Source organism: Pelodiscus sinensis, chromosome 14 (genome assembly GCF_049634645.1).
Source record: "Pelodiscus sinensis isolate JC-2024 chromosome 14, ASM4963464v1, whole genome shotgun sequence".
In the NCBI taxonomy this organism is placed as follows: domain Eukaryota; kingdom Metazoa; phylum Chordata; order Testudines; family Trionychidae; genus Pelodiscus; species Pelodiscus sinensis.
In genome coordinates, this window is record NC_134724.1 from 25,886,506 (window position 1) to 25,958,594 (window position 72,089).

Consider the following 72,089-nt stretch of genomic DNA (forward strand, 5'->3'; position numbering starts at 1 on the left):
AGGCTACCAAGGAATCCTCATTGATCATTCATTGAAAATTGATATTGAAGAGCCTGAGGAAGATGACTAGATCTTTGGAATGGAGATATAAAAAAGCTTCTCCCCCTCCACTAGAAACATTGAACTAACTAAGACTCCATGTAGTTTTGAGGCACCAATGGGTGCATGACCATTTCAAAAGTTCTAACATGTACAAGTATCCGTTTAAATACATTCTCCAATGACAGGGTTTCTATTGAAATCTGGCTCTCAAAAGCAGGTCCTAATTCACAAGCTGATTTGAAATATGAATCAGAACATCAACCGACTCATTGAAACTGGCTTCTTTGTCCTGTGAAAAATGTTTGTAGAATAGTTCTGGTTCTTCCCCTCCTGCAGATCTCATTTCCAAATTCAGTTGTTCTTTTTGGATTAAGGATAAAGAGCTGAAGATGGGGTCCTTTGTATATTTTCTTGCAACTATAAAATGTTTCCTTTTTGGACAATGACACTTTCACTGATATTCATGTATTATTATTACTTAGTCCTAGGGCTTTATTTTAAACGAAAGGTATATTCTTTGCTCTATTCGGAAGGGAAAAGTGGTGTGCATAATGAAACTTAACTAAGAAGCTGGCTTGTACAAATGAGATACTTTATGATTTGATACGATTGCCTAAAGAATTTTCCTATTCCTTGCTTTTTCAACATTTCTTGCTTGCTACACTTAAAATTGTGCACCCACTGCATTGGACAATAGAGAAGCCATGTGGGATTGCCACTAGCAACTACCAGCACATCTGAGCTCTTTCATTCATCTTAAAAATGAATTAGCATAGCCTGCTGTTGCTGTGGTAGAAAACCAGATGTGGTACACCACCGCACACACATTTATTCCCTAGTGGTGACGCTCAGAAAACATATGATCCAATTAACAAGTGTTTCTTTAACAAATTCCTCCATGGAGGTTATTAAGTACAATTGGGCAATATTTTGTAGTAGTTATCACACTTACAGTCCTTGAGGCTTATCCAGATGGCAGATTCTCTTCACCTTCCACTTCCTGGGACTTAAATGTTGACTCACAACATTTGTATAGTGAAATGGTTTTAGCCCACTTGGTACCACTGGTTGGATTTTAGCTGTGGCTGGCATTATACCTCTATAATGCTAGGTGAAGACATAAGCCTATCTGCATTTCTAATTTTTACATATAAATTCCTATTTTATCTCTATGCCCTAGGAAAACAGCTGAGGAATGTTTGCTCAGAATCTCATAGCCTGTTGTGAGTATGTATCTTAGTACCTAAGGATCTGAATCCTGAATTTCTTACTCAGGCAAACTTTCTATTTAGAGTTCATTGTGAACATTTCCTCAGTGCAGGTCCTGGATTTGTCAGTGAAAAAAATACCAATAGGCAGACCTCAAAGGGTCTACTATGGATTAATATCTGAATGTGTCCATTGCCAAGAGGCACCCATCATGGCTATGGTTCCTTTGTGCTGCTCAGGAGGAGTAAAAGGAGGAGTAAACCCGGTTTTAATTAGCTACCAATGGATTTCCCCAGAATAGGGGGAGCGTCTAGGGATAGGGCACGTCTGGTGGCCTGCTGTACTCTGCTGATTTGATGCTGGTGAAATTGCTCCTAGGGGGTCATTGCAGGTGGTACAACTTAGAGCAGCTCTGAGGCAGGTCTAAATTTTGTAATGTGCTGAAGTGGTCTGTTGCGGGTGTCAGGATCAAGAAGTCAGAAAAGTGGCTTTGAGATTCCTTTGCTGCACATTCTCATTTAAAGACGAACTCGACTTGGCCACAGCTGCGGATACAGCCCAGAGAACCGGAAGAAAGGGGAGAAGGACATGAAAGAGCTGCCCATCACTTTCTGAGCCTCAATACAGACTCTGTTTGGGGATATAGGGTATGGCTTTGATTAGCTTCAAGCTTGCCTTAACCCTTATACCAGCCTGGAAAGTCTTTTTTAAATTATACAGTGAAAGTAATATATTGTGAATTACTAGGAACTGTACCACTGAATGAAAATACATACAATTGTCGTCTTTTTTTAATGGATATGTGGTCATATAAAACAAAGAGAATAAAGGAAGATCCAAGTCTGGCACTTAAGTGCAAAGCTGCCTAGGGTCCACACCAAATTACATTAAAACTTTGCAAATTTTAAAAATCAATTAATATAATAGAATCCAAATAACACTGATTAGAATCCAAATAACACTTCAGGTAGTGCTGATTCATCACTGTTCTCTATTGCAGGGGATCAGCACTACCTAAAGACCACTTTGTCTGACATATTTTTAAGTTATGCAGGATTTCATTGATAGGAGGATTACAGTTATATGCCATTTTAAATAAGTTGTTTAAAGTGAAAATTTGCCGCAGGGATCCAACTGATGTTAGTGGCATCCCTGCATATACCAAGATCAAGGACAAAGTATGATATATAACATGGCACATATGGTGAGGAAGGGTCCTATAATTGCAGACTATATAGACACTTTTGGAAAAAAGTTTAGAATTTAAAGAGAGATTTTCTCAGGTAAGAAAATACAGATGTCCTTCATGTCTGCATAGGCTAAGTAATGTGCATAGAATTCCCATGTTATGACTGAGCAATCTGTTTTAAATAAATACCACCAGGTCATGATAAACAAACCAAAAAACAGAGGATAAAGAATGGAATACATCTGTTGTGTATGACTGTCTGCTACATTTTTCCTGATGGGAATTTTGAGTTACTAGATTGGGCCTCTCTCTATTGTTGCACAAATGATGTGCACCTGGAAAGGTACTAAAAGACACCGCTTTGAAGCTTCAGACTGCTAATATTTGGGAACACATGATGTATGTGAAACTTATATTTTCCAAGTCTCATGTAAAAGGGGTAGATAGTTATGCCTCCTCTTCATGTACTATGCATATTATGATGCAAATATGATTTGCATCTTATGATGCAAAAATGCAGTTAGTAGTAAATAAATCTAAATAATATTTAAACACTGAAACTGCATGTACAGGTATTGTAACACCATGAAACGCTTATTATCAGTGATGTCAGAAAGTGTCAGATGCTTCCCTTTGGAGGAATAGGAGAGGAGAAAAACTGGTCCCAAAGAATTCACTTACTTTTTATTTTATTGGTAGAGTAGAAGGCTAGGAGTCAGGAGACCTAGGTTCTGTACTTGGTGCTGTCAGTAATTTAGGCCTGGTTTACACTACATCGGAAGGTTGAAGTAAGATACTCAACTTCAGCTATGTAAATTACGTAGCTGAAGTCAACATCTTACATCACATTTCTGAGCCATCCACCCACCAGGAGGCCAATGGGAGCAAACACTCCCATTGGCTTCCCTTACTCCTCGTGAGGCACAGCAGTACCGGGTCTATACTACACCCACTAAATTGAACCCTGGAAGATCGACCATAGCAGCGTCAATCTTCTGTGTAGTGTAGACATGCCCTCACTGTGGACCTTGGGCTTGTTGCTTATACTGTCTGTGCTTCAGTTTCTCTATTGGTAACATGGTGATAAATAATAGACACCTTTATAAAGTCCTTTGACATTCTCTGATGGAAAGTGCAAATTGTTATTAGGATGTGAAGTGAGGTGTATATTATTACCAACAAATCTAAATGTCCAGCAGTTTAATATTTCCAATTTTCAATATGATCTTGGCATATAGGAATTATACAGCAATGATGTTATCATGTTTTCATGGTAATGCCATATACTTACTAGAGATACATGTAAGTGACCAAATTTCTGATCTGTGACCTTTTGAATCAGCAACGGCAGCTTACAAAATCTAAAAAATAACATTTTACGTAGGCTTGTTTTCTAGCCCCAATTTTATCTGATTATTTTTAGTAGGGTGATGTAAGAATCAAAGTTACAGCTAAGAAAATGGAAAATTCATTTTCAAAACAATGTGAGTTTCACTAGCATTTTAGAGTAGAACATTTCTTGGATGGTCCTTGATTCAATCCAGGCTGAACGAAAGACATTTCATCACCACAGAATGCATTTCTTTATTTGCCTTGGATCTATGATTCTGTCAGTATTGAGAGAAAAGAAAAAAAATCAATGCTGCACTATAAACCTCGGGCAGCCTCTGGCCAACGTGGTCAGCATGGTGTGAGCAAAGGAAATGGCAGGGGAAAAAAATTGACCGCTCAGCAATAGTGTAGCACAGTAATGGACGCAGCTCTGGGCTAATAACAGCTTGCAATTACACATGGAAAGCCAAAGCTTGTAGGGCATTCAGTACGAAGGGGATGTAATACAATTTATTGAACCACCGGTTAGAGTTGTGCAGCTTCTCAATAAAAAAAAAAAGGAAAAAAAAAAAAAAGCTGTGGACCTGTACTGCTTAAAAGAAAGACTTATATGGTGCTAGCAGGTGAAGGAGACTTGGAGAAAGTAGAAAACCCTTCCTTTTTTATGTCTTGAGAAGTTTGCAAATGGGAGAAGGCAGCCTATTTATGCTTTCTAAAAATACACCAGGATCTCTTAAAGGGAAAGCCAGTTTGGTGCTTTCAGTATCTAAGGCTCCATTTATAAATTCCTGCGCTCACACACTGAGGGCAGATGTGCAGACAACTAGATCCGTGTACTGTATTCTAGCTGAGTTCTGTTTTCAGTATTCTAGTTCTGGTCTCTATATTACAGACCCTCTCATAGGCTTTTAAAGTATATTTAAGTATTTCATACCTTGTCATAACACTTAATTTAAAAGAGCCCTTTTGAACTGTATTTAAAAGTGTAATAAGTAACATTAATGAAAATGTAAAAGAAATAAAAGGAACAGAATTGATGGCAATCAATGCACTCCCATCCAATTTTAAGGTGGAAAAGGACTGCCAAGACTGCCATTTCCCCCTCTCTCTTGGTTTTCACAGTGTTCAAGTTTGTCTGGTATTGAACTCATTACTAGCTGAAGCAATGTGCTGTAAAACAGAGCCTTTCACCTCAGGGTGTAAAGAGATTTCATGAGACCCTCCACCCCCCTTCTGTCTTTTATAAGCTATTGTGTGTGGAAACCTAATGTCTTGAAGACACTCACAGTTCTACTTGAAGGTCTGCTGGTCAAGAACCGTTGCACAGGGTCTCACAGAAAAATGAATAAACAGCCTCTGAAACATTTGCAAGAATCAGCCATGCTTCTTGGCCTCTTTTTAACATATAAAAGGAAGTAGCAATATTTGAAGTTCTTACACTGGGTATTGAAGTCAGGTTAAAATTAGAAGACAGAAGGTCATTGAAGGTGCTCCCTAGCTTTATGATGCCTCAAACCCAAAATATCATATTCTGTGAAACATTCCTTAATGAAGCAGGAGGGTGAAGGTTATATGACTACCGAGGATGATGAAACGTGCATAATACAGAAGCAAATATGCTGTTAAAATTTAGAAACCCTGAAATGCAAGGCAATGGTGCCTGATAACAATCCATGCTCAGATAAAAATGAACATTACGACTAAACACTAGTTCTTAATAACGATCTAAGGACAATAGATTTTCTGTTTTCAAGGCATTATGGAAGTGTTCTTGGCCATGACTCTAAAGTTAAAGCTGGAATTAATCTTGCATTTAGGGCAGGCATTAACCCTCTTTATTATATGTAAACGGGTATGTCTACACTTGCAGCCTAATTCAAACTAGGGCTGCCAATGTAGGCATTTGGAATTGCAAATCAAGCCCGAGATTTAAATATCGCATGCCTGATTTGCATCTTTCCAGCCAGGCGCCATTTTTGAAATTTACAAGCCCGGAATAACTGCCCGTGTCTACACGCAGCAGTGAAACGGGCGTTCGAAATAAAGCCCTATTTCAAATTACGTGTTAAACCTCATTGCAGGAGGAATAACAGGTAGTTCGAACTAGGGCTTTATTTCAAATGCCCATTTCACTGCCATGTGTAGACGCAGGCAGTTACTTCGGGCTTGTAAATTTCAAAAAATGGTGCCTGGCCAGGAAGATGCAAATCAAGTGTGAGATATTTAAATCCTGGGCTTGATTTGCAATTCTGAATGCCTACATTTGCAGCCCTAGTTCGAATTAGGCTGCAAGTGTAGACATACCCAACAATTATATAAAACAGAGTTAGTAAATATAAGAGACGGTGCCCAGGTAGCAATATACTTTAAAAAAAAAATTCTGTAGGGGCTTAATTCTGCTCCATTAATGTCAATGGGAGTTTTGTCATTGAATTAAATAGCAGTGAGATCAGTTCCTACTGCAGCAAGTGGGAAGAGGGCCCCATCCTTCATTAAATCTGATACTTACAAGAGGAACATACAGACTATACCATTGGCTAACAATAGAAAGTCCTGCAGCTATCAAAAAAATGGAGAAAGGAACCAATTAGTCTAGTAGGAGCCTCATTATCAACATCCAGAAGGGGTGTGAGCACAGCTAGCTGCATGAAAAACTCCCAACTCATATTAACTTGAATCGTGATCCTTTACTCCAAGTACTCTATAAAGTGAGATGTTTAAAAGAGCCGACAGCAGAATTTCAGCACCAACAGCTGTTCTGATAATTCCCCCCCCCCCCCATTGTACATTATTCATGCTGAATCAAGGAATTTATGGCAATTGTCAATACCGACCTATTTAGAATTTTGTTCCACATAGACAATTAAAATGATCTTTCCAGTCTTTACCCAAAAGTTAGTTAAACAGGATTTTAATATTCAGTTTCTTTGATTTTTTTTAATGTGGAGGATCCTGACCTTTTAAGATTATTATGCTGATTTTAGATATTAGGCCCCTATTGTTAGTCACATTACAAGATATATTATGAATGAGAGATGATTGCATGATAAATGTCTGATCATTGAAGCACTATAGTCCTGTAAGAATGTATGCATTTGAAAATATTGAAATAACGGTATGCCTCTGTAACTGTAAGGTGTAGTTAGTTGATCTAAGAACTATACTGGACCATTCTTATGAAGAAATTGGTCAAATAAAGCAAGACTACAAGCATCCCAGTCTTTATAACAAACATAGGGTATGTCTACACTACAAAGTTAATTTGAACTAACAGACGTTAGTTCGAATGAACTTTGATAGGCGCTACACACGCGAACCGCTAGTTCGAACTTAATTTGAACTAGCAGAGCACTTAATTCGAACTAGGTAAACCTCATTCCACGAGGACTAACGCCTAGTTTGAATTAACTAGTTCGAATTAAGGGCTGTGTAGCCACTTAATTAGAACTAGTGGGAGGCTAGCCCTCCCCAGCTTTGCCTGGTGGCCACTCTGGGCACCACCAGGGAAACTCTTCTGCCCCCCTCCCGGCCCCGGAGTCCTTAAAGTGGCACAGACTGGCTACGGTTCCCGTGCCAGGTGCAAGCCTGCCAGCACCCAGTCAGCAGACCCTGCACCTGGCATGGCTCAAGCCAGCCACCCGCTGCCACCCAGCCCTTCGCCTCTTCCCGGGACCAGGCTGGCGGCTCCCGGGAGCCTGCCCAGGTCCGCAAGAGGTGGGCGCCCGCCTGGTCTAGTGCAGACATCGTGGACCTCATCCACGACCTCCGCACTAGGCACAGGAAAGTGGCCGTCTAGGGCAGGAGAGCTGCCAGCCTGGCCACCCAGGAGCAGGTGTGCATGAAAATCAAGGTGGTCCATTGAGACCCCCGACCCTGAGCCCTGAGCTTAGAATGGCCGTACTGGGTCAGACCAAAGGTCCATCTAGCCCAGTAGCCTGTCTGTCAACAGCAGCCAGCACTAGGTACCCTGGAGGGGATGGACCGGAGACAATGCCAAGCCATTTGTCTCGTGTCATCCATCTCCAGCCTTCCACAAACAGAGGCCAGGGACACAATTTCTACTCCCTGGCTAATATCACTCCATGGACCCAACCTCCATGGCTTTATCTCACGTCTCTTTAAACTCTGTTCTAGTTCTAGCCTTCACAGCCTCCTGCAGCAAGGAGTTCCACAGGTTGACTATTTGCTTTGTGAAGAAGAACTTTCTGTTGTTAGTTTGAAGCCTGCTACCCATTCATTTTATTTGGTGTCCTTTAGTCCTTATATTATGGGAACTAATGAAGAACTTTTCTTTATGCACCCTCTCCACCCCACTCATGCTTTTATAGACCTCTATCATATCCCCCCTTATTCTCCTCTTTTCTAAGCTGAAAAGTCCCAGTCTCTTTAGCCTCTCTTCATATGCGACCTGTTCCAAACCCCTGATCATTTTAGTTGCCCTCCCCTCTCCCACCCTCTCTCTTCCCCTCTCCCACCTTCTTTTCCCAGTCTCCCCGAGTTTTGTTCAATAAAGAGAGTTTCTATTTTTGAACACACGTGTCCTTTATTTTGTACATCAGGAAGGGGGGCTAGGGAGGGGTAAGTGGAAGGAGGTGAGGGAGGAATGGGGTATGAGCCCCCGATGGGGAGGACTGGGCTGGCTCTGCGGGCTGTTCGGGGTGGAAGTTCTCCTGCAGCCTCCCGATTGTCCCCTCCCCCCCGGATAGCAGCCTGCGGCAAATGCAGCCGGGCTGATGGCCGAGTGCTCTGATGTTCCGAGTGTGGGCACTGAGGGCACTCCAAGCCAGGACTGCCTTGCAAGCGGGGCACCCCTGAGAACTGTCTGTCCGGGGTGGGGGTCGGGACCCTTTAAGCACAGCCCTCAGCTAGCCTGAGACAGCAGCTCCACGCTCTAAGTCCTAACCTGATGCCCTGCCGGCACTGCTTCCGGCCATCCTTAACCTCTGTTCAGGGTCCACTCAATGTGGACATGCTAGTTCGAATTAGCAAAATGCTAATTTGAACTAGTTTTTAGGTCTAGTAGCACTAGTTCGAATTAGCTTAGTTCGAATTAACTAATTCGAATTAGTGCTGTAGTGTAGACATACCCATATAGATCCAAATCAATCTAACTACTTGCTAAATATATCAGGTGAAGATCTGGTACAGAGATTTTTCTCAGTAAAATCCTGCTTTTAAATCGGGGGTGGGGAACCCAAAGACCAGGGGACAGGTTTGGCCCCCAGCTTGCCTGGAACTAGCCCCCGAGGCTTGGGGCTCCTCCCAGCATTGGGGAGTCTGTGCTGTTGCTCCAGTTCCCACATCATCCCCTCACAGTTCTGGGCACACAAAATCTACTAGCCTGGGCCCCTGGAGGCTCTGGTGTGCAAGGGAAATATGGGGAGTGGCTTTCTCCTTCTCAGTGGGGGGTCATATTAGCGAGGGATTTTTTTTTTTGCTTCTCATTCGTCTGCAGCCCCAATTGATTTTTCTCTGGGTCAGCAGCCTCCGATCCTAAAAAGATTCTCCACCCCTGTTTTAAATAATAATTAACTCATATTTTGTTCATTTAAAGCATTGTACCTTAGCGTATTTTCTGCGTACAATTTATGGCCTTGAGCCTGCAATTTTTGCCCCTGTTCAGTGTGCTTTGACTCATATGCATGTGAAGAGTCCAAGGGACCAAGGATGGATGCAAGGTTCCACCAGAACAGAGGTGCTTGCAGGATCAGGGCCTGAAGGGAATAATGAAACAATGTCAGGATTAGCAGGTGACAGTGCTGAATGTGTCTTTCCTCAATACCTACCCATAGGATTCCCTCTAACAAGTATTTCCCAGGGGAAGAAGAAATATTGCAAATGTCACTATTATACAATTAAGAAAACTACTCTTGTCCCTAAGTAGCCTTATAGGTTACTGCAGAAGAGACAATAGAATTGTACATACTGTCCTTGGGCTCAAGGAACAGTGTTACAGAGATACAGCGCTCTGTGTAGATGCAAACACTGACGTGGGGATGGGACTGATGCAAGGCACCTCTCGTTAGCATAACAATATTTACAAGACTGGCAGAAGAAGGGAATCCTTCCCATGACTTTTTATTTTTTTAAGCAAAAGGATTGGGCAGGGGGGAAGAAGAGGTGAATACTGACCAACCACAATGTCACCTGTGGAGAGCCATTAGCCCGCTCGGCATCTAGCCCCAATTTCTACATGCTGAATCAAATTAATCTAACAAAAACAGATGACCTGTGAGCTCTGTCTGCCTTACAGCAAAGTCAAATCAGAGTGAGAGGCAGAGAGGAAGAGGAGAGACGTGCAGAGAGGGGGGAAAAAGACACATGCACCCTGCAGTCCCTTGTGGTGGCTTGGTATAGATCCTATTGCCACATCCACACACCTTACCCAGTCTTTTTCTTTAGAGCTGGACTCACCAATTCTTTTTCCACCTTGGTCTCCTTTGATCACCCCCACCTACACATAAACAGCTCCTGACCTAGAGGTGTTAGCCACTCCACAGCTGCCGTTCTTCTCACATTAATCTATAGGAATCAATGGACATTTCATTAGAGTAATCAAGTGTGGATGCATCCTGCATTTATATTCTGTTTCTCCCCCTAACCAACCATTTTCACAAGCTAATTGGTCCTACAGAAAAGACTACATGGATATTTTTCCCTACAGAGGAGTGTCAAGTGCAGTTTTTTACTGCTGGTTGAAATACCTATCAATATAGTGTTTGTATAAAAGCCTTCACCCATCAGGCTGCCTAGCTGATGATAAATACATTATGCACTCTCTGTTCTAATGCATCCTACTTCCTCTTTTACACCTTTGTCCCATACAATGGCATCATTTATGTTTGTGTCATTCCAAGAATTAACCATTTCCATCCCTCCTGGGGTTTCAAACATCATTGTCAGAGTTAATACTTGGCTTTCAGTTTTCTATACATCTCCGGCTACGTCTAGACTGGCATGATTTTCTGCAAATGCTTTTAACGGAAAAGTTTTCCATTAAAAGCATTTGCAGAAAAGAGCATCTAGATTGGCACGGTCGCTTTTCCGCAAAAGCACCTTTTGCAGAAAAGCGTCCGTGCCAATCTAGACGCGCTTTTCCGCAAAAAAGCCCCGATCGCCATTTTCTCGATCAGGGCTTTTTTGTGCAAAACAAATCTGAGCTGTCTACACTGGCCCTTTTGCGCAAAAGCTTTGTGCCAAAGGATTTTTGCCTGAATGGAAGCAGCATAGTATTTCCGCAAGAAGCACTGATTTCAGACAGTAGGAAGTTAGTGTTCTTGTGGAAATTCAAGCGGCCAGTGTAGATAGCTGGCAAGTTTTTCCGCAAAAGCACAGTCTAGACACAGCCCTCCTTGTTTAAAAGAGATGAGGAGTCCTGAGCACCTTATAGACTAACAGATTTATTGCAGCATAAGCTTTCGTGGGCAAAGACTCATTTCGTCCACGCATCTGATGAAGTGGGTCTTTGCCCATGAAAGCTTATGCTCTAATAAATCTGTTAGTCTATAAGGTGCATAGGACTCCTCGTCGCTTTTGCAGTTTCAGACTAACACTGCTACCCCTCTGATACTTGTTTAAAAGAATTATGCTATAGAAATGAAGCAGGTTGCATTCTTACTCAAGTCTCCTTTTATTTCCATTTGCTATCCCATGATTTCTTTTGATGTGGTGATGCCCAGAGCTGAGCTGGTGCTCAAGTTCACATGTCAAGGGCAGGGGGAGAAAATGGCAGTGTTGTCACCATACTTCATCAATGTGATGGAGCAAGTTTCTTATTTCCATACTCTCATGATGGTAAAGTGCACTACTGGTTAGAGGCTGATGGGAAAGGTCAAATAGATAACAGAGCTGCTCCTCCTAAAATGTATTTATGACTGGTGGTGGGTGGAATGGTTTAGAGTAACACAGTTCAGATCACCATTCAAAATGGATAAGAAAGGCTGATATTCATTTGGAGAAAAAGTTTTGGTGGAGAAAATGAAATTTCCCATAGAAATCATGAGATTTCACATTGTGGGCTTGATGTGAGACCTGAAAAGAAATCTGCAGCAGGGGCTGGGCTCCTTGTAACTTATTTTACAAACTAATGAGGGTTTTGAAAGTATCTGGGAAGGTAGGGAAGGAGTTGGGTGAACAAATGCAAAGGTCTAGAAAATAGGACCTATGAGAGAAGCTTGAAAAAAATGGGTTTGTTTAGTCTGGAAAAGAGAAGACTGGGAGGGAATATGATAACAACTTTCAAATACAAGGAGGGAGAAAAAATATTCTCCTTAACCTGTGATGATAGGAAGCAAGGGAGGTTTAGGCTGGACATTAGGAAAAACTTCCTAACTGTCAGGGTGGTTAAGAACTAGAATACATTGCCAAGGGAACTTGTGGAATCTCCATCACTGGAGATTTTTAAAAGCCAGTTACATAAACATCTGTTAGGGTTGGGGTAGATGGTGCTTGTCCTGCCATATGTGTAGGGGACTGGACTTGATGACCTCTTGAGATCTCTTCTAGTTCTGATATTCTATGATTCTATTCAGGAGCCTGAAAGAGAACACTATTTGCTGGGTACTACACCATGCCTCTGAAGTATAGATCAGGTTTGGGGGCAAGATGGAGCCTCACCATCTCAGCGGGAGCTTGCAGGCAGTATTTTTGCCCTGTGAGATTTCAATAGGGGGGTCCCAAGATTCTCTCCCTGTGCACTATAACTAGGGAATTGGCAAGAGGAAAAACACAAACATGTTATTTGTAAGAAGCCTAGAAGCAGTCATTTGGAGCCAATGTCTACTCCCCTTTGTCATGAGGAGTAATCTTATTGTACAACCAGTGCCATGTAATGAGGGTAGCGGCATTAGGTTCACAGTGAGAAGCAAGCTAGTTTCATGGACAGGGAACTGACAAAGAGGAGAAATAAATGGTCAATTTTCAGCCTGGCTAAATGTTAACAGAGAGGTTCTCTTTGCTAGGACCAGTTTTGTTTGGGTGAATAACAAGGTGGCCAAATATGGATGAGAGACACAATTATTTAGGAAAATCAATAATAGAGAAGACTGAAGAATTTCAGATCAACCTACCAAAGCAAATAATGGTCAGCAAATTATTTCAGTGTTGACAAATAAAAGATATGAACATTGAAGAAGTAATATGAATTTATGCACCTATCTAGATTTTCAGTCAATTATGACCCCTGAGAGAAATAATATTATGTTCAGTTTTAATCACCCATCTTAAAAAAAAGATATGGAAGAAATTCTCTGAAGGGCTCCAGAGATACATAGAGAAATTGATCAGAGGTAGAGGAGTGAATGAAAAAATTAAGGCTATAAAATTTAGTGAGTAGACAAATAGAAGAGGGCATAATGGGGGTATATGAAATAAAGACTGTTATGGAAAAGGAAATTTGGACCCTCCTCTTTGCCCACTCACTTAATACAAGAATATTTACTTATTTCAAGAATATTTCAAGGCAATGTGCTTAAAACTAATTTACCCCCAGGCACAATTAATCTGAGGAACTCATTGCAAAACAATATCAATATAGCTACGCATTCAGGAAAAGCAAGACAGCCCCCCTGTCTGTACCAAGAATTGTATTCTAATGATATAATCTGACACCTGTATATTTTAAAGTGCTAATTAAAATTTTGTATTTGGGGATTTAAGATTGCTATTTCAAAAGCATGTGCACTTTCATATACAGATCAATATTTTTGTTGCAGACTGTTGCTATCTCTGGTCTAAAATCCACTGATTATTGCCAGAGCCAAGTGATTTGGCCACTATACCCACAGACTACTTCTAGGAAACAGAAAAAAAGTGTATTTTGCATAAGGTACATGTGTCATTTCTGTCCTTTGATGCATTAATAGTTGTGTTCTTTATTAGTCTCTCCTCATGCTATCAAGTAACATGAAAGAAGCATGAAAAATTCTATGTTGCAGATACAGATTTTTGAGCCAGGTAGAGGGAAGTGGAACATTTTCTAAGACAAAAAGCAGCATTTTATTTTAATGGATGTGATGACTGCCCAACTGACAGCCCTAGAAATTAGAGCACTCTATCCACGGCAGCCATGCAAAAGCTCTCTATGCTTGCACTGCCAATATGCATAATGCTTGGCCTGGAGGAACCATTTCCTAGGACTGAGAAGGTAGCTCAATAGCCATGATATATTCAGTCTTTGGACTCAATTCTTAAACTCTTCCCTAGGAACTAGATTGACAATTTAGTTTATATGTGCCATCAATCAGCTCTCGGTTGGTAATAAAATTTAGATGATAGGGGAGCCGAATTCAAACGGGTGACTTGCAGTATAGCTGAAATGTTCTGTATCTCATTACTAATCTCCCAACTCATCTCATAGCCTGCAAAAATCTACCCTGTTCTATAGCTGCACCCTACCCTGCCTCCCCACCCTGCAACTTGAGAAATTCAGGTTCAGATACAAATGTTCCTTCTTTTCCTTCCTGAGAGCTGGAAAAGAAAACCACCCCAAAAACCCCACCCACCATATAATGGGCCAGCTTCTCAGAAGCTGTAAATTGGCACTAATCCACTGACAGCAATAAAACTTTGTCAATTTACATCAACTGAGAATCAGGCCCAAAATGTTAATCTCTTCACTGATGGCATAAATTTTTTTGCAGAATGCTCAGAATACATTGCAGTGATAACGAATGTCAAATTTTGGTTTCTTCCGACTTCTCCATGTCTCATACAAACCATTCTGTTCTGCTTAGTAAGTAGCCCAGTATTCATTTAAAACAAATGCCAGCTTTTTGCTCATGGCCGAATTCATGAAACTGCAATGAGGAAAAGTGAACCTGCTGAAGGGGACTGACCCCCAAATGCTTAAGAACAGGTCTTACACAGCAAAGACAGTTTGCATTTACCTCTGTTGCCAGAACTCTATCCCAAGGGAGCACTGCATAATGCAACATCAACTATATGAAAAGTTTGATGACAAGGATGAAATGGGGCTTTTGGCGGTTTTATGAAAAGATGAGCCCTGTTCCTTCTCCCCCATACATATATTTCACCCTAAGCAAAAATTAAACTTGTACCATTGTGCTGTTGAGAGGAAAGGGCTCTAAAGGTCAGAGGGTAAACCTTACTTGTTGTGAGCACACATTTTTGCAAGCTGAATCTTAATCAAGTGGCTAGCACTGTTCACCTTGAAACAAATGAGGAGAGCTTGGAAAGAGGAGTAGCTCCTGGTAGAAGGTGAGAAAGTAAAAAGAAATACTAAAACATTCACCTCAGAATTGATTCACTGGCTCATTTTTTCTTCATCCTAGTCCAGACTAATTTCCTCTCCCCCCTGTTTTAGAAAGACAATCAGGGTACGTCTAGACTACATGCCTCTGTCGCCAGAGGCATGTAGATTAGGCTACCAGACATAGGAAAATGAAGCGGTGATTTAAATAATCGCCGCTTCATTTAAATTTACATGGCTGCCGCGCTGAGCCGACAAACAGCTGATCAGCTGTTTGTCGGCTCAGCGTGATAGTCTGGACGCGTGGGTGTCAACATCAAAGGTATTTGTTGACCACCCAGGTAAGCCTCCTGGGATGAGGTATACCTGGGTGGTGGACAAATACCTTTGATGTCGCCACCCGCGCGTCCAGACTATCACGCTGAGCCGACAAACAGCTAATCAGCTGTTTGTCGGCTCAGCGCGGCAGCCATGTAAATTTAAATGAAGCGGCGATTATTTAAATCGCCGCTTCATTTTCCTATGTCTGGTAGCCTAATCTACATGCCTCTGGTGACAGAGGCATGTAGTCTAGACATACCCTCAGTTTCAGAAATGAAGGGAGTGAGGTTGAGAGGTATAGCAATAGCAATGGTTGTCAGGAGTGGTAAACACCCCTCAGAACTCTTGTTACAAAAGGAGAATCCACTGGAAACTGGTTCTTGGAGCATTTCATGGCTTGCATGTGAAGCCATAAATTGCTCTGGATTCAGATCTATGAACCTTGGTGAACCTTGCAGTGGATCTGGGCTGAATTTCCAGTGTAGACAGAAATGATTGGGGTTCTTCCTAACGGAAGCTTAGCTCTTGGATTAGACTGTCCCCTTGTTTTACTTGGCTGAATGGAAGAGTAAGACCTCCCCCGCCATCTCACCTTCCTGGCTCAGCCTACCTGGATCTCAGATCTGAGATGAGTGCAAAGTTTGGCCCTCATGTTCTCACTCCTTCTTTCTTGCCCAAAGTGTGAGAAGTTTGATAAATTGCAGCCATGATAGGTCTTCAGTAAATTTCTATGCCTGCCAGTGAAAAGTAAGGAGGGATTGTGACATTAAGTCACACTTCCTTTGTGTGGTTGCTGCTTGGGGTGGAACAGTTGCACACAACTCCTGACTGCTCTTTGAAGTAGACTGTGATGGGCACTGAAAGAATGGGCTAACCGGATAGACATAGCCAGCTCAAGTGATTAAACATGGAGGAATACAACTTTGTTTCAAATATATTTCTGTTGGTCCATCCTCAGTGCCCATGCAGGGCAGTAATGGAGCATCATGTATTTCCCTGCATCAGTCCTTATACTCTGGGTAGTTGTGCAGGGGTGAGACCACTCTCCATGGGGCTGCTATATCCTCTCCCTCTAACACTCTTGTGTGGGAGGGGGGCAGGGAATGGGTGAGCCCAGACTCCATGCTCCAGCATGACTGCCAACACAGCTGTGCTGGGAGAGGGGAGGTGGGTGTATGACATGTCAGGTACAAAGCCATCACAAGATACATCTCCATCTCACCCTAGAGCACAGGGGAGCTGGGCAGCAGGTGGTGGGTCAGTCACAATCTGCTTCCCATGCTGCTCCTCTGGCAGCAAATTGTTGTGCTGCCCATCATCTGTGGCCCCGGGTAAAGCCCAATTAAGTGATGCCTTGTTTGCACCAGTACAGTAATAGTTTCTGCAGTGTTTGGCTTTTTATTGTTATGTAAAACACCTACAGGCACTTCTCAGGCTCTACATTAAATCTAAATAAATAATGAATACAACACTGCTTCAGTTGAATTTTGGATGATTTTTCAACACTGAAGCTATTCATATGATATACAAATAGGAATGGTGTTTCCAAATTGTAATAAAAAGATTAAAAGAAAAATCACTCCTCCTGGGAGAATATTTTATCTGGAGCACAAACACATTTCAAGCATTATGCAGTACAGAGAGACACAAAGGTGCAGCATTATATAAGCCGTCAGAATATCAAGCATTTTAATTTTTAAATGACAATAACCATTAAAACTTTTAGAAAGGATCAGCACTTTCTCCAGGCCTCCTCAGAAACAGAGAATAAATATCCTGGTCTAATTAGCTAACGAATCCCTTTTTTCATAATGATGTCCCACAGAATAGCACTTTCCCAAAGGCAGTGGGCTAGGACAGTCAGAGTGACTGCAGGGATATGGCTGTTGACCTTCCAGCCAGGGCAACTTTAATTTGCAGAATATGGCAGGTCCCATGAGCCTCTTCTGGACAGCCATGCAATCAACCTGCACTCGCAGGCTGCCTCTGTCCAGCTGCATCCCCTCCCCGCAGGACCCGAGGACATGGTTAACTAGGCACTTCTGCAAAACAGCGTACCTTGAAATTACAAATTGGAAAATTAAGCAACATGAGAATGGCTGTTCGTGTGTAGTACTCTCATCAAAGCCTGGCAGACACCCAGGTGTTCCAGTTGTGTCTCTTTAAAGCAATATTATTTTAAGGGAGGACTATTTTGAAATGTTATCTGAAATGATGCCAGGTTTTGAGAACATCTTATGCACCTGTTTTCTAAAGCAACGTTTGGAACATGCTTCATTTGAGTGATAAGTTAGCAAGTCCTCAGCAGAAACAAACTATGGATGAAAACATAGACTTCCTCAGCTCCATGGAGAGCTGAAATTGTAAACTAACTAATGCACAACCTGAGCCTAATTCTGATCTCACTTGCACCCGATTGGTATAACTTATTTTACTTCAGGTGAGTCATACTTGGGTTGCCATGGAGAGATTATAATCAATTGCAAAATACAGAATCAGAGATTTTCTGCTTTGTTCTAGGTACACGTGCATATCGTGGGTTCTCAATGTACTGCATAGGTCAGTGTTTCCCAACCAGGGTTCCGCGGAACCCTGGGGTTCTGCAGACCATCGTCAGGGGTTCCGCGAGAAATCGTGGAATAAATAAATTCGGTCAAAAATTTGGCCAAGAATTCAACATCTGTGCAAAAAGAAACAAGCTCAAGTGTCACACTGAAAGTAAACTTTATATTGACTTTGGATGTGAACTTTATTTTGATGTTTAAGTAAACTTTATTTTGATTTGATATTTGAAAAAATGGATTAGATAGAACTAAAAAGACAGGGAAAATGCTTCAATTTTTTTTCTTACAATGTAAGCTGACACATATATATAACAGCTCTTTACAAATAAATTTTCTTGACAACAATTTAGCAGTAATTAAATTGCGCTCACCACTGTCAACTTTTTCTGGCCAAGCAAACGTTTTCATAGGTAGGGGTTCCTCGGGATATGGAAAATTATTTTAGGAGTTCCTCCACGGGAAAAGGGTTGGGAATCACTCGTATAGGTCTACACTGAATGTTATAATTCACATTTCTTCAAGATAATCTACAAAGGATTATTAAAAAACATGTATGGGATGCATTTTTTGCTTCCTTCATGATGTACAAGGAAAAAAATGTTTTCTTTTACCTTGAAAACATCAGGAATGGGGGAGGGATGTGGAAGGGGAAGGTGTAGGGATTAATGTTGAATCTTGAACAAAGACTTTTGTTCTCAAAAATGTTCATTAAGCATTGGAGTTAAGGAAGTTCTACCATAACCAAATATTCACATTAATCACAATCAGCTAAAATGTTTTCAGACATGACTGCTCTTGTCCAGAAATAATGTTCAATGTCACGCTAATTAAAACTCATTTTCTAACACAAGACTAGATCTTAAACCTTTCTAGTTATATGGACAAAAGCATTGATTTGAATCTTGATAATAAAAATTGAAGGATAGGGTCTTCGTCTACCCTTAAAAATCCCATGTTCTTTAGAGAGAATAAGACTAGATGCAAATGTATGCAGATTACAAAATAGTTTACCATTTTTTTTTACATTTAAAGTAACAAAAAGGCGAAGACACAAAAATATTTCTCCTTTCATGTGGCTCTCTTAGTTGAACCAGAATATAAAAAAGCAAATAGGCAAGCAAGACAGACTGTAGGTATTACGTAGATTGTAAAGACTTTATGGCTGGGACTATTTTTGTTCTGCCTGTGTATAGCACCCGATACAATGTTATACATAACTGCTGGTTCTATGCTGCAATATAAATAAATTTAAAATAATACATAACAGATTAATATAATGCTAAATACAGCACCTTTTAGCTACCCCAATTTGGTAAGTAGTGAGGAGATAGAAGTCACATTCTGCTCTTAGTTAAATTGATGTAATTCTGGGCATCAGTGACATCAGAAGAGTTTCTTCACTTTTACACCCTCATAGTAGAGCGGAATTTGGCCCATATGTTCCTCGTAGGATGACTCTCCTTCCTTGTTTGTTAAGGCCCCTTACCACACATACAGAAGGAGCTATTCAGAAGTCCTTTGCAAGTGTGTGAAGCCCATTAGTATACAGACAGTCCCCGGGTTACGTACAATATAGGGACTGTAGGTTTGTTCTTAAGTTGAATTTGTATGTAAGTCGGAACTGGTACATATTGTAGGGGAAACTCTAGCCAAACATTTCTCCAGAGCTCAGTTTTATTCTCCCACACCTCACTTCCCTCAGTCCTTTATTTTCAAGCTGAGGTGTCTGCTGAGAAAAACCGCTCCGCGTCTCCCTGGTCTGCTGGGGGGGGGGGGGGGGGGGGAGCGCTAGCTTCACGTCTCCCTGTTCTGCTGGGGAGAAGCAGCTAGTGTGAGGTTGCTTCACCCCGTTTGTAAGTAGGGATCCGATGTAAGTCGGATCCATGTAACCCGGGGACTGCCTGTACACAGTTTCCCCTGCTGTTTTTCTATCTCTCTTTCTGTTCCACTGCCCAATCTGTTGAGTTCAAACCCACATTGTTGCTTTGTCAATTAAACAGCTACCTTTTTAAAAAAAACAACGGAGTCAACTCAGTTTCTTCTCTTATGTTGAGCATGAATTCATCATGTTCCCTACGCCAGCTTCTTATAGAATGAGTCTCAAGGTGTGCACAGTACATATTTTAGTTGAAATAATCAATGACAGTGAAATGAATGCATGCATGATGCCAAAAAAACATGTGAATTCACTGAAGCAGTTTTGTGAACAGCATTTGGCTACTGCCAGAAAAAAAAATTACTTTAGCTTTATTTATTGACTTTTAGAAAACAGGCAAATGAAAAGAACATAGCTAATTACACTAGAAATTAAAATGTCTCCATTTATCTACAGCAGGGGTGTGGAACCTATGGCCCATGGGCCAGATTTAGCCCCCAGGTTAATTTGATCTTGCCTGTGGCACTGTGGGCTGGAAGCCTTGAGCCCTGGTGCCCCTGGAGGGACTGGAGTGTGAGCATCAGTTCACTCTGCTGAAGGGCTCAGCACCCCTCTTCCCCACAGGGCTGGAGCATGTGCCGAGTTAAGTGTGAGTGGGTCTTTTGTTTTTGTTTTTGCTTCCTACCATGGGAGCAGTGAGAGCAGGTAAGTAGTGAGGTTTTTTATTCTTTTTTTTCTTGTGTGTGGTCCCAGACTGATTTTTCTGTGGGTCCATGGGCCCTGATTTAAAAAATAAAAGGTCCTCCAATCCTGATCTATAGCCAACACACAAGAAAAGGCACTCAATTAAAAATGTATTCTAAGAAACATAGTTAGGGATATCCAAGATCAAAGTTTATAGAATATTTATGATTTTTAAGTGGCCTGTACCTTGGCTCACCACTAGATCCCGTCTGTTTTGTGAGGAAGATGGTACAATAGCTTCATTTCTTGCTCTATAAAGCGAGTTGTGGTCTTTCTTGCATTTCAACAGCTGCAACTGATGCATAACTAAATTAATTACAAATGTCCTTGTTGCCTGTCCTGTATGTCACCAATACACAGAATGAAGCACAATACCTCAACCCGATAATCATAGAAACCACACTTGCCAATGCAAAGTTTTAAGAGTAAATATAAAGTTTGTGTTAAATTTTAGGCCATTATTTAGTTACAAAAGATTTGATCATAAAGCTTTGTCTCCCCACCCCCAAACAACAGTATAAGGCTCCATGCTACTCTTCCAGCCCTTTCAGCGTGTTGATTGTAATAGAAAAACATAACCCTCTGGGAAATAGGGAATTCGTTTAGAACTTGTACAGGGACTAAAGGCAAACGTCTAAAGGCAGCCTGATGGCTAACAGATAAAGACATTCTGAAGCAAAGGTTCTAGAAGGGGCAATGGAAAAGATTACATTAATCCTTGTCCCATTACAGACCCAGGCTGGCCTTCAAAGAGATATTTTTGAGCTGAAGAGATGAAAATATTCCTCGCCTTGGATCTGTTAAGAGGCTCTTAGTAAAATGTCACTGAGATGGTTTAGAGAAAATGGATCCACTTCCTTTCATCTGCTGAGAGGAAGGAGGTGGGGGCGGGGGGCAGTAAAGAAAAAGGTTTGAGTTTGCTAATGGCAAGCAGAAAGGTTCTAAAATGGTAGAATTCACTGAAGCATTCACACAATTACACTCAGAATCTTACTTCTCAGTCTAAAAATTTACTGTAGGTTTTAGCCATCTTTCCCACAGAGGATTGCTGTGGCAAATATACATAAAACTCAGACATCACACCAACTGCTTTCTTTTGTGTGTCACGTATCCTTAGTCATAGATCCCACTTTTCATAATGTCAATGACATTTTAACAGGGAGGCCAATTCTCTCCCAGTGGTTAGATGATCTTACTGGCCAGTGACTGCTCTAGCAACTACAGGCAACGTCTTACATAAAAACCAAGTTTTAGGACAGGAATTTAGGGATAGTTAGCTGTGATGTGGCAGCTGCAAACAGAGGGAGCCAGCTCACCACACCCACAACTGGTGGCTAAAACCATGTGCCTCTACTGAATGAATAAGAGACAACAGACTCTTAGCTAAGACTGTAGGGCAGACTTCACTCTCCAGTCTCCGTGGTCTCCAGGCCTCTGGATTACATATGTATTTTAAGTTTGTATTTCCTTATGCTGTTAACATCAAATTTTAAATGTAAAGAAAGACTTGCTCATATTGCCTCTCCTAGTTTGAACTGCTCCCCCTTAACTGACATGCCAAATCTTCCACAAAAAGGAACTTTGAAAATATATAGTTTTAAAAGTTGGCTTAAATGCTAGCATTCTTATGGTGCACAGGGAAAACAAAGATCTGGATAGTTCCCAGGTGAAGAAAAATATACTGTAGGAGCATGTGGCTGGACTTCCAACTAGTTTTCATTGTTACAGTCTTGTGACTTTTAACTCATGTTTGACAAACTTTGCATTGGTGAAAAGAAAAAAGGGGAATAGAAATATTTGAAAGGGAAATCGAATAGCTTTTGTAAGTCAAATCAATACATTTATTTTTGCTAATGAGAATGATGCCTACCTCTTATGTAACACTTCCAAACTATTCAGTGCTGTCCAAGCATTAACTGATCAATGATCTAATTCCACGAGGAGTAGCGGTAAATGTATTCTAAGAAACATAGAAATTTTAGAAACATAAGAAATTAGAAAGCCTAATTCGAACGACCTACTCCGTGCCGCGTGTAGCCACGGGCACGGAGTCTGCACTAATGGGGATTTAAAAATGGCGGCGCCCGGCAAGATGCAAATGAAGCCCGGGATATTTAAATCCCGGGCTTCATTTGCAACTTCGAATGACTATATTAACCACCCTAGTTCGAATTAGGGTGGTAGTGTAGACATACCCTTAGTGTATTCAAATAATGGCATTTTATTTTTCATCTGTATTTAGATTGTTTCATTGCACAATTAATTATTCTACTATCCAGTGAAAACCAGGGATCATTTGTATAAACAATCAGAATGTGATGTTTGGTATTTTTGTTTCAATAGGCTACTATGTAATACCCAGTTTCAAATTCAGTATACTGTATTGAACTAAATACATCTAATGTTTTCATATTTCTCCCTGCAATCCTCATTTAAAATATATTTTCACGTAACTTGAGAGCTGATTCTAGATCTTTGGTTGACTAGCTGATTTTTAAAGTTTAAACAAGACGGACCCCTGTTTATCAAAAATGTTCCCACCTCTAGAGACTAGGGGGCCAAACTCACTGTTGATGTTTCAGCACTGAAGGCAGCAGAGAATTCGGACCAGATACTGGATTGTAGATCATATTTTATGTCCTCTGAGGAGTATGTGGATTTGGTTTAGAGAAAGAGTTTTATCACTCTCATCCTATTCTTGTAAGATGTGGACTTTGCAGCTACATTAGTAGCAGACAGCCAGTCTGGGAGACATCTGAGCATGATGTGTAATAGATTTGCATGAGCTGGGTCTGAATTCTGGGAAGCAATTTTACTGTCTTGTTCCTGTGTGCAAAGGGCTAAGAGGAGAACAGGCTCATTGACAGAGATCTGTAGATAAGAAGAGCTTCAAAATATAGTTTATAGCTCCAGTCTTCATTTACTAATTCTGGACATTTGGCTCATAGAAAAGGTTGAGCAGCATTTAGATCCATCTTACTTCCATCACTCTCCAGTGTCCATAAAGGAGATAAAATAAGTTGTCTTCTGCTTTCAATTAGAGATGAATCAGAAGTGCAACTCTCCATTCTAAACATCTCCAAATATTTGGCGTGTTCAAAACCCACAGCTGAATGGGGAGTTGAATTTTGCATCTTGGGTCCATCTTTAGTTTTATAATGCAGTAATTGATCTGTGTAGTGCTTATACCTCATATGGGGAATGCCAGAATGCAGTGCCACAATATTTTATCTGAACAGTTCCCTGATTTTAATGTTTTCTTAATGTTATCCAGAGACATTGTGTGTTATTTAACTGCTTAGCAGTAGCTGTTCCCAAATATCCTTGAAAAGGAGGAACATTCAGGTTGGTTATTATCCAAAATGTAGACTTGGTTGTATCTTTTCAGTTTAGTTTCATGTCTTAGAATTTAAATCTATGGTTGGGCCATTAGATGTCATTCATCTGTGAGATTAATTCCATATTCCAGCTATTGATTCCATCAGAGTGAACATCTGTGGGATTTAGCCAAGACTATCTAGTGCTTTACAGGGTCCCAAAAAGGACTTACTTTATTCATTTAAAACAGGAGTGAGATGGAGTAAGATATCTTCATTTGACCTGCTCCAAAAAGAAAAAAAAATCAGATCAGAGACTTAAACCTGTTATGTGTATTGCATAAGCACATTTGTACACACATATGAAATGAAAACAGCTATCCTGAGCTACATTTGTCTGACAGATATTCTGTAAACAAAACCATTTCTCAGTATACTCTGTGCCTTGCTCTGTTTTATGACTTACACAATATTGTTTAACTATTGCAAATAGCAGGACTGGAGAACTGCAATTTGCAGTGATTATACTGTGTGCTGACAAGGATATAAAAGGACAGGCAAGGAGAGGGGGAGAAGAATTTTGATTAAGAGTTTAATTGGATTATATTTTGTAAGAAGAAAAAATACAAAATGCTTCCATTTAAAAAATTTCTATAATTGTGCTATTTACAACCAATGGGTTTAATCACAGAAAAATGGGCCAAACATACATAAGAGGAAATGATTAGTAAGAAACAATGAGTATGATTTACCACAATATTACTCCAGTTTCACATAATTGTAACTCCATTGATAGCAATCCGAGTGTCCCAGTCACTGGAGTAATGTATCAAAGCCAATATTCTAATCAATGCATGTGGGGGAGAATTATGGAGATTTTTCTGAAATTTCCAGAGCAGAACAAAATAGTTTCACATTATTTTTCAGTACTATCTAAATTATAAACTCACACATGAAAAGTCTGTACTTTGGAATCCAACAATCTAGCAAAATTAATATCCTCTAAACCTATTTTATTGAATCAAAAATAGCTGACTAAATTTGCCTAAACATTTTCTTCTGTGCTATTTTCTCAAAAAATTCAAAGGAGGAGAACAAATGCAAACAAACAAACAAACATCCCCTCTCACAAACTCTGGAAGATGAATATGTAAAATATTTAAGTATTTTCCCCATGTAACAAAGTGAAAACAAATGTTCTCACTTCCGTAACTATACCACATCAAATTAATAAAGGAAAACATCACATCAGAGCACTCTTTGTGCTCAATAGCCTGTGGCACATTTGGACTCATCAATAGATGTTCAACAATATTACAACTCGTTTAAATCTTGGTAAAGTAGTGTTATGTACTATTGTTATTGACTTTCTTCTTCTAATTATCACCCAAAGGTGACAGATGATCCCACACTAATGACCACACTGTTTAAAAGCTGAATCAGCTTTGGATCTCAACTCATTATATCTTAGCAGAACTAAAATAGTAGAATTCTCTAGCAGTTTAAGGCTTAGAGCCTTATCTAATTGTCAGGTATGTTGTACAAACCACTGTATGATTCAAAGTATTTCTCTAGAGTCTCTAAGATTATCAGTTTAGATCTCTCAAAGCTCCCAATGCACCCAAGTTAGAAGTTAAACTTTTACAAGCAAGCAAAAATACAATGCAGTTATCTCATGAAAAAGAAGGTTTTAGCAGCATCTTTGTTATACAGGGCTCTTTCTTGCTTCCATTAAAATTAACAGCAAAACTCCTTTTGGCTTTAATAGAAGTCAGTAAGTGGTTTTTGTGTACAACACCTGTCAGAATTGGGCTTGTTGACTTCGGTTCCCACTGAAACAGTTCCACTGTGAGGAGAGAGAATAAAATAATAACTTAATGGATTTAATGTCAAATGAACTTCAGGACAAGATACTTAATGTTGATAATAATAGTAACTGGACTGGGATCTGTCCATTGCTCACACTTTGCAAAGAAGTTGGCCCACGTCTCTTAGTTATTTGTACATGGCAATTTTTTACAGTATCAAACCTCATTCTGAGTTTTCTTCTGCTTACTTAACTCAAAGCTTCTTACCCTCACCAACAGAAGTTGGTTCATAAAAGATGTTACCTCACCATTTTTTCTCTCTATTTACCTGATAAGGGACATGGGCTGGCACTGAAACACCTGAGGTAAACATTACCCAAATGTGATTTTATTACAGAATACTCATTTAACTATGAGAATAACAGGGACAGATACACCCCAAAATCTCTATTGAGAGCAGCATGGGACCTCCTGTAACAAGGCTGAGGAAGTAGTGCAGAATGACAAGTCATCTGCAATGCGGGGGCCCTGTGATGGCACAATCCAATAAGGGGCACTGTTACAGCAACTGGGAATGTGTTAATGAAGCTCATCTCCACTCCCTGCTTCCCCAACCTGGCACTCACAGAGGAATTTAGAGCTGCCTCCACGTAAAGAATGTCCAAGGCAAGATGCTGAGAAAAGTCCTTTCTGTGCTTCCCCAGGGGTAAATGCCTTTCTCAAGTGGCCTAGCTCATTAAAAGGACTTTTAATCTAACTTAGCTCCCTTAGATTATGTCTGCACTATGGGATAAGGTCAAATCAAGATACGCAACTTCAGCGACATTAATTGCATAGCTGAAGTCAAAGCACCTTCACTTGAATTTTGGCGCTGTCCACACTGCAGGAAGTCAAAAGAACACTCTCCCTTTGACTTCCCTTACTGCTTGTGGGAGCAGGACTACTGTCATCGATCGGAGCACCCCTCTCAGTTCGAATTAGCGTGTCTTCACTAGACTGCTAATTCAAACCCTGGAGTGGTTCTCTGTAGTGTAGACCCTTACTGTATCTTCTCAATCTCTATTTAATCTTTTGCCTTTGATGTGGTGTTATGGTACAGTTATTTACCTGCTTTGCTAGCTCTAAACCTGCCAGTGAAAGACACATAAAATATACCATATGTAAAAACACACACTGGACATTATGGACTCTGAATTGTCATTTCCGTCTGCCACATTTGCATTGTGCCATATCATGCTGCTAATATAGCTGGCTGTAAGATCTCAGACTCAAGAATCCCTTGCAGAATATGACATCAATGACAGATCTCTATTCCCGGTCATCAGTTAACAGGGACCCTGGGTTCTCATAGCCCCAGAACGACTTTATTAACCCAGCAAACAAGGTCCTTTTATTACATGCAGAATAAAGGGGGGGGGGGAGAACCCCTAAACAAAGAAGCTCACTAAGTATTAAGAAAAGCTTCAGCAGCTGGTACACTGGTGTGCTTTTTAGTACTATGCATTGTACCAATAACAGCACATCACCAAACTGCACAGAAGGACAGTGGAATGGTAAGTTTAGCATCACTGAATGTTTTCCTGTGTGTCACAATTATGGAAATGCCTTTGCTAATAACTGTGGACTGATCCATTGTGCAAATTCAATGTTCAATAGCCCACAAAATTTCTCATTTGATGCCTGGCTTGGGGAATGCACCAGTGGCTGAAAATCAGGATTCAAAACAAAAGCACGTACATAAGTATTAAGGCCTCAGAAAGCCTTCTAGTCTGGAGCTTCTTCATGTAGCACTGTATCTTCCTGTCTTTCAACTGAAACTTAGATATTAAATTAGTGCACACGCAGAGAAAGGAGGTCACAAGGATAATTAGAAACAAGAGAACTTCCCAAATCATAACCAATTCATTTACAACTAGCAGCAATTTAGCATGGATCACATTCTTTCCCTGAGTAGTGTTCATCTCCTACTAAAATCAATGGGAAATCTTAAAGTGTTCCTAAAATTTACTCCTGTGTGAACAAAGATGAAAGTTTCAGTGCAAGGGAATTAACAGATCTGTTATCACCTGCTCATCCCAAGTTTGAATTTTATAATTGTTTATATAACTCCTCCGATGGCACCACTCTGGTGACAGTAGCTGCTCTCTGCTTAAATGAAACAAATTATAGGCGTGATCAATATTCTGTTTCTCCCTTCCCTCTTGCTGTCTGGTCTATTAGGCCCAGTGTGATTGCTGAACAAATGATGGTTATGGAAAATAAGTCATTTTATTTTCCAGGACATACACTCTTGAATGATGCAGGTGCTATTTAATGGACAGATGTATCTCATATATCCAACAGGCAATAAAGCAGTAAGTGTCATTTTATACAGCCCATACTATATAAGCTATAGGTCATAGATATACTGTTGGGAAGCAGAAAAAGCCAGAAGTCCATTAACCTATAGGATTCTTAATTTGAGATCCAAAAGGAAAACTCATTAGTTTATTTCTTATGAAGCTGCTATTGGAATTTTGTAAACAATTTAAAATCTCCTTTCAAGGCAAAAAGGGCCTCTAAATAAGATGCTTCAAAGAAGTTTCTCAGATCTAGATTATATCTGGAGTTGAATTTCTAACCCATACTGAACCCCAAACTAGAGCAGATGCACAGAACCAACTGAAGCTAAAACAAGCTTTGGAACCAAGCTATCCTTTCAAGCTAGAGCACATTCCATTGCTAATCTGACCTGCTAACTAGACCCAGTTTCTGAGCAGTGGCATTTCCTCAGGACAAGGTAAGACTGAGTGACACTAACCCCCACAGCTAGAAGCAACTCAGGAGTAAAGCAGATTTCTGATTACACTGATCTCCCACACTGGAGTGAGTTCCTTAGCCCTAGAGACCAGCTTTATAGTCCATTAGCCCCACCCAAATGGGTTTTGGCCAGTCAGCTCCCTCCATTCCTTAATAGAGTCTTACAGTCAGCACCAAAGACTGCAATTTTTCCTAGCTAAAAAAATCAAACACATTATCCCCAGGTCAAAATACCCAGTCTCTCTGTTTTCTAGATAAGGCCAATCACAGGGAGGAGAAACCAAACCTGCAGTTTATACTTGGTAGTTGACTTCTAACTTTCCTATGTCTCTGGAATGCACTAAGGAATTTTAATACAAATTACATGTATTGCTGATTTAACTCTTTCACAGAGCCCCTGAGCCTCCATGATAGCTTGCTCTGTCAGAAAGCACCTTTTCATTGTTAATTTAGCAGGTATTTAGGCAGATGTGTTTTACAGGAAAACCATTCAAGAAAGCTAGCAAGAAATTAATAGAATAAAACTAAGTAAGGCTGGGGGTGATAGAATGCTAGCAAAGCACATTTGTTTAATCAGATACCAAATATGGTGGCTATTGTCTAATAATTAGATCTGGAAACTTTTGAAAAAATTGGCAGTCCTCTGTCATTCATATGGCCCTATTGACTTCAGTGAGAGCTTGGGGATTTACATTTGTTAATGCCTTCAAAAAAGGACTCTATCAAATACCTCCATGGTAAGGGTTCAGTTCATTTAAGTAGTTAGAAAAAAACAAAGCAGACCACTTTTTATTTTCTATAAAGGAAAATTTAAAGCCAGCCCTGATGCAGAGATGCATTATTCTTAACACTCAAATCACCTCACCCTAATATCCTTTCCTCCAAAATCATTGGCCTGATCTTAATATTTACTCATAATTTAAGTAAACCAATTACATAAACACAATTTCCTCATGCAGACGAGTTTGCAAACTTTTCTGTTCAGCATGTTACTGTGATGATCACCAACTCGGCCAACATCAGGGAATTACTATAGGAGGCATTCACCCCTGTGCAGAGGGCTAGTACTGGGCTTATTTATCACTTGACACCTACATGAATCTTCAAAACAGGGCTCAAGTACAAATTAAGTGTTGCAAAGCTTTTGTGCTGGCCCATGGCACAGTGTTGAATTTTACCCTAAGTTCATAAATATGATAGACCCATACACACTCAGTTTCTTCCTAAAAATAAATGGATTGTTTTCTGTACACCACCATACTTTTTTTTTAAAGTCATTCTTTCTTTCCTCCTCATATTTCTTCTTTCACAGAAAGACTCCCGACAGCTATTCTCTGTGAGCACTTCAGGTTCTTAGTATCTAAATGCTGACATATTTCTTTCTCTAGAAGTTTATAGCACTGCCTAGAGGCTAGTAGAATTAGTTCTAGAATCTCTGGAACACTTGGGGTGAAAGTGGTAAATACAAAATGGAGTAGAATGATGGGGTTGGAAGGACAGCTGAAGAAAGAAGCTTTCACATTCCTTTTCCTAATGAACCCAATAAGTTTGAACAAAAATCTTAGCTCTGATCCCACCAAACCTTAAGTGCAGTTCATAGAGTCAGAAGAAACCTCAGAAGATCCAGTCCACCCCCTAGCTAGGAATGTAGAACCCACTGCCACTGGAAGATATGAGTATCAAGCCCCTTATTTCTCACATACCAAGCAAGGAGCCTACTTCTTAAGCTAACTTCCTACCTGTATAAGACCAGATCCAAATATCACCGTTGGGTGTTACAAATATAGTAGCAGCACTCATATCCTGCTGTCCTCCCATTCTGAGGCAGTGTGTGTCTTCGCTATCAACTGCGCAAACACTGATGTGTTCAGAAATCACAGAGATTTGCCATTACAATATGTTGCTTGTGAGTTTAGAGATGTAAAAGGATTATTAAATTGTTCTTTTCAATATATACATTCAATCAGCAGCTTACCTGCGTTCCTGCTTTTCCTTCTGCTTTCATGGTAGATTTCTAAATATTCCCCCCTCTCAACATACCTCACTTCTGAAGCATACAGTTGCGAGCTCCATTCTTCGCAGCCAGTCAATATTGTTAATTACTTGGCCAAAAGAGTTGCTGTCAAGTGACCTAACGCAGTCTGACCCACAGGAACTGAACATTTTCTCCACTGCACTCAAAGCTCCTGTCAACATTGGGAACCTGACCTGACAATTAAATCCGGTTTTCTGTATGGCAGTCCGAAGAACGACCACAAAACAAGCACATCGAATTGTCATTTTAAAAAGCAGGAGGCCCTCTGTTTTTAAAATTAGACTCATGCGAATATACACAAGGGCAATTACAGGTTTAATTTGCATGCTTGGCTACTGCAGCCATACTCATGATTTGGGTAGCTGTATGTATGAATGGGCAGTTTTGTCTAAGTGCCCATTTCCACACTTACCTGAATCTCACATGCAAATTTGGTGCATAATTTTCACATACCCTTTTGCAGGCCTTGGTTTGAAAGTACGGCACTAAGAGAATACTGTAGTATCAAGTGGTTTCACTGGAATCCACAACAGAGCAGTGATTTATGCATGAGTCGTAACATTTTGGATACAATTATGATCAGTTAAACTCAAGTGTCATGAGGCTAAGTTACTATTTCCCCCAAAATCTCACTATATTTTACATAAAGAGACCACATGTCATAAAAAACATCAAGCTTGTAAATGGCTCAGACTCTAAATGTCAGGCTGCAAAGCTACCTTTAAAGATTAAATCTCTGCCCTCTTCAAAAGGGAGAGGGGATCCAAAACACTGAGACCCTCACAAACAAAGTGAAGTTTACCTCTCACAAAACGTATCTAGCAAAAACATGCTTGGTGCTTTTCTGTTGGAGCTGCCCTCGATAAAATGTGGGTGTCATTCGAAAAGGGCACCATTTCCAATGAATTCTGAAAGTGTCACACTGAGTATTGATCGATCAAGTCTTTCCGTCAGCGTGACCAGGGCCAGCAAAGAGTTATCCCTGTGATCCAATTTCTAGAGCTCACCGACACCCTCAGTCCTAGGCAAAAGGCATCAGCAAATGGCAGGAGGAGCTGGGGATGGTGGTAAGAAAGAGGGTGGGTGGAGAGAGAGTTAGTCTTTGCACTGTAGTCTGCTTGTCTAAGCTTTAAATGTTATTAGCCTCAAGCATGGCATCCCCATTGTGCAGAAAGGCTGCTGTATTTCTGGCTTTTGAGTTGCCAGCAATGCCGAGACATTTGTAAGTCAAAAGTGGGTTCTTATCAGCAAGCTCTACCCAGATAAGATCACATTCTTTATGATTCCATCTGTGCTCAAACAGTTTTCTCTTTCTGTCTATGTGTGTGTGCACATAGTGCAAAGATGGCCAAAGGCAGCAAAAGCTACAATGCCATTTCCTTTTAAATACAAATGAAACAAGAGTAAAGTATTGGAATACACTGATATTATATAGGTTGAACCTCTTTAAATCAGGACACTCAGTTCTGGCAATATCTGTGGTCCTGCAGGACTTTGGATATTCCTGGACCAGAGAGTCCCGGTGCAGGGCCAGCAGCAGAGCCCTGAAGGAGCCAGGACTCCAGCAGGGTGGCTGCAGAGGGGCTAGCGACCAGAAGCCCTGCCACAGGAGTCTGGCTGGGTCGGTTGCAGAGTGGCCAGAGTGCCAACGGGCTGCCAGTGGGGCAGAGGGCTGCCGGCAGGGCCAGGAACATTGGCAGGGCAGCAGGGTCTTGAGTAGAGTGGGAACCCAGTAGGGCTGGCAGCAGTGGGGGAGCCAGCAGGAAGGCCAGCAGTAGGGGAATCAATAGCCTTGCTGTGGCTGGAAGCCCAGCTGGGCTGATGGCAGGATGTGGGGAGCTGGCTGGAGGTCAGCGGCCAGGCCAGGAGTGGAGCCGGGCTGTGGAGCCAGTGGCAGTGGGGCCAAAAATGAGTTTCCCTTGTCTGGCAAAATCCCTTGCTCTGGTCCCGAGAGTGCCGGACCAAGGAGGTCCAATTTGTAGTATAAAGTCTGTAGTGAATAATACATAAAGGCTACGTCCACACTGCCCAGTCTTGTGCAAAAATATATGCAAATGAGGCATGCCTCATTTGCATACTTAATGAGCTGCCATTTTTGCCCAAGGGGCTTTTTGCACAAGTCTACACTGCTCCTTCTTGCACAAAAAACCCCTCTTGCACAAGAGCCATTCTGGCTGAAAATAAGCGGCAGAACAGCTCTTGCGCAAGGGGGGTTTTGCACAAAATGGCAGCTCATTAAGTATGCAAATGAGGCAGAGCGATATTCATCGCCATGCCTCATTTGCGTATGTTTTTGTGCAATGGAGCGTAAGGTAGACGTAGCCAATGAGTTTCATTCCAGTTACTCCGGAAGGCTTGATTCTTGGAGACAGCATTCCTGTTTGCTGAGAGCTCATGGAGTGCCTGACACAATTTAGGTATGGATATACTTTTTATGTATTAAAGACACAGTAAAAATTTTGTGACTTAATAATTCTGTGATGACCTCTTACTACGGATATGCCATACTGATGGGTGAAGAACCTAGGTAGGATAAGAATCTAGATAGACAGCTTATTGATTTCCATGCAAAGTCATCTGAAGAAGTGGGTTGTGCCCACAAAGCTCAGGATACCATCTACATGTTTTGTTAGTCTTTAAGGTGCTACTAGACTATTAGTTGTTTTTTATATTTTCCCTGTTACAGTCTAACTTGGCTACCCCTCTGAAGCTTTTGAACATACAAAGTGAGGTAGTCCAAAAAGGAAGTCATTGTCTTACATTGAAAGAATTCTGGTAGGATGTTCAAAAATGAATGCAAGGGTTTTATATATATTCCCAGAGTCTTCCTGTTACAAAGTTAGGAGAATGTCCTAATTTATTCCATTAAACAAACAAAGGTATCCATGTAAAATCCAAGCACAAGGAAATTCCCCTCTCTGGATATGTTTGTAATAGAAATTAACAATGATAAGAAAAACTGTGGATGCAAATGAGAAATGGAATTACTCTTTGCCTCTATCAGGTTAGTGCAGAGCTACAGCATTTGCAAAGTCTCAGAGAGATAGCTGTGTAAGGGTATGTCTAGACTACATGCCTCTGTCGCCAGAGGCATGTAGATTAGGCTACCAGGCATAGGAAAATGAAGCGGCGATTTAAATAATCGACGCTTCATTTAAATTTACATGGCTGCCGCACTGAGCTGACAAACAGCTGATCAGCTGTTTGTCGGCTCAGCGCGGTAGTCTGGATGCGAGGGTGTCGACATCAAAGGCATTTGTCGACCACCCAGGTAAACCTCATCCCAGGAGGCATACCTGGGTGGTCGACAAATGCCTTTGATGTCGACACCCACGCGTCCAGACTACCGTGCTGAGCCGACAAACAGCTGATCAGCTGTTTGTCAGCTCAGTGCGGCAGCCATGTAAATTTAAATGAAGCGGCGATTATTTAAATCGCCGCTTCATTTTCCTATGCATGGTAGCCTAATCTACATGCCTCTGGCGACAGAGGCATGTAGTCTAGAAGTACCCTTAGTCTGTATCTGCAAAAGCAATGAGACTATGTTTACACTTGTGGCTTCTTACACAAGTACAGCCGTTCTTGCGCAAGAATCCACAGAGTGTCTACACTGCCCATTTGCTCTTGTGCAAGTAAATGTACAGTACGGCATGATAAGAGTCAGCTTCTTGTGCAAGAGCTACGCTGTTTTCTATCAGGTGTAAGCTCTCTTGCGCAGATGCTCTTGTGCAAGAGGGCAATGTGGATGTTCGGCAAACGCGTACGTGCACAAGAATTGGCCTCCAGTCAAAAACACAGGTGGCCTCTCCGATACTCCATACAGGCAATCACCACTCATTGGTTCCCCCTAGTTGCCCTCCCCCTTAAAGGCACAGGCACGCAGCACAGCCATGTGCCATGTGAGCCCAGGTAGCTGCCAGAGGGAGCAATGGCAGCTGCCCAGCCTCAGCCAGGTCCCTCAGATCCTGCCGAGGAGCCTCCCCAGAGCACCCAGCAGGCTCACAGGGTCACCAAGTGGCGGACTCCATGCTGGAGCACTGCTTAGGTGATTGCCCTCCTGGACCTTTGGGGAAAGGAGGAGGTCCTCCGGGACCCCAAGTCCAGGAGGAGGAATGCCCAAATATTCTCCCAGATGGCCCAGGCACTGGCCACACAGGGACACTCGGCCCAGACCCTGGAACAGGTCCAGAACAAGGTGAAGGACCTGCACCTCACCAATGTGCGGGCCAGCAAGCGTGGGGGTGGAGGAGCCACTGCCTGTCCCCATTACCACCGCCTGCAACACATCTTGGGGGACAAAGGGGCCAATGCCCTGCTGGCCCAGGTGGACACAGCAGTGGTCACCCCACTGGTCCGAGCCAGGGAATCGGAGGAGGAGGGAGACCGGTCCATGGACGAGGAGGAGGAGGCGGAGGTGGCAGAGAACAGCAGCCAGACCCCACCATCCCGGCCCAGCAGCAGTCAGGATGTATCCTGGGCATCCTCAGAAGCTGGCAAGGGATTGTCTGGTGAGTGCAGTGGCTACCATTCGCAAGTGTGCTGGAGAAGGAGGGGCGGGGGCGGGAAGAGGACCACAGGGTGGGGGAGAGGTAGTGGCACATGGCACAGCCTGACCACATGCTGTGCAGACGCATGCAGCACATGAAACCTCGTGAAACTAGGGATGCCAGGTGTCCAGTTTTGAACCGGGCAGTCCAGTATTTGAGCTTTCTGTTCGGGAAACAAATTGAGAGGGTATAAACGAGAAAATATAAATGTCCGGTATTTTCTAACTAAGATGTAATGTAGACTGTCATGTAATGTCAAGTGTGTCTGGTATTTTTGTTGAAACTATCTGGCAACCCTACGCGCAGCCAGACCAAGTGACACAAAGAAGAGGCAGCTAGCCCCAGCACACGCCTGGGACCCCAGGGATTCTGCTCGACCAGACCGGGGAGGGGGGTCTGGCCAGGAGTAGGCCAGTCCCAAGGTTGCAGGCCTGACCCCACACAGCCTAAAGGGTGCTGCACACAGCACATATCCATGGCCACCTCTGGAACACTGTAGCTTCCCCTGGGGAAGGCACAACAGGCCCCCCAAGCACATGCATCCCCCCTGGGGGCTCCTGGGTACCTTTGGATGCCCCCTCCTGCTGCCCCTGGGGAATTCCCACCCTGGGAGGAAGGCCTCCCCCTTCCCCTCAATAATATTATGGAGCACACAGCATACCAAGATGATCTCCGAGATGTGCTGCACCCCCATGTCCAGGTGGGTCAGGAGGCACCTGAACTGTGCCTTCAGATGCCCAAAGGTGCACTCCATGGGGTTGTGGGCCCGGTCCAGGTGGGCGTTGAAGGTGGCCTGGCTGTGGTCCAGGTGGCCAGTGTATGGCCACATCAGCCAGGCCATCAGGGGATAGGCCGCATCCCCCAAGATGCAGACTGGCATCCTGACATCCCCAATGGTGAATTCCTGCTGGGGGAAGTAGGTGCCCGCCTCTAGCCTGTGGCACAGGCCTGAGTGCCTGAAGATGCGAACGTAGGGCCCGGCCGGACCACCCCATATAAATGTCCTGGAACTGGCCCTGGTGGTCCACTAGCACCTGGAGCACCACTGAGCAGTAGCCCTTCCGGTTTATGAACCAGGCCGCTTGGTGCTCTGGCACCCGGATGGGGATGTGGGTCCCATCTACGGCTCCCCCACAGTTCGGGAACCCGAGGCTGGCGAAGCCGGCAATGGTGGTGTCCACATCACGGGGGCGGATCACCCACTGGAGCAGCATGTCATTGGTGGCATGGAGAACCTGCAGAGGGGCACATGGGAGCACAGGGGATGCATGGAATGAGACACAGTGCGTACATGGGCCCCTGGGGTGTGCTCACCCTCCCTTTGATGGCCCCTCCCTCCACACAGGCCAGGGCCGTCTGCCCCCAGGGATTTCTCTCCCCCCCACCAGTGGGGCTGTGTGCAGGAGGGACAGCATGATCCCCTGGGTGCGGGGCTTCCCACTGCCCCTACAGCCTCCCCCTGTCCTGTCTGGCCCCTTCCCTCCCCAAGGATGAGCCCGTGGTCCATGAAGGGCCTTAACTGCCGGACGACCGCGCCAACAGTGGACCTGCCCACCCTGAACTGGTTCACCACGGAGCGGTAGCTATCTGGGGCAGCCAGTTTCCACAGGGCAATCGCGACCCTCTTCTCCACAGGGATGGCGGGGCGCAGGAGGGTGTCCTGCTTCTGGAGAGCAGGGGTGAGCCAGGTGCAAAGCTTGTGGAATGTCCCCCTGCACATCCAGAAATTCTGCACTCATTGCTGGTCGCCCCATTGCCCCAGCACCAGGCACTCCCACCAGTTCCCACTGGTGTTGTAGCTCCAGAGGCACCTGTCAGTGGTGGGGTGCGGGTGCCCGAGCCCAGCTGCAGCCGTGACGAGTCTCCAGCTCCTGCTGGAGCAATGTGGCTCCCCGGAGGAGGAGCTCCACAGCCTCTATAATGGCCATGAGGGGACGTTGCTGGCTGGGGTCCTCCTCTGGCTCCATGGCTGTGAAGGTGGCAGCAAGGGTGCTCAGGGGCACTTGCCAGGAACAGAGGTGACAGGCGCTATTGTGGCTCTCGCTCCCTCGAAAGGGGTGCCTGAGCACGCAGCCACAGGGAAACGGCCGTCCAGGAGTCCCTTTAAGTACGTTTCCCAGTGGGGGTCCGGTGCATGCCCACAGACTCTGCTGGTGACCTCTTGACATGGCCGAATTTCTTCCGGAGACACGTTCTTGCGCAAGGGCTTCTCGCCAGTGTGGACGCTTTCTTGCGCAACAGCTCAGCATTCTGGCCAGTGTGGATGTTTGCTTGCGCAAGAGATCTTGCACAAGTATACTTGCGCAAGATGTTCTTGCGCAAGAACCCGCCAGTGTAGACATAGCCTGAGAGATTAACAGATTTATTAAGGCATACGTTTTTGTGAGTAAAACCTACTTTATCTGATTTACCCACAAAAGCTTATGCCCTAATAAATTTGTTAGTCTCTAACGTGCCACAGGACTCCTTGTAGTATTTGAGGAGAAAGTGGGATGAACTCATAACAAATACATAATTTATATGAATTTTATAATTATTGCTTGCATACATACTGTTACTCAGGACTGAGGCCTACATCAGAGCTAGATTAATGTTTCCAGGTAATAAACCCCTAGTGTTCCATATATTGGTTTTTTTCTAATGCTGTTTTTATATCAAAGTACTAAATTACATCTTTAAACATTCATAGAACTTTCAGCATAATTTTAATTGCATGCATGTTTTTGCTGACTAATGCACTTGCTTGTTTGCATTCCTGTCTATTTATATTACAAGTTGTGATTTATTTTCAGTGGAATGATGTACATGTTGCATTGATTACAGTAGTCTGAAAATCTTTGTCAGGTGATGCAGACAAAGGGCAGGGTAAACAACACCCTTCAGCCCAGCATGCAATGGGGCAGATCCTCAGCTAACATAAATTGTCAAAGCTCCATTGAAATGAATGGTTCAGTGTAGTCAATTGGTCTCTTGACAATTTACAATCTGCCCTCTTGTTCTTTTAGATGAATTGGTAAGAGATGAGTTACTTTCTAACCCATCCCTAAAGGGGAGTACAGGATGAACCTATGCTTTTCATTAATAAGTTTCCAAAAAGCAGCTCCTCCAAAGCATATCTCTGGAAGAGGCACTGAGGCCATATAGAGAAGTAGTCTCCATTTGTAGAGGATTACTCTTAATTCAATGGTCTGTTAAGGAACGTTTCTGTGTGACTACTCACCTTGTGTTGGCTTGTCTTGCTTGGGCAGATAAGTCACATGATACAATCTTCTTTTATATGATTGGAAGAGTGTTCAAACACTTCCAGCACAAAATGTTTGTGTGTTTGCATACCAATATCTAGTTCTGTGAACAGTGGCATCTGCAGCTTTCTGTGAACATTTCTGTCTGTACAACAGGACTTTCATGTCCCTTTTTATGAAGTTTTTTGCTCCCCTCAGGCAGTGTACAAGTTGCTCTGCTTGGTTATTAGGGGGAGGGGGCGGAAGGGGGAGAATAGAGGCAAATCTCTTACCTCTTCTTATCCCTGCCCATCTCCTTGACATCTATTCGCTCAGAAGGGTGAAAAATCAATTTACAAAGAAACACCTCCTCTTGGCTACGTCTACACTGGCCCCTTTTCCGGAAGGGGCATGTAAATTTCACTAGTCGTCGTAGGGAAATCCGCGGGGGATTTAAATATCCCCCGCGGCATTTAAATAAAAATGTTCGCCGCTTTTTTCCGGCTTTTAAAAAAGCCGGAAAAGAGCGTCTAGACTGGCCCCGATCCTCCGGAAAAAGTGCCCTTTTCCGGAGGCTCTTATTCTCACTTTGAAGTAGGAATAAGAGCCTCCGGAAAAGGGCACTTTTTCCGGAGGATCGGGGCCAGTCTAGACGCTCTTTTCCGGCTTTTTTAAAAGCTGGAAAAAAGCGGCGGACATTTTTATTTAAATGCCGCGGGGGATATTTAAATCCCCCGTGGATTTCCCTACGACGACTAGTGAAATTTACATGCCCCTTCCGGAAAAGGGGCCAGTGTAGACGAGCCCCTGGTGTATCTATATCTGTGGGGGGAGGGCTAGGCCTGAGGCTGCTTGGTGTGCTCTGCGTTGTGTATCTGTGAGTGCACCTCAGACCAGACCCACTCCGACAAATCACCAGGAACAGGCTTTACTCTGTAAAATACATAGAACAGGAAAACAGTTCAGCAGCCCCTCCTCTCAGCATGCAGCCTGTGAGCTGCTTCTAGCACAGTCCTTGCTGAGACCCTGCTGGGGGCAGAGGGCACATCCTGGCAGGAACCAGGAAGTTCTCCCAACATGCCGCAGTTTGTAGTCCACCACTTGTACTTCCCAGGGCTGCTGCTGAAACACACTGGACCTTGGGCTACATATATATATTTAGAGAGTTTGTGCATCTGTCTGCGAGTCCACTTCTTCAAGAATTCCTCCTGAATGATAAGAGCTAGGGCCACCAAATTTGATGTGCAGCTCCCTCTTACCCTAACTGAAAGCAAGGTCAGGGTTTGCTTGTTCCAAGAAAATGGGAAGTGCCTGGAATGGGACTGTTTTCCATAACATAGAAAGTGAGGGAACTGATCCGGGATAGCTATATGCAAAGTGACTACTGGGGACAGTGAGCACTGACAGCTAAGGTATGTTTACGCTACCAGACAAAGTCAAATTAAGATACACAGGTTCAGCTACATTAATTGCGTAGCTGAAGACAAAGTCGCTTAATTCGGCTTTTGGCACTGTCTACACTGTAGGAAGTCGTGACAGCAGGACTGTCAGCATCGACTGGAGTGCCCCTCACATCAAATTAGCTATCTTAAATAGACTGTTAATTCAAACCCTGGAAGATCGACAGCAGCAGCTCTGATCTCCCTGTGTAGTGTAGACATATCCCTATACTGCACAATGACTATTGGGTGGCAGCCACACCAGGAAGAGAGTGGCCAGTTGGGGATGGGGCTCTACAGGGCTGGCTACCCAACCTGATAAGTGGCTTCCCTCAGGAGCGGCCCGAGGTCAGCTGCAGCAGCTGGCGCCCTAGGCGGGGCGGTGCAATTGGCGCCCCTGCCTGCACGGCTGTCAATGGCCATGACGTCATCACGGGGCACTGGGGCCAGCAGCGCCCTAGGCAGCTGCCTAGCTCACCTAGGCTCATGGGCCGCCTCTGGCTCCGCTACCGAAAACAGTGCAAGATGAGGGGAAGCCCCTAACCACCAACTCACCTGCCTTGGACTTCTACCCCAGGACCACCCCAGGGACCAGGAAGCACAGCCTGGCCCCCATGCAAGAAATGCCCCTTTGAGAAGCGGCCAGAAACTGGGCCCAGCCCTGGACAGGCTGTAAGCCAGGGGGAGCCACTGGAGGCTGGGGCCAGGCCCTGGACTGTTGTCCACCCTCCCCCCCGACCAACTACAGACCTGGGAGGTGGATAGTGGATGGAGATTTGGGCTGGCCCCCAGAACCTCACCCCCAAACCAGCTGTAGGCCAGGGGAGCAGCTGGAGGCTGGGGCCAGCCCCCTATGTGCCGCCACCCCAGACAAGCTGCAGGCTGGGGGGGAGGAGGCACTGAAGGACAGAGTCTCACCCTCCTGTGGGAGGGGATGGCTCCAGTAAGCTTTCCCCCAGCCTCCCAGCTGTGTATCAACAAGTTCTATTTAATGTTTGAATCACTTTCCTTCATATATTAATACAACCTTTTTTACCTTCATTTTTGAAAAATATAATCATTTAAATAAAGCATGTACATTTTCCTTTTATATTGCAACCGCTCCTACCAAACATTACTTCACTTAAAGACCTGAGCAATTCCGGGTACATCTGCTAATAAACAAGCAAGCAAGCAAGCAAACAAACAAACAAACAAACAAATGAAAACAAACATTCCAGCCAAGGAGTTGAGGAGTTGGCCAGTTTTCTATGACCAAAAAAGTTCTTAACAATGTCTATTTTCGGAGATCCTGAAAACTAGTAAAAATTTTCAAACTCTTCATTCCTCCACCCACCCCTCAAATTGGGTTACTGAGTTTTTGATCAGCATTAGTTAAAAAAAAAAAAAGTCAAATGCGCAGGTACAGGGGAACTATAGCATGTAACTATACCAGGGTTGCTTCAGTCAGATCAGCTCTTTATTTGGGTTTATTTTTGTAATTCCCCCCCACCCAAAAAAAAACCCTACAGTAAAATAAAGTATTGTTATTGACCCCATTTTAATTAAATGTGAACAAAACTTCGGCACAATGGCATGAACTAAAGAAAACAATAGAGCCTCAATTGTAAATTTCCTGGATTTAAAGATATAAACACACACAGGATTGATTGTGGCTACCTTTCACTGGTGTGTATGTACACACACACACACACACACACACACAGTGTATGTATTAGTATATGTACTGCATACACAAAGGCCTAAGGAGAAGCCTAATATGCCCATCATATCATGGTATGTGGTGTTCAAAAAAAGCCTATGATGGATGCAAGAAAATAATCCCATACAGTAATTTTACATAAAATGCCCCATGCTGAGTTGCTCAATAATGAGGTACTGTATAACCATTCTGCTGAAAGTCTGATAGTGATGTTTAGAGAACATGTCTTTAAGAAACACCTGTTAACATGGAAGAATGAATAATATGAGCCTAAATGAATGGTGCCAAACCTGTTATTCACTTAGGCTATGTCTAGACTGCAAGGCTCTTTCGTAAGAGGCTTTTTTAAAAGATACTTTCGAAAAAGCCTTTTTTGAAAAAGAACGTATAGACTACATCCAGTACGTTCGAAAAAGCAAGCCACTCTATTGAAATAGGGCACCCAGGCAGTCTGCATGCTCTCTTTTGAAAAAGCACAGTTTGCATTACATAGCGCCTTTTTTTGGAAGATCACTTTCAAAAAAAGGCATTTTTCCTCATAAAACGAGGTTTTCCGTGGTTGAAAAAACTGCCGAGTTCTTTCGATTTCCTTTGGAAAGAATGCGGCATAGTCTAGATGCAGGGGAAGTTTTTTTAAAAAAAGGCTACTTTTTTCGAAAAAACTCTATAGTCTAGACGCAGCCTTACACCGAAAACGGAGAACCACATGTATTTATATATTGGCCTTTGTGAGCAAGACAAGGGCTCAGCAACAGGCGTTTAAGAACAGTCTTCCCTGGAAGAAGAGGATAAGCAGTAGTACACTGAGCCTGAGGAACATGCAAATCCTTGAGGGGAAGCTGCAGATGTGAGGAAGACGGAAGCTGCCGTGGGCGGGAGCTATGCCACAGTGAAGATCATTTCTGCATTAGAAAAAAAAAGTGATTGAAGAGCACTTATGTCTAGGCATAAGTGGACAAACTTAAAACACGTAGGCAGCCTGCTATGGGGACAGCTGCGTCTGCCTCTTCTGAGTATTTTTCCTTTCACAAAAAGTCACTCGTGCTAGCTTTACTTATCCATGCCTGGCACAGCTTTGTCTCCTGGTGTTCACCTCATTCATGAAAGAGTTGGGAAACAATACCTTGAATAGAAAGTGTTTTCTACATTATGTTAAACCCTTTACATAAAGAAAAAGTCCAACTGTTGTGTAGAAAATCCCTTCCCCTCTTGGATCAATTCTTGCTACCACTAGGCATTGAGGCAGTTTTGATTCGGTCTCCTGTTGCCTTTCCTTTAATGAAGTGGCACAGCAGGCCCAGAGAAGGCAGCTGCCAGGGTGTGGCTGGCAAACCACCAGTGCAAATGAGTCAGGAGGGGCCCGCATAGCAGATAACACAGAACTATTTAAGTCGTGCCCTTTAATCATAAACTCAAGGTTCAAAGCATCATTAGGCCAGTGACCACCGAGCTCATCTTAAGGTGACAGTCACTCCTGGCCTGTCTGCAGACTGTAAGGTTAGTGTCCATCCATCTCAGAGCAGTTTGACCTTGGCATCTCTACCCATTTTACAGCCAACAAACATTTCCCATTGATTTATTGATTTCTGTCTGCCTGGGGAAGGAGCTCAGAACAGAGTCTATGTGCTCTTGCAGCCTCCTTCATAGATTTTTTTCTCCCCCCCCACTTTTCATCCAAGCTGTATTAGCCGGCTGTGGTGAAGCAGGAATTAGACCATGTGGGAGCCCAATTTGCTAGTGGTGAATGTGCCAGGCTCCAGATGGAACATCAGCTTTTCACCTCCCCACCCCCTAGCCAAACCATCCCTCTGTCTCTTTTCTTCTTTTTCTTTCATGTTTTCTTTTATTCACCCTGACTTTTAAAAAAATCAGTACCAAAAGAGACTGTAAGGAAGAGAAGCAGGTTAACTAAGAATCTTGTACTTGTATTGCCTTTTCCCTATTATCATCTGATGTTGAAGGATGTGAGAATATGAATCTCTAAAATGAATATGTCTGTTTGTATTGGATTAGAAATAATTTTTTTTTGTTTCAGAGTTAAAGTTATAGTTCAATTTCACTGTGATTTTTAAAAACACAAATATTTTTTAAAATCTCCAGAACATCTGGGGGGAGGGGGAATGAATGGCTCAAGAGACTTGAATTGGGAATAGAATATAGACTTTTTTTTAACCTTTGAGTTGCCAGATCAAATTAAGCTCAGTGGTGACTGAAAATTACCACTTGATGGTTGTTCAGTTGCAAAACAATTTCCAGTTGCAAAACTAGGGCACACTACCATTTATGTAGGCAAAACTTCTGACTCTCAGGGTGTGTCTAGACTACACCTCTCTGTCAACAGAGAGATGTAGATTAGGCACATAAAAATTGCTAATGAGGTTTACAGGATCTGTTGAAAAAGGCTTTATTTTACAGATCCATGTCCAGACTGCCATTTTTTTCGAAAAAACTCTGTTTAAAAAAAAAAGTGTGGCCATGTTTATGCTATTGAGGTGCAGGATATTTAAATCCCTGCGTCATTAGCAATTTCGATGTGCTTGATTTGCATCCATCCCTCTGTCGATACAGGGATGCAGTCTAGACGAAGCCTCAGAAGGGTATTTTTTCACACCTCTGAATGACATAAGTGGTGCTGATATAATTGGTAGTGTAGACATGACCTTAGTAACAATGGCTGGATAATGCTGAGAAACTTTCTCCATCAGTTACCACATTGCACCTCTCCTGTGGGAGCAACTTCCCACAGTCCTACTCAGCCTATTTCGAGGATAGTTTTGGAATGAGTAATCCTGCATGGCTTGGTTCTGGATTCCCATTTGGCCCACATTCAGTTCCCTCAGAGCTGATATCTGTTGCCACTTTTACATTTTGTCACATGCAAAAAGATAAAAATTTCTGTATCTCTGTAAGACTTGAGCTGCATAAATGAATACTGTAAGCTGAAAATTCATGGGCCATTAGTATCATAACCTTATATTTTAAGATAATAATAATGGCCATTTTGGGTCAGACAAAAAGTCCATCGAGTCCAGTATCCTGTCTTCTGACAGTGGCCAATTCCAGATGCCCCAGAGGGAATGAACAGAACAGGTAATCATGAAATGATCCCCTCCCTGTCTCCAGTTCCCAGCTTCTGACAAACAGAGGCTAGGGACGCCATTGCTGTCCATCTTGGCTAATAGCCATTGATGGATGTATCTTACATGAGTTTATCTAGTTCTTTTTTGAACCTTGTTAAAGCCCTGGTTTTCACAACATCCTCTGGCAAGGAGCTCCACAGGTTAACTGTGTTTTGTGTGAAGAACTACTTCCTTTTTTGTTTTAAACCTGCTACTTATTAATTTCATTTGGTGACCCCTAGTTCTTATGTTATGGGAACAAGTAAATAATGTTTCCTTATTTCCTTTCGTCACACCAGTCGTGATTTTACGGACCTTTATCATATTCACCCCTTAGTCATCTCTTTTCCAAGCTGAAAAGTCATTCATACCATAATAAAAATCGTTCAAAATATTTTATACATAAGAAAAAGTCTATGCAAATATATGTACAGTAGGCAGAATATACAGGTTGAACCTCTCTACTCCAGCACCCTCAGGATCTATGAGAATTTGCCAAACCACAGGAGGTCAGTATTGTTTAGCAGCATTACCAATACTTACACTGCTTACTGGGCACTCTGAAGACATCTTTGGGTTAATACCAGTACAGAACTCTTGAGAGCCAGGACTGGTGGCTGTAAACAAACTTTAGGAGACCACAGGAAACTTGGCCACACCTGTGATAAGTGGACATCCGTCTAACTAAAATAATGCCAGACCATGGATATTGCCAGGCCAGAGAGTGCTGGACTAAAGAGGTTCAACCTATTTGCTTAAGATTCTTGTAGGTTATATCTGATCCTTTCCCCAAGCCTATCCTAGAAGCTGTAAACCCCAATGCTTGAAAAATATGCTTGAATAATAGCCAAAGAGCATTACAGGCAAAATATACTCTCATGCTCACCTATAGTTTTATTACAACTGCTTAAAGTAACAATCTTTGCAAATCATGTGTGCAAATTCATTTCAATATCATAGTGCCTCAGTACAATGCATGCATCTGTCTTTCTAATTTGTACACAAGACATCTGGAGGAGTGTATTTTTATTTTCTTTGTTCTTTGCTAGACTGTGGTGATATATTTAAGCATTACACCTAAGTTGTTATAAAATAATTTTTAATCTTTTACTTTAAATGAAACTTTGAAACAAACTGAAATGAATGAATATTTCTAAAGGAATAAAATGAAGGGGTTGTGAGAAAGTTTTTCCAGGATTGCCCCTTAGTCTCTCCTAGGAGAAAGTGTGCAGGTTGGGGATTCCAACATCTGGTGGCTGAGCAGAGTATGCAGTCAAGTGCAGGAGAGATTGGGAATGATGATCTGGACTATTTATGTGGTTAAACTGCAGTTGACTGCTAGGACTGTTATTATTTTTCTTGTTGTGATATTCCTTTGGCTCACTTTCAATGAGGAAATGTATGCTCTTGTATTCATCTGGGAATAAGGTGATGTGCAAATCCCTCCTGAGATCCCTAAGTTAATGTGAAAAATGGCTCTCTCTGTGCTTAAATATCCATGCCGCTGAGAAAACCAGAGAAGAAGCAGAACTCGCAGCAAAAATCCCACTTATCCTATTTCCACAGCTGCTCTCTCCAAAGCATTTTTTGTGACTATTCTAAGCCCATTAATTACTAAATGTTAACATTTGATTTGTTGATTGTAGCATTTTTTGCAATGAATAACTTGCTCTGGTGAGTTCTTACATGTATTCTCTTTTCCAAACATTACAACATGGAAAAGAGCATCATGGACACGATTTTCAAAGTGCTGAGTGCCTGCAGCTACCCACTGACTTTAGTAGGCATTGTGATCACACAGCTCCTCCAAATTATCAGGACTTGCACATGGATAAAGTGGTGATGTTTGCTCTGTGATAACTAACTAATATCTAGAAGAAAACCCATTGTAGGGAGAAAAGTGCAAAAAAAATAAACATTCAGTTAAATGTAAATCTCAAAACCAGCTCCTCCAGCTAGTGGAGTGCTTGGATCCTAGATATGGGTTTGGGCCAAATCTCATCTTTCAAACCAAGCAATTGAATTAATACATATTTAAAGCTGGTCCAGAGTTTGGGAAATGTAGACCCAAGTCTGATCCCATAGGATATATCAGAAGTGACATTACAGTAATATTTATGTGAAGATCAGAATCTTGCTATCAGCCTCACTTCTCACAGCTCTGTTAATCTTACATAAGATGGCTAGATAAGCTAGTATGCAAGGTAGAAGAAGAAAAGCAGTACAAATCTCATCCTAGTTTTAAACTTAATCTAGGCTTTTTACCAGGTAAAAATGTATTTTGTTTCATGCTTAGTACATCCCTGTCCTTCAGGTCTAATGAACCCTCAAAACTTTTCTGAGCTCTGTCTCCAAATCTCAGTGTGTCAGCATCACTCTGCTGGTCATACTGCAGTTCCCGGTTTTTGGAAGAGGAAAAGGAGTGCATTTTCTGTGGTGTCCAGGGAAGCATGTAATATTTGCCATGATATTGTAGCTATAGCATTCTAGTAAAAGTGCTGCATGTAAGAACAATCACTAAACAACATAACTAGGGAGCCTATCGCAGGCTGAAGTAAGGGCGCTGGATGGGTAAGGAGCTGTTATGGAGCCAGGAAACTGGGATGGTCTTCTATACCTGGCTGGAGTAGAAGGAGGGAAAAAGAAACATTGTGGAGAGGGTAAAGCTAGGTGAGGCAAGACCAGTGGTGAAATTAAAAAAAAATGTTTATAGGTACTGTCCTATTGCAACCTGGGTCCCTGCCAGCTTTTTTAATTGTTCCCTGCTGGCTTTTGCTACAGTTCAGCCAGCTCTTGCCAGAGCTGCGCATCAGGGTGCACTCGCTTCTTTTCACCTCTGGGCACGACCTCAAAAGGAATGGAATTGACATGCAGACTTTTAAGGGATTATATCTGGAACAAAAGCACATTGAGATCGGTGGCCATATTCACACTGATTTCAATGAACTTATTAATAGGCTTTAATTGCTACACTGAAACAGCATGGAGTTTCTCTCTGTCTGTAGACAATTTTAATTTCTGGGTATCCACTAAAACTTTGCTCCTACCGAGCCTAGCTGGACTTGATGTCTGTCAGTCAAAAGCTCATGGTCTGGAGATGTAAATAATGGCCGTGCTGTTTCAGACTATTCAATGGACATGATTGACAGATCCTGCACACTTCTTACTGGGGAAGCAGTTTGTTTACCTTGGACAATTCACCTGAACATGAATTTCCTTAGCTAAGTCTCAGCTGGCAGCAAATAGTGTGCCGTGTGTGGAGTTTTCCATTGATTCCATTTTGGGGTTTTTTTTTGATGGAAACAGCTGGAATTTGAGTTTCTTGGAGTTACGATGCGTTACATATAACACATTTCAGCTCAGCCCTAGGAATGGGGGAAGTACAACAAAAACAACACTAAAACTAATTCTGAAATGGAGGAGAGTGAATTGACATATTGAGTATACACTATTGGTACATGATTTATTGGTGGCACCCTATCTTATGACAGGTCCTCTTCTGACCTGAGATTCCTAACACAGCAGATCATATAAATGAGCCTTAACACACAGCTTCTCTTTATACTTTTATTATTGCCTCCATGAAGCAAAATTTCCCCCAGAGTTCCCATTGGGCTGCATGCAGGACACTGCTCTCAATGTGCCTTACAAGAGTTGATTGAAAAATGGAATTTCCAACCTGCATGAAATTCCAATTCTTCAACACTTGCTTTTGCCCTCAGCCAGGATGAAATATGACATTTTTTTCATGGAATGTAAAGTTCTAAAAAAATTAGATTCACAAATGTTGAAACATTTTTTTTATCTAAAAGAAACATTTTGACGCTATTGAATCCCCACAAAACATTTAATTGTGGGTCATTATTAATCTGCAATCTCCTGAGGGAGTCGTAGTTCAGGGTTTCTCTTGCTTTCATCTCCCCTATGGGCCTTACTTCATGGTCCACATCTATCACGATGCACCAGGATTCTACCTGTGGCTGAGCCTGCCATAGTTCATCATGGATAGGAAACACCAGGCGAATGTGCTGCTAGAATTCCCAGCCAAGCTCAGTGGCTCAAATGCGTATTTGTGAGGAATCACTGGTCCTTTCTCCCTGCAGACTGAACAGTAGCCAGGGAGATAGCACATCACTCCTTTTAACAGCGTAGCTGGACTACCAGGGTATGTCTACACATCAAAGCTAATTCGAAATAACAGCTGTTATTTTGAAATAACTTTCCTAGCATCTAATCAGCTAAACCACTATTTTGAAATTAATTCGAAATAGTGGAGCACGTACTTCGAATTTGGTAAACCTCATTCTATGAGGAATAATGTCTAATTCGAAATAGCTAATTAGAAATAAGCACTGTGTAGACACTCCATCCCTTCCCAGTTTCCCCTGGTGGCCACTCTGGGCCAAACTAGGAAAACGCCTCTCCTTTCCCCCAGCTCCGGAGCCCTTAAAGGGGTAGACTCTGGCCAGACGGCATGTGCCCGATCCAGGCCTGTCAGCAGTCGCTGCCCCTGACCCAGTGGCCCCACAATGAGCCAGGCAGCCAGTGCCAGCCAGCTGTCCACCACCCAGTCCCCCAGCTCCCAGGAGCCAGCCAAGGGCCGGAGACGGCAAGTGCCTTCCTGGACTAGTGCAGAGATCATGGACCTCACTGAGGTTTTGGGGGAGGCCTCCAACGTCCACAATCTCTGCACTAGATGGAGGAATGCAGCCGCCTATGGCTTGATAGCTGCCACCATGGCCACAAAAGGGCACATGCGCACCCAGAAGCTGGTGTGCATGAAAATAAAAGATTTACAGCAGGCGTATGCCAGAGCCACACAGGGCAGTTTCCCAACAGGGGCACACACCTGCCCCTATTTTGGTGACCTGGACTGCATACTGGGAGGCAGGACAGTCCGTGCCACCCTGGGGGGGCACCAATCCGGGAGCAGAGGGCCCTGACCAGGGTGTGGAGGAGGAGCTGCAGGAGCCGAGACTGAGGATGCCATGCCACCAGGACTCCCGAGCCGTTCCAGCAGCAGAGTCACCAGGGTCAACTGGGGAGGCCACAACATGTGAGTGCCATCACTGTCCCCTTATTGGTGTGTGTGTGGAGGGGGAGAGGGAGACCAGGGACCCCGCACATGGGCCTTGCTTACCATGGATCACGCAGTAACCTGTGCACGTGCAAGCACATGCCGTGCTACCCCTGGGCAGGTGGCTCCAGCTGGCTGCCACACAGGGGCCTTGGCCTGATAGCCACACGCATGTGTGAAGAGACATGACATGCTTCTGACCGCGGGACAGGACACAGCAGGACGCCTTCCCTTTACAAGCCCCCTCTATACAGAGGCAGGGGACATCTCCCCCCACGTCAGCCGCACTATACGTAGCACAGGGGCATGGGTGCAAACTCGGGAGTGGGAGCTGCCCCAAGGATAGCCGGACATTCTGAACATGGCCTCTGTGCAAGCACATCGAGTCTGACGGTCATCCTTACCTTGCAGAGGGGGGCTGGGCTTCATCCACTGTGTTCCCAGGGATAACTGACCACTTCTCTTGTTTCTCCACAGCCGCACCAGCTGCGCATGCAGGGCACACCATTCCGCCTAGGACATGCTCCTGCACCTGAGGGCTCCGCAGGACCACCTGAACACTGCAGGGGTACTGACAGCAGCACCTGGGGGCCCTGTGAGCCTGGCACCACATCGTGGAGTACTGGGTGCAAGAAGTTCAGGAGCTCTGGCAGGAGCTGCTTGCCCAGGGCCATGCCATCTGCCAACACCTGCAGACCCTGGTGCAGAGCATGCTGCTTCCTGCCGCTCCAGTGCCTGCTGCCTCCTTCCACTCCTTCTCCTCCTCCCGCTTCACCCTTCCCACCCTCCTCAACCTCCACACCCTCCTCAACCTCCATCTCCTCCTCCCCATCTCCCTGGGGATGCCGAGGCCCCTGCACCCGCTGTGCTGGGAGACAGTTGGCCTGGCGAGACCCCCACCCCTGAGCCCTGAGCTTCCCCTCCCCCTTCTTCCCCTTGTGTCCCTCTTCCAGCTCCCTCTTCCCAGGTTTCTCCCTCCCCTCTCTCACCCTTTTTCCTTCCCTCTCCCGCCTCCTTTCCCCAGTCTCCCCAGGGTTTCATCCCCCCCCAGCTTTGTTAAATAAAGAGTTTGTATTTATGAACAAACGTGTTTTTTATTTGACCTCAGGAAGAGGGGTTGGGGGGAAGGGTGGGTAAGTGGAAGGATGTGAGGGAGGAATGAGGCACAAGCCCCCAGTGGGGCAGACCAGGGAGGCTCTTAGTGCTCCTCGGGGTGGAAGCTCTCCCGCAGGGACTCCTGGATACTGACAGCCCCCCAATGGACCTCCTGGATGGCAGCCTGCAGAAAGTGCAGCCAGGCTGGTAGCAGCGTGTCCATGAGAAGCACCAGAGTGCCCAAGGGCAGCTCTGGATCCATGTTGCAGAATGCTGTGGTGTCCTGAGTGAGGGCATCCAGAGCATGCATAGACACAAATGCTTTGCTGTCCCTCATCGAGGTAGACAAGCAAACAGGGACACCTGAGAACCAGCTGCCCATGGGGCGGGAGGCGGGGGAGGGGTGTCCCTTTAAGCACAGGCCTTAGATAGCCTCAGGCAGCAGCCCCACACAGTAATTCCTGACCTGATGCCCTGCTTGACCTGGTTCAGGATGGCCTTAAATGTGAATCCGCGTCCCCTTAGTGTGGACATGGTGTTTTGAAATAGCAAAACACTATTTCAAACTGCATTTTGTGTGTAGATGCGTTATTTCAAAATGTCTTATTTCGAATTAACTGTTTTGAATTAAGATATTTTGAAATATCGCTGTAGTGTAGACATATCCCCAGAGAGAATGCACTCTTTTGTGTGGCACTAAGACAATCTCTGTGCTGCCCAGATAAAATATCTCCAACTGCCACTTCTTTCCAACAATGCACCTTCTCCTTCAGGAACCTTATTTTGCTTTTATGTTAGGCTTTTGGTATAAATATTTATATTTTTTCTGGTTCCTAAATTTGGGGGCAGAAAAGATAGTTCAGACCTCTTGATATATATATCACGAGAGATCAGAAACAAATCACTGGAAACAGGCTATGTAGTCCCAAGCACCAGGATGGAGAATAGAAGCTGCTTTCCAGCATTACCAAAAAATGAATGCAAACTGCACATGCAGAACCATTTGCATGCAGAAAAAGGGAAGAAGTCATGGTATCGACTAGATCTAATACAAAATACAAAGATCCAGGACGTGCCAAAATTCTTCGTTGGGCCCAATCCTGCAGCAAATACTGTGGTCATTTGAGAAGGCCATCAATACTAATGGAATTATTTTCCATAAATAAGGACCTCACAAGAGAGCCCATACTTTCTTTAATCACCCAAGCTGTACTTCTGCACCTCACTCATATTTAGTAGAAAAATGCCAGAAAACACTGAAAACCAAAAGCTGCAATTTCCTGGGTCAAGACAATTTAAAACAAAGTACCTGCTTCATCTGCAAAATGGTAACGTTCTGGCTTTGCAAATACCTTTCTGTTGTCATAAACACTCACATACATTATCAAAGAATGACGCTCAGAAGTCTTTATGACCGAAGTATTGTGATATATAGTTCCTGTGTCAAAGGATTTCAGCTCATTTACTGAATTGCTCCATATTATCTATAATGCTTTGAGAAGATATTAGCTTGATTTGGTTTTGTTGCCAATGATATATCTTCCCTTGCTTTTAGTTTTTCTGATCTTTTCCCTATCACTCTTACTCTGTCCCCTGCAATCTCTCCCTTCCTCTTCAGTTACCTTCCATGCAACCTATTGCGTCCTGTTAGATGAAAGGCTAACATTGGTTATGGTGGCCTGTTAGAACTTCTTGTTCCTGATAATAAAAGGTGTGTTCAGACATGTCATTCTGACCTTATGTACAATTTTCTAGGTATGTTTTGGGGAAAGAAATGGGTTAGTCATTCCATTAATACTGTAAGTCATTGAAATGACAACAAAAATAATGGAAACTCACTACCACGTGCTGTAGCATCTAAATTATCCGTCTGTATCCTGTAGAAAAATCAGTTGGGGGCCACAGACAAGTGAGAAGCAAAGTAAAAAGCTCCTGACTGAGAAGGAGAAAGACACTCCCCACATTCCCCTTGCACATCAGGGATGGGCCCAAGCTAGTAGATTTTGTGTGCTTCAGTTTGCGGGTGGCTGGCTGACTAGCTGGAGTGCTAGTGCGGGCTCCCCAATGCTAAGCCATGGCGGACAGATCCAGGCAAGTCAGGGGCTGCATTTAGCCCCCAGGTCTGAGATTCCCCACCCCTGATTTAAAGGCTGCAGTGGTGCAGCGGCACCAATGCAACTGCACTGCTCTAGTGCTTCTGCACAAATGCTACCTATGTCAATGGGAAGGCTTCTCCCAACGGTGCAGGGATTCTCTCTAGGGATACGTCTACACAGCAGCACTATTTTGGGATAACACCCGTTATCCCGAAATAGCGTTCCGTGCATCTTAACAGCATGCTTGTTATTTCAAAATAAATTTGATATAACGGGTTTCTTATTCTGGCTTCCTATAAATCTCAATGCATGAGGATAAGGAAAGCACTGGAATAGCAATTTATTTCAAAATTAGCACTGTGTAGACAGCACCAACTTTCAAAATAAGCTATTTCAAAATAAGCTACGCAATTTGCGTAGCTCAAATTGTGTAGCTTATTTTGAGGTATGTACGAGTAGACTTATACTGAAGCTACGTCTAGACAGCAGGCTTCTTTTGGAAGAAGCTTTTCTGGAAGAGATTTTCCAGAAAAACTTTCTTTTGAAAGAGAGTGTCCACACAGCAAAAGCACATTGATTGGATGCTATCTTGCATTTAAGTTGTGATTACTATGGACAGAGTGGCCACCACGGCACCTGTACTTTTTCCTGGAGGCCTTTTCTTTTGAAAAAAACCCGCTTCCCCATCCACACATGCCTTTTTCTGAAAAAGGCTTCTTCCTCACAGAAAGAGGTTTACCACTGTCAGAAAAACCTCTGCATTCTTTTGACGTTCTGTCGAAAGAATGCAATTGCAGTGTGCACGTAAGTGTAGTTTTTCCAAAAAGCGGGGCTGTTTTTCCATAAAAAGTCTGTAGTGTAGACATACCCTAAGAGTCAGTAGGTATGCCAACAGGAAAATCCCTCCTACTGACATAGTATTGTCCACAGCAGCAGTTAGGTTGGTATAACTGTGTCACTAGCTATGTTACACGGAGGCTGTGTCTACATTGGCATCCCTTTCCAGAAAAGGGATGCTAATGAGACACTTCGGAATTGCAAATCCGCGGGGGATTTAAATATCCCCCACGGCATTTGCATTTACATGGCTGCCGCTTTTTTCCGGCTCAGGGTTTTTGCCGGAGAAAAGCGCCAGTGTAGACACGATTCTCCGGAAAATAAGCCCTTTTCTGGAAGATCGCTTATTCCTACTTTCAAGGGATCTTCTGGAAAAAGGATTATTTTCTGGAGAATCGCGTCTACACTGGCGCTTTTCTCCAGCAAAAACCCCGAGCCGGAAAAAAGCGGCAGCCATGTAAATGCAAATGCCGCGGGGGATATTTAAATCCCCCACGGATTTGCAATTCCGAAGTGTCTCATTAGCATCCCTTTTCCGGAAAGGGATGCCAATGTAGACACAGCCTGTGAGTTTTGCCGCAAGAGCCTATACAAATGACATGTGGATCTGTTTTTGCGCTAGGGGTTTTTGTGAAAAACAAGCAGTGTGGACATTTTCTTTTTACGCAAGATTGGAATACTTCCTTTTTTGAGGCGTAAGGATCTTGTGCAAAAAGGGGTTTTTGCACAAAAAGGAAACATCCACACTGCTTGTTTTTGTACTTTACCATTAGCATTTCTACAGCCCTCTCTTCTCTCTTACATAACTCCCCTCAGGTGCATCACATTATTTTCTGTCCTTGAAAAAGTTATACTGGGACAGGCTGCTAGATTTTGGTTTGTTAAACAATAGGGAAGATAGTGCTATGTTGAAAGGTGTTGATAGTTGCCATCAATCAGGCACCTTATTAAAGTTGATAGGTTTACTAAGAACCCTTCATTCAGGAAAAATGGGAGAAGCAATTTAAAAGCCATTTTGTATAGTGGTAGCATAAACAACAAAAGTCACACTGCCCAAGCCCTGGGCAGGATGGCAAGGTCTGAGCATAAACTAAGGCATGTGGGCAAAGGGGGATTAATTGAAAACACGGCGATGGGGGATTGATTGATTGCAGTTGAGTCTATATGCATGTCTGAGAATAAAAAGGCAAGAAAAAAAAAGCAAGCAAACCAAGAGAATGGCTGGAGGAAGTAGAAATGGGGTCCTTTGGGGGCACAGGAGTCACAGGAAAGGCAGAGTCAGAAATTGTAAGTGAAAAAAGGTGCCTGCTATTGTTTGTTTCTTCTGCATTCTGGGAAACAGGACTTTGTGACATTCTTTGCAAATAAATGGGATCGCACCAAAGAAATGTCTGTCTATCACCAGTTTCTCCTCCCAATGGAAACAACTCGGAAAAATTACCTGCACCAGACAAAAATGAGCATCAATTGTTATGGAAACCTGCTACCCTCAGTTTACAATGCTAAAAGTCCACGTCCAAGAGTGGTATTATGTACTATGACACAATGAGCCTCTTTGCCATTCTACTTGCAGACTAGGAAGGGAATATGAACAGTGCTGCAGGTTAGAATTGAGTGAGCACTGCAAAAAGTTTCCCACAATTTGTTCACATTTTTAGATGTTTGCTTCATCTGTGTTCCTATTTCTTTTCTTTTTACTTCCCATTAACATGTTTGTGCTTGAGTTTTACTAGCATAAGTGCCAGTGGAAAGCAAGTTCTAAACTTGCACACTGAAATCCTTACACACTCCAAGATTTATGGTTTGTTTCCACAGGCGTTAGCACCATCATGCTGGCAATAATATTTATGCTTATCCAGACCATGGGGCAGAAACAATACCATGTGAACTATCCTAGGCCACATCTGGCCTCTTTGGCCTAGTGAGAAGTAGTAAAGATTCTGTCTGTGCTATGAGGATTATGCTGGCCAGGAGATAATTGTTCTAGAAGAATGGAGTGACCGTTGGATTCATTGACTTCTTTGCCAAAAAGGAAAAACATGCAAATCCACTGTCTGCCAGACAACCAGTGCACGTGCTGGCTTGGAAGTGGAGGTGAGGGGCAAGTCTACATGCAAAACACTGTATCGGTACAGTTGCACAGCCATAGCACTTAAGTGAAGACACACTCTAATGGGAGAGCTTCTCCCATTGGTACAACTAATCCATCTCAGTGAGAGGTGGTAGAAGAGAAGCTCTCCCACTGTCATAGCACTGTTTCCACTGGGGCTTATGTTGGTATAAATAGGTCACTCAAGGGTGTGTATTTTCACACCCCTGAGTGACTGTTGTTATATCAATGTAAAGCTGTAATGTAGACCTGGCTTACGGCATGCCCCTTTTATGTGATGGATGGGGTGGGGCCAAGTCAATTTCCTAGGCATGGTCCTCCACATTTTGAAGGGATATTGCCTTGATGTTTGTATGGGAGAAATAGACTCCTTGCTGCCTCGCCCATCTTGTAAAAGAGTGCCATAGGGAGTGATCCATGCAATGGGTCAACTTCTCCTCTGACCCACAGGGTATAAATAAGGGCAGAATCTGGCTGATGCATACAGAGCTATTTTTATTGGTGATTTCCAGTCTATATATCTTGGTCATGTACAGTATTTTATAAAGTAGAAATATGTTCAGTTATTGCTTAGCAGCTGGTCCCATTTCAAACCCTAACATCAGCTGTCCATCCACAATAGATTTTCTTTGAATAACTCTTGGAAATGCTGGACATCTGTTTTCTCTAATTAATTCTAGCGACCATCAACTTCATTACATATGTTGAAAGCTTTCAAGGGTGATAGTGTTCCCTCTGCCTTCCCTTATTTATTCTTGGATCTGGACTTCTAATACTCCAGTCATCTGAAGAAGTGGATTGTAGCCACAAAAACTCATGATACCATCCACATGTTTTGTTAGTCTTTAAGGTGCTGCAAGAGTATTCGTTGTTTTTTAAAAAACCAAAAAGCATACATTCAGAGATTCCAAAGTTGGAAGGGACTATTGTCATATCTCCCGTATAAAATGTGCCACACAACTTCCGCCAAATAAATCCTAGAACAGATCTTGTAGAAATAATATCCAATTTTGATTTATATATTGCCAATGATGGAGATTCCACCAACAACTATGGTAAAGTATTCTAATGGTTAATTACCTTCTCTGTTAAAAATGCATGCTTTAGTTCCACTCTGAATTGGTCTAGCTTCAACAACCAGCTATTGGATCATGTTATGCCTTTTTCTGTTAGGCTGAAGTGTCCATTATCAAGTATTTGTTCACCATGTAGGTACTTACAGACTAATTAAGTCACCCTTAACCTTCTCTTTATTAAACTAAATAGACTGAGCTCTTTGAGCCTATCTCTGTACAGCATGTTTTGTAATCATTTAAACATTCTTGTGGCTCTTCTTTGAACTCCCTCCAATTTATCAACATCTTTGTTGACACCAGAACTGGATCCAGTTTCCCAGCCGTGGTTGCATCAGTACCAAACAGAAAAATAAAATAACCTCTCTATTCCTTACGTAAGATTCCAGTTTATGCATCCAAGGATGGCGTTAGTCCTCTTGGCTACTGCATTGCACGGGGAGAGGCACCCTTGTTAACTATTGAATATTCCTGTTGAAGCCCACTTCTGCGAGGCTACTGTATTGCCATTTCCCTAACCTCTGTCTGATCTTAGCCTCTGAGCTCCTTCAGACTAGGGACTGTTGATCCCCAAATGCCTGGACTTGCCTAGCACACTGTGGAGACTGGCACTACCACAAACAGCAGCAGCAATAATTGAAAGACTAAACACATATCAGCAAATATGAACAAAATATATTTTACCTCCTAGCTTTATCCATGGGAAAAAATACCATTCAATATGTCCCCTAACTGAGCCTCAAATACCTGGTAGCTACTGAAGGAAAAAAATTAGAAAATGTGTTAATGAGCTAAAAGAACTTGCTGCCACATTCATTACCTTTATCACGTGTTTGAATAGAGGCTGGGTCCTATAAATCTTATTAATTGTTATCAAGCCTGAAGATTACTGTTACATAAAATAATTGAAAAGCATAAATCTCTTGGTGAGATAACTGAAACCACACACCTGGAGAATGACCAAGCAGGAATTGCCAGTAACAATTCTACAAGTGCTTAGTAGTTTTCACTCTATAAGTGTGTGGACCTCTCCCCAGGCAGAGTGCCAACAAAAACCTCTATGCATTACTTAAGTTCCAGTTAAACCTTCAAAATGAGGTTTGTTTGTATTCCACCCCACACCAGTCAGCATAGCTGGCCTCCCAAGAATACTTGTCTTCTCTGGGAAGGGTGAGTCTAGTCAGGAAAGTACTAGGACTGTTATTATGATCAGCCTTCTGATGAGTGACCACGGAAAGGAGGTTGCATATATACTATCTTGTGCATATGTACAGGATCATGACATGGTCTTTGATTAGCAGAACACTCCATACACCAACATGACATACTCTGTATATGTGTATTAAGCACTGTGTTTTAAAAATATAAAGTTTGAAACCATTCAGAATAACTATGAAATAGAATCAAAAGATTGCCTTCCAACAAAATTCAAGGCCCATTCCTGCCCCCAAAATATCCACCACATTAAAATCTTTCCCATATTAGACACATTACTAGGTGCTATGTTCCTTTTGCGGTAACACAATATTTTGTTAGGGAAGGAATTTATTGTTCTTGCTTTTGGTCTTTTGTTTTAGATGAGTGGCATTTATATCTTATAATCATCATTAAGAAAAAAATTCAGGTTGTTCATATTTTGTTTTCTTCTGTAAAATACTTTTCAAATGATATTTTCTTTGCTAAAGTTAGGCATTCTAATATTTCTTGTCAATGTTAAATAGACAGTAAAGGAAATACAGACCAATAATGATAACATGGTACAATGAGGATACATAGTGAATCAGAACATTTCATGAATTCATATCCTTATGTTTTACTGTATTACTATGAGATTATTTTTGCCAATATCAGTGAGGTAGACAGGGAGGGGAGAAGGGAATGAATGGTGATCCCTCCTCCACCAATAAAACAAAATCCTAATTTTCTGTCTTTTATCTTTCATGCGCCTCTTTGGCCTTGTCAAAACATATCGTTCAGTTAGAGACTAAAAATATTTTCCCATCGATTGGGGTTATTGATTTTTTTAAATCTGTACTTTGGCTTAGAGAGCTCGGGTGAAGGGTGAAAGTTCACCAGCTTAGTCTGCCGTTTTATCTGGACAGCAAAAGAATGTATTGGCAGCAGATTTGATTTACCTTGTTGGTCAGCTGTACTCACTCCAACCACAGCAGACAACCAGCAAGCATATTTTCCTGTCTATTTTATTGTATGCTGAACCTCTTGAAGGTCCACCCTTTCTATTGATTTATCTCTCAATTTCCAGTAGCCCATATTTTTGTTCTTATTAACATACATGTATCAGAAATCAGATTCTTTTCCAAGATATATTGACCATTTATGAGCTTTTTACCAAACATGACCACATGTTTTATATCATTCACTAACCATTCTGATACAAATGTAAGTCTATATATCTTAATTTTTGATGACTAATAAACAAAATTAAATCTGAAATAATGTGATGTATGTGTTAATGTTGGATTAGACTCATACATGCGAATCCAAAGGTTAATATTTTACATTCTAATAGTATGAAATATAATTATTATGTTATTAATTATTCTTTTCTGTAGATGGTATAGATGCATGGTAGAATAGCTATCCATTCATTGTTTGATGTTTTCAAAATTATACATTATGAAATATATTCTGTATAAGTATCTCCTACATATTTACGTCTTTCCTTGTTCGCTCTTTAGGATACTGTGGAATATACAAAGGAGTCACTGCTATTGCTTAAGATTTTTCATACACTACATTTCATATGTTCAACCTGTATGGGTACATCTATACTTAACAGACGATTGACACTCCGGAGGTGGATCTTCTAGCGTTCGATTTAATGGGTCTAGCATAGACCTATAAATCGAACTCTGAGGGAAACCCCTGCTGGCGTCCGGTACTCCTTCTGCGAGGAGTAAGGTAAGCCAACATGAGCATTTGCTTCCATCGGCCTCCCTCTTTGGGGACACTGCCACAGCTCCGCTTAAGGTAAGCCAACTTTAGCTACTCATTTTGCATAGCTGGAGTTGTGTACCTTAAGCCGACCTGATGATTTCTGATGAGAGTATGTGGGGAATAAAGTTTTTGCTCTAGAAAAAGATACTCTTAAAATATTATTGGCAACCACATAAAACCCAACCACCATAATGGAGGACATCATGAAAATTCTCAAAAAATATTTCCTCAATATTTGTTAAAAAATATATTTAGAGTCAAAACTTTTAGCCATTGCAACCTGATAGGTGTTCTGTAAGCTTGCAGAAACTCAAATGCTAGGCTTACATGCTTTAATATCCAGTGAGCTCCCAATATGGAGATAAACCAGTATTGGGAGGCACACATGTATTTCTAATGATGGAAAAGGAAATGCTAGGAACTCCCTAGTCATGCAAAATACATAATGTATGTCTAAATAAAGTCTATTGTGTCCCATGGTTGATTGCTCCTTGGAAATCATCAGATCTGGTATCTGTGGCACCACCCAATCTGTTTTTGTGCAAAAAAATTTACAGTGAATCGACAGAACAGAGGGTTTTTTGCAATATAGGTTTCCTTTTTCTACAAAGAATAACTCCTTTTTGCACAAGAGCTCTTGTGCAAAAAGGTGTGTGTGGATGGGAAACATGGGTCTTTTTGTGCCCTGGTAACCATTCTGTTCATGCCAATAAGAGTTTTCTTGCAAGCACGTTCATGCAGTCTGGACGTTCTCTTGTGCAAAAGCACATCGCTTTTCTGATGCACTTTTGTAGTGTGGATGCGCTCTTGCACAAGAAGTTTCTGCGGAAGATCTCTTCTGCAAAAAGATTCTTGCACAAGAAGCCTGCAGTGTAGATGTAGCCTAAATGAGGAGAATGAAATGGCCTTCCAGAAGCAAGAAAATACACAAAGCGAAAATAATCAGTTCCCCAGCCCTTTTTATGTTAGGAAAGGCTCTGTGCCTCCCCCTGGCACTCCATCATAAAAAGGAAACCTGAAAGCTTGATTTTTACACACTTCCTGCATCACAGACAATTCCAGGTTCTAGCTCCAGAAGGCCAAGATCCTCAGAGTCAGTTTTATCTTTGATTTCACGTTTGCTAAGAGATACATAGCCACCAACATCGTCTATGTTCTTCTCTTTGACTCCACAGTCAGAGCAAATGTGCAAACTGCTTTCTTCTCTTCGGGCCCACATGAGTAGGTATCATGCTGAAAGTTATGCCACTGTGGGCTTTTCTACTTCACAGAGCACACAAGCAACCCATGCCCTTACTTCTTTGTCATTTTGTCCCTTAGTGCCATTGCTTATCATGTGCTTCCTTTCACACTAACTGCTTAGGCTGTAGTTTCTTCTTACATGCAGGGGAAACAGATGAAAAGTACAATTGTCTGCAAGTGACAGAATGACACAGCACAAAGTCCATGTCAATCACCATCTCTAAGCCTTTCATAGAATTTCCCAGGTCACATACAACACAGTCCATCTGGTTAGCAGCAAAAAATACCATTATCATAAATGAACATTATATTTTCCTTTCTGCCACTATTCAGCAGATTAGTAAGGTAGGTAGGTAAGCACTGCATAACTCTTTGCAGCACAGAGGTCCAAGTTACCAACTGAAACATTACTGGTATTATTACTGGCTGTGCAGCTGAACGAGAGGCATTTTGTGTGTCTGGGAACTCTCTTGTTCTTAAAATTCAAGCAATCTAATTTATGGGCAGTTTATATTGTAATATTATAAAGCAATTTGGCAGGGAGCTCCTAAATTTGTATCTCTTTGTTATCTACTATATACTTGAGAGAGTTTGTCAGTCCATTTGTCTGCGAGTGTGTTTGTTCAAGAACTCCTCCTAAATGGTAAGAGCTAGGACAACCAAATTTGGTATGCAGCTTCCTCTTATCATAACTTAAAGCGAGATAAGGTATTGGTTGCGCCCAGGATAATGGGATATGCATGGAATGCCATTGTTTTTCAGAAAATGGAAAGAGGAGGCTGTGACAGCAGGGACAGTTAAACTCATAACAACATAAGGACACAAGAACATAAGAATGGCCATACTGGGTCAGACCAAAGGTCCATGTAGCCCAGTATCCTGTCTTTTGATAGTGGCCAATGCCAGATCCCCCAAAGGAAGTGAACAGAACAGGGAATCCTCAAATAATCCCTCTCCCGTCACCCATTCCTAGCCTCTGATAGAAGCTAGGGAAACCATTCCTATCCATCCTGGCTAATAGACATTGATGGACCTAACCTACATGAATTTATCTAGGGGTATATCTACATTGCAAGGCTATTTCAGGATACCAGAAATATCCCAAAATAGCTACCCCACATCTTTTGAATGCGTCCAGTATTGTGAAATATAGCGGACACACTATTTTGGCATCCCAGTAAACCTCATTCCACGAGGGATAAGGGATATCTCAAAATAGTGTGCTATTTCAAAATTTGGTGCTGTGCAGACGTGCCAAATTTTGAAATAGCCTATTTCAAAATAAAATTGAAATAAGATATGCAATTTGCTTAACGCAAATTGCATATTTTATTTTGAGAAAAGGGTGCAGTGTAGACACACCCTAGTTATTTCTTGAACCCTAGGGCTGCGTCTAGACTGGCATGATTTTGCGGAAGTACTTTTAAAGGAAAAGTTTTTCCGTTAAAAGTATTTCCGCAAAAGCGTGTCTAGATTGGGAAGTGCCTTTGTGCAAAAGATTTGCTTTTGCGCAAAAGCATCCGTGGCCAGTCTAGACGTGATTTTGCGCAAGAAAGCACCGATCGCCATTTTAGCCATCGGGGCTTTTTTGTGCAAAACAGTTCTTCCCTGTCTACACTGGCCCTCCTGTGCAAGTATTCTTGTGCAAGAGGGCTTTTTCCCAAGCGGGAGCGTGAAAGCATTTGTGCAAGAAGCACTGATTTTGTACATTAGGAAGTCAGTGCTCTTGCTCAAATTCAAGTGGCCAGTGTAGACAGCTGGCAAAATCTTGTCAGTCTAGATGCACCCAAGTAGTTTCCTGGCCTTCATAGCTTCCTCTGGCAAGGAGTTCCAACTCTGTGCTGTGTAAAGAAAAACTTCCTTTTGTTTGTTTTAAACCTACTACATATTAATTTGATTTGGTGTCCCTTAGTTCTTACGTTATGGGAACAAGTAAATAACTTTTCCTTATTCAATTTTTCCACACCAGGCATGATTTTATAGACCTCTACCATAGTCCCCCTTTGGGTTCATCTACACTGCAGCATTATTTCGGTATACCAAAATAGCTAGTCCATGTCTTTTGAGCAAGCCTGTTATTTCGAAATATAATGGGTTCACTATTCCAACATCCTTGTAAACCTTGTTCTGCATTTCGGAATAGCACTTTATTTTGAAATTTGTCTGTGTAGACAGCGCCAAATTCTGAAATAAGCTATTTTGAAATGAACTCGAAATAAGCTACATAGCTCAAATTCCATAGTTTATTTTGAGCTACAGGTGCAATGTAGACACACCCTTTGTCTCCTTTCTTCTAAGATGAAAAGTCCCAACCAGTCTCTTTAATCTCTCCGCATATGGGACCTGTTCCAAACCCCTAATCATTTTAGTTGTCCTTCTCTGAACCTTTTCTAATGCCAGTATATCTTTTTTGCGATGAGGTGACCACATCTGTATGCAGTATTCAAGATGTGGGCGTATGATGGTTTTATATAGAGGCAATAGGATGTTCTCTGTCTTATTTTCTATTCCTTTATGAATGAATCCTAACATTCTATTTGCTTTTTTGACTGCTGCTGCACATTGAATGGATGTTTTCAGAGAACTATCTACAATGACTCCAAGATCTCTCTCTTGAGTAGTTACTGCTAAATTAGTTTCCATTATATTATATGTATAGTTGGGATTATTTTCCAGTTTGGTTGGTATGATCTTTTTGAAGCTCTTCACAGTCTACGTTGGTCTCAACTATCTTGAGCAATTTAGTATCATCTGCAATTGTTGCCACCTCACCCTTCTCAAGATCATTTATAAATAGATTAAATAGGATTGGTCCCAGTAGGGACCCTTGAGGAACACCACTAGTTACCTCTTGCCACTCTGAAAACTTACTGTTTATTCCTACCCTTTGTTTCCTGTCTTTTAACCAATTATCAGTCTGTGAGAGGACCTTCCCTCTTATCCCATGACAACTTACTTTACTTAAGAGCCTTTGATGAGGGACCTTGTCAAAGGCTTTCTGGAAATCTAAGTATACTATATCTACTGGAGCCCCCTTATCCACATGTTTGTTGACCCCTTCAAAGAACTCTAGTAGATTAGTAAGGCATGATTTCCTTTTACAGAAACCATGTTGAATTTCCTCCAACAAATTATGTTCATCTATGTATCTGACAATTTTATTCTTTACTATAGTTTCAACTAATTTGCCTGGTACTGACGTTAGACTTATTGGTCTGTAATTGCCAGGATCACCTCCAGACCCCTTTTTTAAATATTGGCTTCACATTAGCTATCTTCCAGCATTAGGTGCAGAAGCTGATTTAAAGGATAGGTAACAAACCACAGTTAATAGTTCTGCAATTTCGCATTTGAGTTCTTTCACAGCTCTTGGGTGAATGCCATCTGGTCCTGATGACTTGTTACTGTTAAGTTTATCAATTTGTTCCAAAACCTCCTCTAATGATACCTCAATCTGGGACAATTCCTCAGATTTGTCACCTAAAAAGAATGGCTCAGGTTTGGGAATCTCCCTAATAACCTCAGCCATGAAGACCAAAGCAAAGAATTCATTTAGTTTCTCCGCGGTGACCTTATCGCCTTTGAGTGTTCCTTTCGTGTCCCAGTTATCCAGGGGTTCCACTAGTTGTTTAGCAGGCTTCCTGCTTCTGATGTACTTAAAACATTTTGCTATTACCTTTTGAGTTTTTGGCTAACTGATCTTCAAACCCCTTTTTGGCTTTTCTTATTATATTTTTACACTTAATTTGACAGAATTTATGTTCCTTTCTATTTTCCTCACTAGGATTTAACTTCCACTTTTAAAATGATGCCTTTTTATCTCTCACTGCTCTTTTTACTTGGTTGTTACTTTTTTTAGTTCTCTTACTGTGGTTTTTAATTTGGAGTATACCTTTAAGTTGGGCCTCTATTATGGCATCTTTGAAAAGTTTCCATGCAGCTTGTAGGGATTTTACTTTTGTTGCTCTACCTTTCAGTTTCTGTTTAACTAACCTCATTTTTGTGTAATTCCCCTTTCTGAAATTAAATGGCACTATTGGGCTGCTGAGGTGTTTTTCCCACCACAGGGATGTTAAATTTTATTACATTATGGTCACTATTTCCAAGCAGTCCAGTTATATTTACCTCTTGGAACATATCCTGTACTCCACTTGGACTAAATCAACTATTCCATGATGACCACAGGTGGCAACAAGCAAGGATGCCCCAACTGCCCCAACAGCCCACAGAGTTGTGGAGCATCCACTGTCTGGGCAGCGCACCCCCAGCTGCTCCAGTCCCCAAGGCAATTGCTGCTGGCTGGGCAGCATGGACCTCACCGCCCTGGGCTGGCCTCAGGAAGCAGCTGGAGGCTACCTCCAACCCTTGCCCTGAACTCCTCCACATGGCCCAACTCCCTGGCCTAACCCCTACACATCCACCCCCTGCCCTGAGCACCACACCCCTGTTCTGGCTGCTGCACCCCCCTCCCTGCCCTGAGCTCCTCTTCACCCCCAACAAGTGCTCCCTCTAAGGTGTGTGCCTGTGTGGCCACGCACAAAAAATTCTGAGCCTGCCCACTTCCTTCATAGAGCTACGCAGCAGCACTCACCTTCCTGCTGGACATGGAAAGTGAGTGGCATGGTTGCTCCCACGGCCAGGGCCTTGTGGTGGACAGGGATGGGGATGCGTTGCAAGGCAGCTACTCTGGCTGCTGCCAGGGCTGAAGCTTTATTGGGAGCCAGCTGCTGCCAGGGCTGAGGCCATGTGATAGGCAGCAGCTGCTGCTGGGGACTAGGACTGCGGGCTGGTGTGTGGCTGCTGCTGCCAGGGATTGGGGCCATGGGGATGGTGGGTGCCTGGCTCGGGGTGGTTTATTAGCCTGGCCTCTGGCCAGAAAGGCAAAGACCCAAGCAGCAGACGGGTGGGAGGAATGCAGCAATTCTGTAGTGTCTGGAAGAGGCTGTGGGTGAGGCAGGATGTTCAAACCCACTGGTCCATATCAGTGCAGTTAATATTTCAATGTAGGACCCACACTCTCACACCTCTTCCCTAGGTAGCACCCTCGCAACTCTGGCCAGGGGCTGTCACCCTCTTCCCCGCCCAGTGGAAAACCAAAGAATTGTCCTACACTGCAGCAGATGGTGCAGTGGAACATTCCCTCCCCAAATCCCCAGGCCATTCAGCTCCAGGCACCTGCTCAGGCTGGAGTATGAGTCACCAGGAGGGGCCTAGAGGCAGTTTTGCCATAGCTCATTGCATTAGACTGGGCGCTGGTTCTCCCTGGGCTCTAGTCCCAGCTGCCCGGAAGAGACATGGGCCTAGTGCTGCTGAGATACTTGTTCCCAGGGTCCAACCCAAAGCCTGCCTGAGCTCTTTGGGGCCCAGCTACAGTTCAGGAAGCAGCTGTAATGGAATCTAAGGGAGCCGGAGCTGCTGCTGGGCTTCTCTTGCTATTTGCATGAGAGCCTGGTGGGGACTGCTCAGTGTTCACAGTGGGGCTGGGGCAGTTGAAGGAAGGGAGGAGCATTGGGGGTTGAAGGAGGAGGAGACAAGAGGGCTAGATATGTAACAGGACAGAAGATGTGGCAGGAGCTAATGCTTCTGCACAGTAAGTGGAGATAGCATATATATACAGTAATTCCTCATTTAACACTATAGATGCGTTTCTGAAAATGTTTGTGCTAAGCGAAAACATGTTATTAGGGGTCAATTTTCCCATTAGAAATAATGGAAAATGTGGGGGTTGCGGTTCAGGTGGTGGTGGCAAAGTCAATTTTTTGTTGGTGCTGGGTCGTCAACGACAACATTAGATATCTAGCAACACAAGTCACCGTGATTTGTTAAAACACAAAGATAAACACATGAGTGAGCGAAGGAGTGCTGTTACCACGTGTATTCATCCGCTCATGCGTATTACCACTGTTTTCACCAACTTATACCACTGCGCGAAGTAGTCCACCATTTGATTATTTTTGTGTTATTTCGGGGACAGTTGTGTTATTCGAAAAATGTTCCCTAAAAAAAAATCATGGTATTGTGAAAAAGTGTTAAGTGTTAAACGAGTAATTACTGTAGTTAGTAACTGGTGAGTGCCATGGTAGCACACATCCAAACAAGTGCACATGGCGTCAATATAGGTGCACAAGACAAAACTCACTCTGCTCTTGGATGGAAAATCTTAGGGTACGTCTACACTGCATCCCTAGTTTGGACTAGGGATGCAAATGGAAATGACCGAAGTAGTCAATGAAGCGGGGATTTAAATATCCCGCGCTTCATTAACATGATCTCGCCAGCGTGCTAGTTGGAATCACAGCTGATTCGAACCAGGAAGTGCGCGCTGGGACGCATTAGTTCGGACTAAAGCTCTTAGTCTGAACTAACATTACTCCCATGCCCTCCAACAATGGAACACCCGCATAAGACCTGCCATCACTATATGGAAGCTTGCCACACCGGACCGCTACTAGTCTGTGGGGAACTTCATTTTTTGAGGAGTAACGTTCGTTCGGACTAAGGGCTTTAGTCTGAACTAACGCGTCCCGGCGCGCACTTCCTGGTTCAAATTAGCTGTGATTCGAACTAGCGCGTTGGCAAGATCATGTTAATGAAGCATGAGATATTTAAATACCTGCTTCATTAACTACTTCGGTCGTCTCCATTTGCAACCCTAGTCCGAACTAGGGATGCAGTGTAGACGTACCCTTAGAGGGAACACTGCCCCTAACCTTAACTCCTGCACCCTCCACCCTCAGACCAGTGCCCTGAGCTCCTCCTCATCCCCAACTCTGACTCCTGCACCCCTTACAGTCCCAGCCCCAGGCCCTGAAGGAACCAAGGAATGTCGGGTAAATCTTCCAATACTAAATACATAGAAAAACAAGGATGATAGTTACCATCTCATTTATTCAAACATATTACAGCATGAGACGGCACACTACATCACAACAACCAGGACCAACAGATGCTATTTCCTTTGCCTTAACAATAGTTAGAAGTGGGACATGACAACTCACACTATGCCAGACAATGTGACTGCCTGATCTCTCAGAAGACAGTGCATTCTATTATTGTACTATATGTTCCTAACTACTGTTATAAACTGCTAATATAATATTGCAGTCTATTGATTGATACTGGGAATACTGTTCTGGGTTAGTTTAGCTCATCTGAAATGCTGCATGAAAGTAGTATTTCCTGGTCAGTAGTGGAATGATGAAGAAAAGTTTCTGTGCCTTCTAAGCTGTTACTATTACAAGTCTTCCTTGATGGGTGTATCAGACATTTTATTTACCAAGTGCCTCCCTTTTACCAAGCCTTGGGACATTCCTCAATATCTGAACAACTATGTAAAATAAATTAAAAGAATTAAATTAAAAGATCCCTCTCCAGAAGCTTTAATAAATTAAACCAATCAAGAGTTTCATATTGGGGGAGTAATAGATATGGAGTCAACAGTGGTCATACTGAAAACACCTCTAGCTGAGGCTGCCTGTGGCATACATTGAATCACTACAGGTAAGTATGTGTGCTGGGAATTTGACATTCACTGGGAATTAGGTGCCTAGTGCTCTTGGGCTCCCTTTGAAAATCCGAGCCACATATCTTGCGTACATATTTACAAACACTAGGAAAATGTAATGATATCCCTCATGCAAGTATTGTAATACAAGTTTAGTAACAATTCTGTTTATGAATATGCATGGTATCTAGCACATAAAACATCAACATTCACTTTCAAATATTAATGATAGAAAATGTTCATTAAAAAGCTCAGTGTGCATCCTTTTACTCACACTGTGGGTGACAGCATATACTATACATTATATGGATGATTATGCAAAAGTTGAAAGCTTCCTTTCAGTTTGAATTTGACAAATGCAAGTGGGTCTCCATATATTTTCACTTTGTATTGTATAGAAAGCAGAACATTCTGTAGATGGAAGATCATAAGGATGTTGTTAGCCAGAGGTCTCCTTCCCAAGATCATGGGCATGTGCAGTAGTAGTTTGCAGCATTGCATGCTGTCAGTCAAATTTTGCTAGCAGTGTCATTCAAGGTCAGAGTCGCACTATAACTACAATCTAAGCGGGCACTGTCACATTCACTTATCAGACAGGAATGTGGTATTCTTTCCATTGTTCCTGGGTAATAAGTAACACTGCAATCATTGCCCAGGGTAAAAGTGTTTTATTTTAAACAGAGCTTCCAAGTGTTTAAAGCATAATGGTATGTTCTTGGATTTGCTTCAGAGAAAACAAATGGAAATGATACTAGAGGTAGACTGGAAAAAATAGAACTAGGATGTTTCATTTTAGCTAATGGTAGCTTAGTGGTTTTCAGTAATGGTTCACAGCAATGGAATCAGGCCATAGAAAAGCTATAATCTACTAGAAGAAGTAGATCGTTTAGTGTATCTGGGTTTTTTTTGCATATGAGACAGCATAGCTCGAGCGCTTGGAAGAAACCGATGCAATCTCTGAATATATCTACTGATTTATTATTCAGAGAGATATTTTTGTTCCTCGAATTAATTAGATCTGTTTAAGTTACCTTCAGATTGGGTACAGAGTTCAACCCTGCAACAAAGCATTTATATTTGAAACCTTGGAAGAAAGAATGCAGCATGCAAGGGACATATGGTAGGTAGAAGACCACTGCCCTACAGCATAACATTCCTTTGTCAGAGGGTAAGTAGTGATGAGGAGCAGAGAAGGTACAAGTGGGATTCAACTTTGCCTGCACTGCTTTGTCCTAACCTCGAGGGATCAATACTAGAGGAAGGAGACAGGGCCAGAACATTGTAATCCAGAGCCCTAGGATATCACGGTCCACTTGGACCCCATCTCAGACAGGCAGGATCAGCCGTGGGGAGCTCACTTCTCCCAGCAGCAGCAGGATTCCTTCTTCCTTTACCCAGAGGTGGCAGCAGGGGGGCTTTCCAGTATTCACCCAAACAACAGCGGGGCAACTACTTGGGCGAGTGATGTGCTGTTTGATTCTTCCTCTATTCACAGACTCCATGGCTGAGGAGGTGATGGTACGAGCCCTCAGAGGAATGGGCTGCGGTGTTAGCACCCCATTGGGAGGCCTGGGGCAGTTCACCTCTCTGCCCTGGCCCTCCAGTTCTTGTTTCAGGCTGCCTGCAGACTAAGGCCGATGTCTCTGCATCAGTTACCCTCAGGTCACATTTTTAAGCTAGTCCTTTCACTCGTGATGATGAGAAACTGTTTTTGAATGACAGATGAGAGTCTGGCATAATCACATGACTCCAGGAGCTGTAGCTGTAGGCAATAGTCGACAGTGTTTAAATCTTAATGTAACCCTACCAGGAGATAAATTAGACTACACACCCATTCAGATTCATGTCCTCTCCACTGAGAATGCCAACAATGGTGCAAGTTAGTGATAACTGTACTGGTTTGTTGATTAACACTTGGAATGAGATCCTGACTCATTTCAGATAGGCTAGTGCAGTGGTCCCCAACGAGGTGCCAGCGGGCGCCATGGCACCCTCTGGGGCATTTATGTGCACCCTCCAAATGATCTGGGCCGGCCCCGCCCCCGGGTGCGCGGCTCATGCGCGGTGCCGGCCCCGGGCACACGGCGTGTGTGCGGCCCCACCCCCGGACTCCCGGCAGCCCTGAAAGGTTGGGGACCACTGGACTAGTGCATAACCATTGGGTGATGATGGGGTTCAAACCCTACCAATCTGAGCTACCATGTTAAAGACTCAAAATCCCATTGCCAGTGTCCAGAGCCAGCCAGTCCCTAAGGGTGAGTCCTTAAACAAGACAGTTTTTAACTGTGAGCAACGATAGTAATTTTTAGTTTTGAAATCTAAACCCACGAAGGCAGAACTGGATTATGGATACAGTATTCAAGGCTCACACAAATATAAAATGTATTGAATTTTATGCAGCATGGGCTGTTTGAGCTACCCAAAAAGCAAGCAGGAAAACACCTTTCTTATTCCAGGAATGATGCTGGAGAGCTAAGCTCACCACACTTAGTATTCAGTTCCTATACTGCACTCAGACACTCACACCTGACAGGAGTCTGGGCAGGGGATTTGGGAGGAGGGGGAGCTTAGGAAAGGGGTCGGGGTCTCAGGGAGGGGGTAGCAGTGGCTGCTGGCTTCTCTGCAGAGACAGCCGGCGCTTGTCGGTTTATCCCTGCGGTGTGGTGGGCTGCACCCTGCCCTCTGGCTTCTCCCTGGGGCTGTTCCAGGGGGCCCCCACCCCCTGCCCCACTGGCTTCTCCTTGGGGAGGGTGGGGCCCAAACACTTGACATCTGGCTTCTTTCATCTGGCATTTTGTAGCCCAGTCATCCAGTTTTGTGAGATCCCGTTGTAACTCTTTGCAGCCTGCTTTGGACTTAATTTCCCTGAGTAATTTTATATTGTCTGCAACCTTTGTCACTTCACTGTTTACCCCCTTTTCCAGATCATTTCCTGGACTCAGTACAGCTCTTTGGGGAGCCCTTCTATTTACTTCTTTCCACTGTGAAAACTGACCATTTATTCCTACCCTTTGCTTCCTATCTTTTAACCAGTTACTGTCCCACGTGGGGACCTTTCTGTTATCCCAAGACTGCTTAATTTGTTTAAGAACTTTAGGTTGCTTAAGAGCCATTTTTGTGTAGTTCTCTGTTCTGAAGTAAAATGCTACTGTGGTGGCTTTTTGACATTCCCTCCCTTCAGGATGTTATCTTTAATTATATTATAGTTTCTGTTTCCAAGCTGTTCAGCAATAACACCTCTTGGACCTCTCTTCCACTTGGGGCTATTTCAAGAATTGCATCTCCCCTTTTGGGGTCCAGGACTAGCTGTCTGAACAAGCAATCATGAATGGTGTAGCCCAGTGTTTCTCAAACTGTGCTCCGTGGAGCCACAGAGCTCCATGAAACATCTCCAGGGGCTCCGCGAGGTTGACAAACTGGAAACATGGATAAGTAAAACACATACAATCAGTGGACCGCTGGGGCTCCGCGTAATTTTTTATGCATGTAAAGGGCTCCAAAGCCCAAAAAGTTTGAGAACCGCTGGCACTGTAGCCTGTCCTAGGGTAAAAAAGAGTCACCGTGGCTTAACCACCATGTAAAAGAAGCAGTGAGGGACAAAAAGGTATCTTTTAAGAAGTGGAA